Source organism: Myotis myotis, unplaced genomic scaffold (genome assembly GCF_014108235.1).
Source record: "Myotis myotis isolate mMyoMyo1 unplaced genomic scaffold, mMyoMyo1.p scaffold_m19_p_19, whole genome shotgun sequence".
Lineage (NCBI taxonomy): Eukaryota > Metazoa > Chordata > Mammalia > Chiroptera > Vespertilionidae > Myotis > Myotis myotis.
The window spans coordinates 9,173,499-9,245,587 of NW_023416323.1; the positions used below are offsets into that span (position 1 = coordinate 9,173,499).

A 72,089-nucleotide genomic window follows, 5' to 3' on the forward strand; every position below is an offset into this window, starting at 1 on the left:
GGATTAATTTGTCCCAATAAAGGCAATTCAGGCAGCACCAGTGCCACTTGGGCTAAGGAGATTGCCTGCTCAATTCTTTATAACTCCTTTCTAGCTTCATCTGTCAATACTCAGGGTTAGGAAAGATTAGAGTCACCTCTAAGTATATTAAATAAATTTGTCATTTATCCTATAGATATTTTTACATAAGGTCTTAACCAATTAATGTCCCCTAATAATTTTTTGAAAGTCACTTAAGGTTTTAAAGCAGTCTTTTCCTATTTCTACCTTTTGAAGCCTAATATATTGGTTTTCAATTATGGTACCTAGATATTTGAAAGGCATTTCTTTCTGTACTTTCTCTGGAGCAATTTTTAAGCCCCATTTAGAAAGTTCCTTTTCTAATTGAGAAAACATTGCTACAGTCTGTTCTTCCCGTGGACTTGCTAGGAGCAAGTCATCCATGTAATGAACAATATAGCACTGGGAATATTTATCCCTTAAAGGCTGAATAGCTTGAGCTACATATTTTTGACATAAAGTAGGGCTATTGGCTATTCCTTGAGGCAAAACTTTCTATTGACATCTTTTCATGGGCTCTATATTATTAATAGATGGCACTGAAAAAGCAAATCTTTGTTTATCTTGTGGTGCCAAGGGGATGGTGAAGAAACAATCCTTAAGATCTACTACTATTGTAATAGGACGACCCACAGAGACAACCACCAGGGACTCAGATCAAGATTTAGGAGCCTTTATTAAGCTGGCCAGCGACTACAGTTACAGCACCCTGCCGATGCAGAGGCTGAAGTGCAGTGCCGACTACAGGAGTTACAGCGTTTTTATTTGCAAAAACCACAAAGTTAGTTACAAAACCTTGTGTGCACAATTAGTTCCTGACATAGTACATTATCAGTACAGTGACTACCTTCCTATCTATGTGTTCTAGGGACAGAGAGCATGGCATGCCTTGCCTGGCTGAAGCATCAGCACATTCCTATCTATGTGTTCTAGGAACAGAGAGCACGGCGTGCCCCGTCTGGCTGGAGTGCCAGATATGCAGCCCAGCATATTCCCTACTGGTCTTATTGGGAATCAAATCATTGATTCTGCTTCCTGCCAGCCTTCTTTAGGGATTTGTTGGTAGTGGGTGTGGAGGACCATGAGCTTGACAGCTTGGATTCTGCTTTGAATAATATTAAGTAAGCATTTAGCGAGGCATGGACCGAACAGTGAAATTATAAGGAGTAGGACCAGTGGGCCAGCTATGGCTGACAGGAGGGTGGTTAACCAGGGCTACCAAGTAAAGAGGTTTTATACCAATTTCCTTCTACTTTTCTTCTTTCCTCTCTAAGAGGCATTTTCTAAGCTGGCTTAAACTTTCCCGAATAACTCCCGAGTGGTTGGTATAAAAACAACAAGCTTCTCCCAAAGCTAGGCACAATCCACCTTGTTTAAGGAATAGCAAGTCTAGCCCCCTTCGGTTCTGTAAAACTACTTCTGCTAAAAAGCTTAGAGAGTTTTCTAGCTGTCCTACAGATTTTTCAAGAGTTCTGAGGTCCTGGTCAATTTGCTGCCTTAGTTCCTTATAGTTTTGCTGTCCAGTTACCAGAGCAGCTGTCTCAACAGCTGTGGATCCTGCTATGCCTAGTCCAACAAGGAGGGGGACTAAGATGGGTTCTCTTTTGTACAGCCTGGGCTCTAACCATAGATGTTCCCTTCCCCCTTCTCTTGAATAGTAATATACCTGTGGGAGTATGTGGGTTAGGATGCAAATGCCTGGATCTGATTTTGATAGTAATATTGGGGGGAAAGCACAGGGAGTAATTCCATTATTACATGCCCACCAGGTACCCTCTGGTGCAACAAAATATCTATTTAAGGATTCATCATATTCCTTAGGAAGTTCTATTACCTGGGTACAGGAAGAAGAATACGGAGAGGACTTTAGGGGTAATTTACCGGGATTATACAGGTACCAGCTCCCTGTAAGTCCTCTAAGGTAAGACTGGTGGCCCCACATGCAGAGACCATCGGGCAAGCTTTCAACTGAGTAGTTGCGAATTTCAGAAGCATTTGATCCAAAAGAGATATTTGCCCCGATCCCTATATAATAAGGTAGTTCAGGGTTTAGACATAACCAACAGTCCTTAGTCATATTGGGTTAAGTTTTGTTAAGGAAGTGGAACATAGCCTCTAGAGTCCCCACTAAACCCCTGTGAGATGTTTCCGGAGGTGGTTTAAGTTCCCCCAAAGATCCGGTTGGTGTTGGGGCTGGCTCCAGTGTCTCCTTATTGTTCCAGTAAGGAGTTCCTGGAACAGAAGGAGGCAGGGTTGGAGCTTGCATAGGCCTAGGGGGCCATGGGGGCTCAGATTGGAATATTGGGTGCAGGGGGCCCACAGGGTTTTGGACCAGGGGAAGGGTGCGATGTTGAATGGTGAAAAGTTCGCCCAGATCCCGGCCTGACACATATAGTCAAATCCCCCATATTTTTCCCCCTTCCCAATAGTCCACCCTCCAGTCTAAAGATTTTAGCATTACTGGATTGCAGTCCCCAACTGAGCAGTTGGCCGTGGGTGCCCCAGGCCTCACTGTCCTGGTAAACCAGAGTAGTGAGTCAGTGGTCTTCCATGGGGCTAAGGTTTCACAGCCCCAAGAGGCACAGTAAAAGTCATCTTCACCCCTACACCCCGGGGGCCCTTCTCGGGGAAAGACATAGTGCTGGGTTCGCCATAGGTCTTGTTCAAGGTTAAGGCTTCCACACCCATATGTCTGTGTAGATACATACCCAGCATTTCCCCCTAATATCCCAGATCCCCTTATGGTGAGGGGGTGGTTCCATTCTTTCCCAAATATTTTGCAAAGATCAGTATGTAGCTTCGGGGGCCCTGAGGTGGTGGCCTTCCCAATGATTTTACCGTCCAGCGTGCAGGTGACCTCCCAGGAGTAAACTGGGGCTTGTTGGGGATTCCCACTTGCCAAAACCAGGAGGCATAAAAGGAGGATGCCTAGACAGGGTCTCTTTTCAGTCTGACCTTGAGTGGGTCTGCTGTGCGCTCTACAGTCCATTGTCCTGATGCGTCTTCAGCCTTCTTGATTTGTGTGCGATGAATCCAGCACTTCTTTCCCCCAACTTTGACAGCAGTTGGGGTGCTTAGGATGACCTGGAAAGGCCCTTCCCACTGAGGCTCAAGAGTACCTGGATCATGTCACTTCACGCAGACCAAATCACCACGGGCACACACAGGTGGGCTGTTTGGGTTGGGCACATAGGCTTCCTGATGAGCTGCCCGGACGATTTGGTACACAGCTGCTGAGCTGGTCTGGAGTGCCTGTAAGGACTGGGCACAAATTTGGCACCTTCTGGCTATATCCCGGGTTATCCGATGTAGCCTTGGTATGTAGTATTCCCTTCCCAGGAGTTCAGCTAATTTGGTTCCTCCCAGGTGAGAACTTTGTTGTGTCTGGGAGGCGATGATTCAGCGCAAAGCCTCTGGAACAAAAGGCCTTCCATCTGGTAATAGTAGCCATCCCTGGGAAGTCCCTTTTGTGTGTAATTTTGTGGTTGTTTCCTTTTCTTCTGAGGTGTAAACAGGGTTTGGCTGTAGATTCCAGGGTGGTACTCCTACCAGTACTTCAAGTGGCCCTACTGGTCTTTTTGCAGTCTCTTTGGCTGTTTTGTCTGAAAACTGGTTCCCTCTTGCTTCTGGGGAGTCCCCTTGTCTTACATACATAGAGGTGGAAAGACTTAGTTACATCTGGCAGTGCCAATTGGCCCATTGTCCTTGCTCTGCTCATGTCTGTCTAACTGCCTACTATATTACTTCAAGGACCCTGGCTCTGAATTCTTTTAGGGAAAATGGACATTGGATTTCTTCTGTAACTGCTTTGTGCTGAGGTGGGACGGAGTTTTCTCTCAGAGCAAAGAGATCCTTGCTGTCTGTCAGAGGGACTATGAGGCCTGGGCATAGAAGGAGGTGGGCTTGTGACCTGGCAGAGACAAACTGTAACAAATGGTCTGGTGGAAGAGAAAGAAACCATTTCAGTTTTAATAACCTCTATTGAAATAGAGTTTTTCTCCTTAAAATTATCCCTCTGTTTATTAAAATACTAATTTATTTACTGTATTAAATCTAGCCTGATTGTTTGCATAAACACAATAAGAATGGTAACTGACTACCTTTGCTGGAATTTCATGATTGAATCTTAATGTGCCCCATAGGGCCAGGAAGCCAAGCCATCCAGCTGCCATCAGGCCTGCCTGCAGTATTTGCTGAGTTAGGTGAATTCCTCACCTGCAGTGGCTCTGCCTAGTCCCATTGTCCTTGCTTTAAGGCCCTTCTCAGCAGCCCTCCTACTTGTCATGGCCCAGAGTGCGTGGGGGTTCCACAAGGACACAGAGGTGCCCTTATTGCTCCTCTTGTACTCTGACCAACCACCAGTGATGGTAGGGCATGGGCCTGACGCTCCAGCATCAGCTATTTTCAGGGCTACCAAGGAGGATACCAGGCTTTCTCTATGGCACTCTTATTGGCTTTAAGTCTTTATAGCTCAGACAGGGCTCTTTAAAACATGATACTCCAGTTAAAGTTTTCGGTCAATAAAACCACTATTGGAAACTGGTCTTATTGAGTTTATGCAAAGAAATTTATTGCCATGATTTATTTATTAAGTATTACCAAATTTCAAAGGAATTACATAAGGAGAAAAGGCTACTGAGCTGCCTTAAGATCTTCTGATTTTCCTTGTCAGTCCTTTTCATGGCCTCTTCAGAGTAATATAACTGTCTTCAAATGGCAAGAAAAAATTTACAATGTGTCTATATTTAAGTAGATAGTTACAGCTGTCCCTGTAGTAGACTCCCCTTACTTGACTTGTTCTCTCAGAATAGACTAAGGGAGCTTTATTTCTTTACAGGGTCTCACATGTCACAGGACCTCACAGGGTCTGTAATTCCTGTAACAGAGGGCTAGTATTCACCACTTCACTATTTCCCTCTGTTCCAGACAGGCCTTCCCTAGTTTCCTATAGTTGAGGTTTGTGCCACCCCTGACATGGGCATGGCACACAGGCCTGCAAGACAGTATACAGGCTGCCAACTGTCTCTCAATAGAGACCAAAACCTGATGGGTATTCTTTGTCCAGTTGGGCACCTGCCCCTTTGACAACTGCATTCAAATCTGTAAGAGAATTAAGGTTAATCTAACATGTCAACATAATGAGGTACAATATGGGCAATGTGGCTACTTCAGGCAGCCAAATTTTCTGCTATCATACATGACACATGGTAGGGCTATACAAACATCTTAGGGAAATGACCTTCTTATACAATGCTAAGTTGTCCTTGTCTCTCTGGAATCATGTCCATGCAGATGCAGGCATCATCTAAGTCTATTATACAGTTTTCTGCAGGCCACTGTCAGGGCTGTGTGTTGCGGCCAGTTCTTTCTAGCCACAAACACAGTCTGTCCAATTTCCTTAAAATGTATTCTGGCATAGGAGAAAGTTTTTTTACTGTATAAAGTCAGCTTAATCCCTATACAACTGGGCTTGGACCTCTGCCTAACAAACTGCAGTCTATAAGTTCAATATGTAGCTTCCAGTCCACCTAACCCAAGGGGGTCTTGGCCAGTATCTGAGTCAGACTCTCTTCTCTTGGAGAATTTTAAAGTCCTGATGGCTCTAAGGTCCAGGGAGAGTGCCCTTTTCTTTGCCCTTTTGTTAACCCTGTTTATTAGTTACAGGGCCCTGCTATCCTTGTCTTTCCACCAGTACCCTTTGTGGCAGAGCAGTGACTCAGGCCTTTCCCAAAGGAGTGCACTGGAAGGGGATATCAGCCCCTCCTCTTCCAGCAGCAACAGGTACTGAACTCTTTCAGTACATTTGCAAACAGGGAGCTTTCACTAGCTCTATCTGCAATGTTCATAGATCCCGGGCTCTCTGCTCTATTCCTGGGGCTGCAGGAAGGCTAGTAGCAGTCACTGGTTTCTGGCTTAACTGCTGTAGCCAGCAAGCCAAAGGCCTAAGTCTTGTATTGCTTGTTGTAAAACACTCATTACTCACTGGGCAGCAGCATGGAAGCTCTAGTGTCAGATAAATTTCTGCTGCCCCCCACTTTTCTTGCTGCTGCTGCTTTTATTTTAGGGCCACTGCAGGCAGCTCAGGCATCCAGCCCCCCTTCTTTGTCCTGGATCTCGGGGCTGAGTCTGCCTAGCAAACAGTTCTAAATCACCAGGGCAGCTGTGGACTTCAGCTCCGTTTCTCCTCTGCTTGGCCCCTGGGAGTTTAGTTGTTTTTTAATGTATTCGAATTCTTATTCTTAGAAACCTCAATCCTTTAATGACTACCAAAAGTGAACAGTCAGCATTTTTAGATTAATATTTATGAACACATTTTAAATATACTTTTACTTTCAAGAAAATATACCTAGACCTTCTGTGATAAAACTAAGAACAGGTATTGATCTAATTTAGTATTGGAAGGGTTAAAAAGAATAAACCAGGGCAGAGAAAGATTAATTGTGCTCACAGCTTGATAACACACCTGGTGGTAACCCCTATGCCTGCAGCCTGCTTCATAATTAACTGCCGACACCCCCCCCCCCCCCATCTCTCAGCCCAGGGCCTGTTGCTTTCCCTCACAGATTTTTCCTCTTTACTCTTAGAGTATCTTAAATCCTCCTCCTTTACTACTCTTGACCTCTCCAACCAATCCCCCAGTCCAGTTGTTTGTCTCTCTTTAAACAGTGGGAGTTTCAGAGAAAACCACAGACTACTGCTGTATTAGTCCTCCCTCCTGGAGGCTGGGATCCAACCTGTGGAGAAAAATGATGCTTAGTTGGCCTGGAAAGATAGAGGATGAGGATAAGGGAGTATAGGGAGATTTCTTGCAGACGGAAACCCTGGAGGGCCTCCTGAAAGAAAATATCTTTAATCCAGTTACAGATGCTGTCAGAATCAGGATGAGGGAGGAAGGGAAAGACCAGGTTATGTCCTCTATGAGGATCCTAATAAATAACTGAAAGCGGCAAGTCAAACAAAACACACAACCAGGATTAACGGGGTCCATAGACAGTTAATAATAACTTCAGCCTTAGTTCCTCCTCAGGTGGCTAATGTTGGACTATGATGTCACAGGCAGGGTCAGGGCCAGTAAATCTCTCCACCCTTGTGGAGCTGTAAGCCCTGCCCCTGGAAGTCTCCATCCACCAAAAGAGATAAGAAAACCATAAATAGCAAGTTCTTTGTTCTTTGAAATTTACTACTTTGTTAATTTGCTAAGAAAATAGTTAACTTGAAAAGACTTCTCTCTTGCTTTTCTTACAAGCAATCTCAGAACCTAGCCAGCCTTTGTTTTAGCCTTTAAATCTACCCTAGAACTTTAAAATTTCAATTTAATAGAGCGAATTTACAACTCAGATAAGAGCAACTGATAGAAATTTTTATTAGCTAAGTGGGCTGATTCCCTCTGTAATAGAGAGCAAAGGACTCTGAGAAAAATAAATCTCGCAGCTGCTAGAGACTTTTACAGACCATTATGGGCTCAGTCCAAACATTTAGCTAGATGAATCAACAGAAATGCAGAATAAATCAAAGTAGCTTTCATTTCACGCAGACCAGTTAATGAGCAGCCAAGACAGACAAAAACCCGTACTCATACTCTCTCAGTAGACTAGCCCAGACTGGAGTAGCAAATTGGTTAGTCCCACACAAACAAAAAGCTGTTCACTCATAATTCCTCAATCGAATCCAAATCCACTCACCTCCAAAGTCCCACATTTATATACCAGACAGCCCAAGTTTTTACTTCTACCAGATATTTACCCAGAGTTTAAACAATCCAACAATTCCTGACTAATTGCCTAAGGGAGCTCTATGGCTTCCCGGGAGGTGATCAAGCTCCCTTTCCATTTACTTAGAGTGGGCCTGACTGATAGGGGGTCGACGAAGACGACTGACCCTGGCCCATTTTGACAAAGACAACAAAGAACAAAGACAAGACAAACCAGACAAATGCAACCCAAGGTTGCCCAGACCAGGACCCCCAGATGCCGTTGCATCCGGGCAGTCGGACTCCGAGGTTCTGCTGCGTCCAGCCCTTTTTTGAATCCTAAAGGGAATGTTCCACAGATACCAGATTCTTACCTCTCCGCTGAGGTCCAGGTGGCTCATTGTTTTCAGATTGCAGTTTTGGGAGGAAAACACTCCACCTGCCTGGGACCCAGGATGGAGACTGGAGTGTCCTCACCTGGGGCATCCGGGGTGTCCACTGGCAACTTGGCCAGAGTGGATCTCGCTGGGGGCCTCCAAATGTAATGGGGCAACCAGCGGAGACAACCACCAGGGACTCAGATCAAGATTTAGGAGCCTTTATTAAGCTGGCCAGTGACTATAGTTACAGCACCCTGCTGAAGCAGAGGCTGAACTGCGGTGCCGACTACAGGAGTTACAGCATTTTTATTTGCAAAAACCACAAAGTTAGTTACAAAACCTTGTGTACACAATTAGTTCCTGACACAGTACAGTATCAGTACAGTGACTACCTTCTTATCTATGTGTTCTAGGGACAGAGAGCATCAGCACATTCCTATCTATGTGTTCTAGGGACAGAGAGCATGGCGTGCCCCATCTGGCTGGAGCACCAGATATGCAGCCCAGCACATTCCCTACTGGGGCATGTTTTCCTGGCATGATTTGAGCCCTTTAATTCATGTGGAACAAAGTCTGAATAGCACAACATACCTAAGTATCGTTGCTGATCAAGTTCATCCTATCATATTGATGGCGTATCCCAGTGGAGATGGCTTCCTTCATGCCATGGTGCTCGTATTGTGCAGGAGTGGTTTCAAGAACATGACTTTACCTTGCTTAGGTGGCCCCCACAATTACCAGATCTCAATCCAATTGAGCATTTGTGGGATGAAGTTAAAAGAGCCAGCAGGCAGCTGGTTCCACAACCATCAAATCTCACAACTGGACAGTGCTATTCCTCAGGCATGGTGTCAGATTCCTTGCATCACCTTTCAGCATCTTGTGGAGTCAATGCCAAGAAGAATCGCCACAGTATTGAAGGCAAAAGGTGGCCCAACGAAGTACTGATGGGGTGCTCATAATAATCTGGCCACTCAGTGTAGGTCTATCATCTTTTCACTGTATAGGCTCAGCATGGGGGGTGAGGAGATTTAGCAGTGACCACTCCTTGTCAGGGCCAGCCTGACAGTTTGAGCCGGGCTGAGGTAGGGAGGTGGGAATTGAGAAAAGAAAGAAAGACAGGAAAGCGGGATCGTGAGGACTCCAGTTCTCGAGGAACTGAAAGCAACTTTATTAGCCACACAATCCTATTTATACATAACACACTGAATAGGAGGTCTGTCAAGAGGAATGTATTCTTTGTTCCTCTTAATCTCTAAGGGAGAGACACAGCAGAAGGACAAGTTCTCAGTACAGCATATCTCAGTAAATAGTTACAGACTTCTTGGTAAGCTATGAAAGGCTGCTCTCATTCTACAAAGGTTGCTCTCATTCTACTGATAACCGCCATCCAAACAAGTCTGGGAAAACTGTGTGGGTAAGGGTCCCAGCCTTGCTAGCCCCTTCAGGTGCAAGGACCTTGCCAGCTTACATCTGGCCCCCAACAACTCCTAAAAAGGCTGATATTCTAATCCTCGTCTTCCTGTGAACTGTTGTCCCTTGCCGGTAATAATACAAGCTTATAAACCTTCTAAAATATCTCAGCCTCATAAGTTGACTGCAATTCCAGAGACTACATAGGGCTGAAACCATCCTGTTTGTCCTTCCTCATCTTGCCAGTTTAACACTGCAGCACCACGTTGCATGTTATCAGGAATTCCAGCTCCTGTAATAAAGCCCATAGCTTCTACCATAAACCAACTTGGAGGCCAGAATTCTTGACTGATAACACTAACATCTGCTCCAGTGTCTACTAAACCTTTAAACAGTTCCCCTCTATTCTTAGGTTGATCATAGGATGGGTCTTGCTAATTTCCTGTATCCAATATATATTTGAGCTTCCAAATCCTTGTGTCCCTCTCTTCTTATTTATAACTTCACCTTGCTGAATATAAGGTAAAAGCAAGAGCTGAGCAATTCTTTGTCCTGGAGTAATTTGCATAATATGTTTGCATTCTAAAATTACTTTGATTTCTCCCTCATATTCTGAATCTATGACTCCAGGAAAAACAGCATATTTTCACTCTTTCCTAGGACTAAACCTAACATTCCTGGTGGCACAGGTCCCCAGATTCCTGTAGGAACAACTTGTCTAGCCATACCTGCGGTCAGGGTGATTGTTATTGTGCTATTAAGATCAAAGCCAGCATTTCTTTCTGGAGTGACTTGAAGAAGGGAATCTTCTGTGGCCCTGGCAGGGTGGAACTTCCCCTTATTTAATAATGGGGCTGGAGGAGCCCCTCCGGCTGTTTCCCTGGGGCCAGCCATTTCCTATGTCTTGATGTAATGACTGGCCATTTCTATGAAATTTAGATCTACACTGACTGGCCCAATTATTGCCCTTCTGACATCTGGGACATAAACCTGCATTATCTGAGTTGGGAGGCAGAATGCTCATGCCTTCTCCTTGAGCATAACCTTGTGTCCTTTTTGGTTGCACACATTCCTTTTTAAAATGTCCTTGCTGTCCACAGCTGAAACATGATTTGTTTCTTGTTGTAATTGCTGCAGCTAATAAGCTTCCATGAAAAAAGCCTGACCCCACATTCTGACATGCTCGAATAATTTCTGTAATGGTACTATTTTTTCTTAGAGGCGTTAGACATTTCTTATAATCAGCATTGGCATTTTTATAAGCTAATTGCTGAGTCAAAATGTCTCCTGCTGTCTCATGTTGAATCTGCCATCTCACTGCTCGAGGGAGGCAAGCTACAAAATCAGAGAATGATTCAATGGGCACCTGCATGCACTTACTAAAGGCTCCTTCAGGTTCCCCTTTTGCTAGTAAAGTCCACCAGGCTTTTCTTCCACAAAGTCTAATTTGCTCATATGCCTGCTGGATGTAGAGGAGCTGATTTTGGACGTCACTAAATTGCCCCTGTCCTGAAAGCATCTCAAAAGTTATTTGAACATTCTGTCTGAGATTTGAAGAAGGTTCTTCTTGACATTTCTCTAAAATTCTCCCTTCCAAGCAAATAATCTCCTCCATCCAGAGTTGCAAGGGCTAGAGAATACCAATCATAAGAAGCTAGGAATGCTTCAGAAATGTTAGTTACAATTTCTCCAGTGAATGGAGCCGTTGGGCCATTTTGAATCACACTATCATGCAAGGCCTTTATCATTTTAAAGTCAAATCTTTCATGCTGTCTTATTATTTGATTTGGGAATTGTAGGTTAGCCGCCTGTATAATAGGAAAAGCAAGTTTATCCTCCACTTTCATGTCCTGTAACCCTTCTCGGATGGCTCTTTGCATAGGTGATTCTATTACTGGCGACTTAAATGTTTCAGAATCAGGACAAGAATGACACTCCTCCAATCCATCTTTCTGCTTCTCTTTAGGAGCAGAGGGTGCAAAGGGAGGAGGTCTTTCATCTCTGAAAGGCTCTAGTAAACGCAATACCGTTTTCCACAAGGAAAAACAATTTGGAGGCAAACTTTTCCCTTGTTGCTGAGCTTCTTTCAAGTTCTGACCTATTCTTTCCCAACATTCAATATCCAATGTAACTTCATCAGAAAACCATGGATTATATTCTATAATAATCTGTAGAAACTGTAAAAGAAGATCTTCTGACACTGCAACTCCCTTATTCCTTAGCATGCAAGCCAAAAGTCTACAAACAAGTCTCTCCCCTTTCGACGAATTCTGCCCCATTATGAACTGGCTGAAACAAAAGAAATAACTCAAACACTTATGGATCCATGGGCTTCCGAAGCTGACAAGAGTTTTGCACTCAGTTTAATCTTCCACCACCAATCCAGTGATTTTTTTCCACTCAGGCGAATTCTTTTTCTCCAAGTCCCAGTTCAAGGCGCCAATTGTGAAAAGCCACAGCCCATGTGGCTTTCGGGTTCAAAGGCTTGGAGAAAGGGCTGATGTGCAAATTAATACACAAGACAAGAAATATAAATTTGGAAATTATGGGGGAAGCCAGGGAAAGCTTAGCTGTAGTAGCCAAGTTTCACTGAATCTCCATTCCCATGTTTTTATTTACTAGAATAACACAATTGCCTTTTAGGAATGCAAATAGACATATCAAAGGTGATTGTTTAGTAAACAGTAAGATTATCAGGTTGGGGAGTTTGCTTTAGGCAGTAGGTAATAAAATGCAAATATTCACCCTGTGAATATCAAAAAGCCCAATTCAGCCTTCTGACTAGACCTCTCAAATTTATATTAATTACTGTTGATCTTGGTTCTCAGCAAGGTGCTCCTTCCCCATTGACTGCTGTGCCCATTTCCCCTCTCCATTGCCTTCATTGCACTGTGTCCACTTATATGTGCATATAAGTTCTCTGGTTAATCTCACAATATATAAATTTCTAATAAAGTGTAAGATGTTCATTAATAGTTCCAATTATGTTTTCTAGCTCCTCTAATAAAAAGCCAAAGTAGGTCAATTTAAGACTATAGGAATCAATGTTTCAGTATTTCATGTTATTTCAGTTACTTCTATTTATTAGTTCTTAACAACTTTATAAAATTTTGAAGTCTATTACTCAAGATGTTTTCTTGACAAAAATTGTAACAGAAATCACATAAACTTATTTTTGTACCCCCAGGCCAAACAAACATATACTTATGTTAATAACTCTCAAATACATTAACCAAACAAACCAGCTTTAATATCAAATATTTTTGTCCAGACCTTTTGGAATCATTTTTATTTTTTTTTACTATACACCTAAATAGTATTTCTAATAATTATAGAGAACGCAAGATTTTTTATTTGTCCTTGACAACGTTTAAGAAGTCTGGAGAGCCCTGCCAGCATGGCTCAGTGGTTGAGCATCAACCTATGAACCAGAAGGTCACAGTTCAATTCCTGGTCAGGGCATATGCTAGGATTGTGGGCTAGATCCTCAGTTGGGGGCATGCAGGAGGCAGCCAATCAATGATTTTCTCTCATCATTGATGTTTCTATCTCTCTCTCTCTCCCTTCCTCTATGAAATCAATAAAAATATTTTTTTAAAGAAGTCTGGAGTGAGGGAGGGGAGTTATCAGGCATGGGTGACTTCAGCTATTTGAGTTTTTTTAAAATGATACTTTTCCTTCAATTATTATTAGGCAGGAAAACCTGTTGGACTTTCAATGAAAGCTTTAAAGGCTGTGAATGAGCTATGGAAACAAAGAAAGTCTTGGCCCCAATTCAAGAAATTGCATATGTAACACTTCAAAGAGTTGTTTAAACAGAAGAAAGAGAAACCCAGTGACAGAAAATAAGATACATGACAAGAATGAAGTTGTCAAAATCATTGTAAAAAATGCTCCAAACAGATGACCAGGAGATAAAGTGTGAGACACAACAGTAACGTTGTCCAGGAGCCCATTTAATGTGCCTTGAACCAGGTCATGCAAGTCAGATCCCTAGTAGAGAGAAGAATACAAAGTGAAAGTGTGTTTGCCTTGTGGACATGTTTACCCCAAGTCCTGAGAGTAGTAGCCTTACCAACAATATATTGATGGTAGATGCCCTGAGGATTGATTAACTCTGCTCAGACAGGAAACTCAGCTCCACACTGGCAAAATGAGGGGAGGACAGGGTCCTTTCGAACATCAGGGGTGATCAGGTCTTAGACTCACTAGAGGGTTATTCCAGGTTCAAAGGGCAGGCTTATCTTCCATCTCAGCATTGATGAAGCACGTTTTGAGGAAGGACTTACTCTGTTGCTGACATGTAGTTTTCCCCTACATTGGTGATAAGAAGTGACAGAAAGGATGAATTAGAGAGAGAATAAAGAAGAGAAAACAACTCCATGTCCCATCTAAGTCACCAAAAAAGTGTCACTGGACAGGGACCAAGCCAGGAATGGGTCTGCCTTGAGCTGGCCTGTAGTGTGTGGATTCCTTACTTCATTCAGGAAAGATTTGACAATACAAGTCCATGGATTTATGGTGGAAGTAACAGAAGAAAGCCTAAGTGGTGCTCTGCTTTGGGTCCCTGGAAATGTTATAGTAAAGAAATGATCCAAGGCGGTGCTGCTATTAGATCACTGAAAAGTAAAAGTCACAGTGACAAAAGTGAGTCAAGGCAGGGCTACTGTTAACTCACAGGAAAATGAGAGAAGAAGGGGAGCCTTTGAGACAGGTTCAGGAGGTAGGCCCTGGATGGGCTTCCACTGCCTACTGCTCACCTGGTTGCAAGTCTTTTGGGGACCCTTAGCGTTTAGGAGAAAGAAAGTAAAAATTCATGCTCAAGAACAGGCAGGGGCATGTTCCAGAGAGAGCCCACACTGGAATTCTTTGTCTTGATGGTTTTTATCTTTCTTATGTGAGTGTGAATTCTAGGGGAGATGTCAGGAGAGGGTCTTACCAAAATATTCATTAGTTTTTCAGGTGTGTCCTTCAATGTGTTAATTAATAAAAATGAGCATATCAAGAAGTTTGGGGTCATTCTCTGATGATCACTGCTTTACTTTTATCTTGAGTCCATCTGCCTCTAATCAGGTTTTTTTGTTACTTGTTCCCCTGACACACCAATGCATTTGACTGGCACAAATGGCACTAATTGGGTCTCTGCTAACTATCTTCCCAATCAGGGTGATTTAAGCTCTTTATTTTCTGGTTAAGAAGGGAAAGTACAAACTATTTGCTCTAAATTGATTTTGATTAGGAAAAACAAGGTCTTGTGATTTACTTGCTGGCTGTAAATTGATCAAATTGTTTGGCCTTGTTTAATTATCTTGTCTCAGTTTCCCCTTTTTCACTTGCCAAAGAATTTTTCTAGCTTCTTACCATCCTGCCTAAACACCATGGGTGAAGGACCTGTCCTTTCTGCATCTCTGCCCCTCCTACCAGTCTCATCACAGCTTCTTCTTTATGTCTTTAATTATAGGAATTCTGTTCAGCTAGTTTTCAGGTACTTCTCAATTATGACTGTTTTATAATTCAGTTATAGTTTTGATGTGGTTGTGGAGGGAGGCAAGCACAGTTACCTACTTTGCCATCTTGATTGGAAGTCTTTGAAATTTTCATCAAGGATGTAAATGTGATCTTATTTTTGGGGAGTCTTTGTTTATATTATCTAAAATACATAAAACCACTTCCTCAAAGAGGACCAAGTAAAGATCCCATCCCATCATTTATTTTTTAAAGTAGTGCTTCTCAAATTATCTGTGGTGAAAGACAGGATTACTGTTTTTGCGTTTTAAAAATTTCAATGTGTTGTGAACTAATAATTTTGGAAATTATAACAAACAAATTGCTTGAAAAACAAAAGACATACAAAACTTCAGCCCCATTTTTTAAAAAATATATTTTATTGATTTTTTTACAGAGAAGAAGTGAGAGGAATAGAGAGTTAGGAACATCGATGAGTGAGAAACATCAATCAGCTGCCTCCTGCACACCCTTTACAGGGGATGTGCTGGGGTCCAACCCCAGCAGTTCCAGGGGTCCCCAAAGGTGTGGACGGAGTCGGCAAAGAAGGAATGACATGGAAACAGCGTTCAGTTGATCAGCATAGTTGGGTTCTCCAGCCAGGTTCTGTTGATCAGCATAGAGAGGTTCTCCTGCCAGGTTCTATCCAGGATCTCCATCCAAGTTCTGGTCTGGATCTCCAGCCAAGTTCTGTTCAGGATCTCAAGCGAAGTTCTTTTTAGGATCTCCAGCCAGGTTCTGTGTCCATGTTCTCTTGCTAGGTTCTCCAGCCAGGTTCTCCAGGTTCTCCAGCCAGGTTCAGTAGCCATGTTCCCTCGCTAGGTTCTCCAGCCAGGTTCTGTCCAGGTTCTCCAGCCAGGTTCAGTCACCAGGTTCTAGTCAGGTTCTCTTGCCATGTTCTATCCAGGTTCTGTAGCCAGGTTCTCTCGCTAGGTTCTGTCTCTAGGTTCTGTGGCCAGTTTCTGTCCAGGATCTTTTGCCATGTTCTCTTGCTTGGTTCTGTCTCTAGGTTCTGTGGCCAGTTTCTGTCCAGGATCTTTTGCCAGGTTCTCTCGCTAGGTTCTGTCTCTAGGTTCTGTGGCCAGTTTCTGTCCAGGATCTTTTGCCATGTTCTCTTGCTTGGTTCTGTCTTTAGGTTCTGTGGCCAGTTTCTGTCCAGGATCTTTTGCCATGTTCTCTCTAGGTTCTGTCTCTAGGTTCTGTTGCCAGTTTCTGTCCAGGATCTTTTGCCATGTTCTCTCCAGCGAAGTTCTTCTGTCTCTAGGTTCTGTGTAGGTTCTGTGTCTAGGTTCTGTGTCTAGGTTCTGTGTCTTGTTGTCTTGTTACATCTGTATTTATACCAGTTGATTCCAATCCTATCAATCTCTATTCCAAAGGTTAGGGCGTTTCTTATCTCCATTCCAGGGAGTAAAGATTATGTAGCTTAAGCATGATTGTTCATAGTTAAAGTGATTAATTACCTGCCTGGCACTTAGTTAAGGGGTTTTATTCCCTCCTTAACTTCAGGGGGAAATCCCTACCTGGGGAAACAACCTTTCTCAGAGAGGTGACCTTGGTTAAAACACATAGTGCCAAGAAGGTGAGCAAACATATTAAGAACAGTATGCCATATATGCCAGGTCCCTTGAAACAGCAAGGATGGAACCGCTCCCGGCAGGGATGTGCCCGCAACCAAGGTATATGCCCTTGACCAGAATCGAACCTGGAACCCTTCAGTTCGCAGGCCGATGCTCAATCCACTGAGCCAAACCAGTTAGGGCAGCCCCATATTTTTATTTTTAGCTTTAACTAACATAAAACTAGATTTTCATAAATGTAATCTAAACAAACATAAAAGGAAACAACATAAAATCTGTTCACATTTTTCATTAACATGTGCAAAAAGGTGAATGATATGTCAAAATACTCATAACTCTTTGTAGTTCTATTATCATAGACAAACAAAATGTTAAGGAAATAGAAATTCTCCATCCTATTTTAACACTTTGAGTTAACAGCATGTATATCTTTTTTTTCATATTTTTTTTCTGACAAATAAGGTATTCAAGTTATAGAGTAGGAACTTCTCCCTCCTGTGCTACCTAACTCCCACCCACCAGAGTCTACACTCTTTCTTCTACCCTGGTAATAAATGCTCCATTTAAAGCATCACTAGCCTCTGCCACTTCCTGAAGAATGTCACCTTGGCCCTTCCTCAAAGTATTTCCAGTGGTTCCTCCCAAGCGTGATTTCTATTTTTGAGGTCTGGTCCTCTTACTTCCCTCCAAAGAATATGATTTGCAGAAATTTTTAGTTCTAACTGGAATTTTTGCTCAGGTCTTAAGCTCAAAAACATCGTCTCTTTACCTGGAATCTTCACTCTTGGGCCCAAGTTTATATCTTTCCTTCAAGAAACCAATTATTAGTTGGTAGGTGCTTGTGGTAGACACTGATGTTTAACAGCTACAACAGACAGCCTCAGCCCACATTTTCTTAGCTGAATTTCCATTATAGATGCTGGAATAATTCTATATTTTATTTCCCAACCTACCTTGTGCCTAAGGGCAACAATGTATCATGAATCTGGTCATCAGATATATACAGAAATATTTAGGGATGAGAGGTGTTTGAAAGCATTTGCTTTCCTAATAAAAGGGACACAATCAACTAGCACAGTTGTTCCCATTAATTTTTGCCAATAGCAGAGACCAACTCTGAGTCCCTGATATGGAATTATTCCTTGTGAGTACCATTAGCCTCTTGATACAAGGTCAATTACATTGGACCTCTTCCATCATGGTTGGGACATAAATTCATCCTCACAAGCATAGCACACATTATCTGAAGTTATCTTTCCCTGCCTAATCTTTCTGCCAGCATTACCAACAACAGATACTTTATCCACAATCATGGCATCCCACACAGCATTTTGTCTGAACAAGAAACTCATTTTACAGCAAAGGTAGTATGGCAATGCATTCATGCCCATGGAATTAGCTGGTCATATCTGGTATTACCACATCTTCCATCACCTGAAATCAGCTGGCCCAATTGAAAGGTGCAATGGCTTACTGAAGATTCAGTTTCAGTGCCAGTTGGAGACATCACCCTGAAAGGCTGATGTTCTCCTTTACAGGATGCTGAATATTTTTGAAATCAGAGACAATTATGGCCTCCCCCATGCCCAAAAATACATACTCCAGGAATAAAGGAGTAAAGTGGGAGTGGCTTCTTTCACCATAATACCTAATAGCTGCTCACAGAATTTGAGCTTTGCCAAATGCTAGGTGTCTGGTCGTCTGGTCGTCCATTCAACCAATCAAAGTGTAATATGCTAATGACATGCTAAGGCCACTCAACCACTGACCACCAGGGGGCAGACAGTCAATCATTCAACCAGTTGCTATGACATGCACTGACCACCAGGGGGCAGATGCTCTCACCAGTATGTTAGCTTGCTGCTGGGTTCCGGCCTATCGGGATTGAGTGAGATGGGCCAGACATGCCCTGGAGCCCTCCTGCTGCCCCTCCCCCAGTTGGCCAACCTGCATCCCTCCCTGGCCCTGATTGTGCACCAGTAGGGTCCCTTGGCCTGGCCTGTGCCCTCTCACAATCCGGGACCCCTCAGGGGATGTAGAAGAGCCAGTTTCAGCCCGATCCCATAGGCCAGGCCAAGGGACCCCACTGGTGCATGAATTCATGCACCAGGCTTCTAGTGTGGATATATTAGTCCCCAACGAGGCAATGCTTCCATCTAGGAACACACCAATGTCAATGGTTTTATTGAATTGAAAGATGAGGTTTACCTCTTGAACATATTGTGCTCCTTACACCACTGAACCCCAGTGGAAAAATTAATCTACTGGCTGGAATAACTGATCCTAATTACCAAAGAGGAATCAAGTTACTGCTATACATTGGAGGTATGGGGGCTATATCTGAAACCCAGGAAATTCTCTGGCATTCCTTTTACTACTTCTATGTCCAATAGTAAAAGTTAATGGGAAAATGACAGCAAAAAAAGGAAAAAAAGTACAGAATGCTTGAGAACTTAGAATCTTAGGAGGGAGGGTTTAGGCCCTTCTATCAGGTAAAGAACCTAGTATATGAGCCTATCACTGAGGGTGAAATGGAAATAATGGAATGGGTCATTGAAGAAGAAAGCCTTAGATAGCAACTATGATCTCACATCCTATTATAGAGATGAGGCCTCTAATAGCTTTGCAGGTTTTCTCTTTCTCTTGTTATATATGTTTATCTGTATATACTAACCACATTTTTTTTCTTTCTCATCATTTTTACTTCATATGCAAGTTGTTGGAAGTTAACTTAACAATTTATTCTTTAGGCAGCAGAATATTCAGTGGGACTGTATAAGAGTTCTTTGGGGTGAGAGGACAAAATGGAGGCAGAATAGTTGGATGTGTCCTGAGCCGTGTCCCAGAGCAGACAGAACAAGCAACTAAATTGAATAACATCCACCTTGAATTGGAGAAGTAGACACAGCTGGTGAGACAATTCACAGCCAGGACAGGCAGAGGACGCCTGGAGAATGGTAAAATTAGGGATCTGGCTGGAGAGAACTGAGAGACCTCCAAGCCCAGAGGGTCAGAAGGAAGCTGCACGGCACCAAGTCCCTGTCTCTTAGGACAGGTGTAGTGCTTGAATGTGGATAGAAGGTCCACAGGACTGCTGGCAGCAGGGAATTCTAGATCTAAGTCCACAGCCATGAGAGACTGAGCCCAGACAGGGCAGCCTGGATGGCTGCCCCAGCAGTGCCATGCCGAGGGGAGAGGGGCTCACAGTGGCGCAGCTCTTTCCCCTCTTTTTAGTCTTTGCTTTTATTTGCTAAACCTAGTTCATAGGACCTTTCAAATACACTCACTGGTGGCTGAGGTGCAGGTGGAGGTGCGGACTTGTGGAGTCCAGGGAGACGCTGGGGAGAGGAAAAGATCAGGGAGAGGTGGCCATGAGCCTGGCGCTGAGTCATGCCTGATGTGAGGGACCTAGGCAGCCATTTTCTCCTGAAGAGATAGTCCCTTCCTGCAGTCTCCAGGCACCAATACAGCCATACTCAGACTACACCCTAAGTGGTACAAAGGATACAAAAAAATCTGAATAGTCCCTGAGAGACCTCAGGGACCAGCCTAAACAGAGGCTGTTCAGTCCCAGCAATAGGAAACTGAGAAGCAGCAGACAGTACAAAAGAGTGGGATCTTAAACCAGCCCTCATGGAGAATTAAAACTCGGTAGAAAGGAAAGACACTTCACTTTTTCATTTTTATTTTATTTTATTATTATTTTATCTTTATTTTCATTTTTTTCTTTATTTGTTTCTTTATTTTCTATTTCTTTTCACATTATTTTTTCATCATTCTAATTTTTTTATCCTATTTTTAATTAATTTTTTTAATTTTTATTATTTTTTTTCTTCTCTTTCTCTTTCTTCTTATCCACTCATCCTCTTTCTACTTCCTCTATACTGAACTGAGGTCCTCCCATATTCATCCAGTTCCTTAACCTTACTTTCTATATATAAGCTCAGCCTCTAAAGTTTCTGCCTCCACTCTCTTTACTGGGTATTTTGGTGTTTGTATGTTTTGGTTTATATGTTTGTTCTCTGGTATTTTCTCCCCATATATATTTTTTCCCTTTTCTTACTTTTTCTTTTCTCTCATACCATTTTTTCTCTCTTTGATATCATTTGTGCTCTCTTTTCTCTCCCTCAATTCTCTTTTCTCTGCTGGTCACTTATATTGGGGTCATCAATGTCGTGAGTACATTCATGTTTTGTTCCCTTTGTGTCGTGTCTTGTCAAGTTGCATTTTGTCCTGTTTGACCAATGTGGTAGAGAGCAAGCCACATAACCAGACACCCAGAGAGGAGACTCCATCCACAAATGGGTCAATAACACTCCAGACCCAACTACAGAGGCAGTAAGAAGGTGGCAGTGAGGGAGAGAGCAAAAGAGTGCGTGGGCCCTGACCGGTTTGGTTCAGTGGATAGAGCGTCAGCCTGCAGACTCTAGGGTCCCAGGTTCGATTCCAGTCAAGGGCATGTACCTTGGTTGCGGGCACATTCCCAGTAGGGGGTGTGCAGGAGGCAGCTGATTAATGTTTCTCTCTCATCGATGTTTGTAACTCTCTATCCCTCTCCCTTCCTGTCTGTAAAAAATCAATAAAATATATTTAAAAAAAAAAAAGAGGAGTGTGTGGACATGTGGGGTGTGTGCGTGTGAGTGAGGCACAGTTAGATTCTGCAGGACCTTCGGGGGAAAGCTGACAAGGCTCTCCTAACCAGGAAGTCTCTGCTACCATTGCAAACAGTCCTGGAGTGGCTGGCTCTTCCACAGAGGCCACACCTTTTTGAAGGATAGAGCTGCTATAACTGGAAGCCTAGCCTCACCTCCACCCAGAGTGCCCTCAGACTCTACCCCACCCCTGCTAGGGACCTGCTGCCCTGGCTGCTGTTCCATGGTCACTGAGACTCCAGCCATCCCAGGCGCAGTCTCCTATGAGTGCCAAAGCATGCTCCCCTCTGGCCGGCCCAATGCTTTAGCCTAGGGCACTGTGACCACGTGAGCAGCAGCCACATGGCAGTCTGCCCCCGTCCAAGGAGCAGCAGCCACATGAATAGCCCGCCCACATCCAAGGAGTGGCAGCCCCGCATATCCTGCCCCCAACCAAGGAGCAGCAGCTGCACACAGCCCACACCCGTCTGAGGAGCAGCAGCCCCGTGAGCAGCCTGTCCCTGTCTGAGAAACAGCAGCCGCACGAGCATCCCGCTCCCGTTTGAGGAGCAGCAGCTGCACAAGCAGCCCACCCTAGTCCGAGGAGCAGCAGCTGCACAAACTGCCTGTCCCCATCTGAGGAGCAGCAGCTGCATGAGCAGCCCACCTCCATATGAGGAGCAGTAGCCTTGCAAGCAACCTGACCCTGTAAGAGGAGCATCAGCCATGCGAGCAGCCCTCCCCCGTCCAAGAAGCAGCAGCTGCACACAGTCTACACCCATCCAAGGGGCAGCAGCCTCATAAGCAGCCTGCCCCCATCAGAGGAGCAGCAGCTGTGCGAGCAGCCTATCCCAGTCTGAGGAGCAGCAGCCGCGCAAGCAGCCTGTCCCCATCTGAGGAGCAGCAGTCATGTGAGAAGCCCGCCCCCATACAAGGAGCAGCAGCTCTGCGAGCAACCTGACCTTGTCCGAGGAGCAGCAGCCACATGAGCAGCTCAACACCATTTGAGGAGCAGCAGCTGCACAAGAAGCCCACACCTGTATGAGAAGGAGCAGCCATGTAGACCAATGGAATAGAACAGAGAACCCAGAAATCAACCCAAACCACTATGCTCAATTAATATTTGACAAAGGAGGCAAGAAAATACAATGAAGTCAAGATAGTCTCTTCAATAAATGGTGTTGGGAAAATTGGACAGATGCAAACAAAAAAATGAAACCAGACCACCAACTTACACCATACACAAAAATAAACTCAAAATGGTAAAGGACTTAAATGTAAGACGGGATACTATAAAAATATTAGAGGCATTCATAGGCAGCAAAATCTCAGACATATGCTGAAGCAATATCTTCACCGATACAGCTCCTAGGGCAGCGGTTTTCAACCTGTGGGTGTGGGTCGCGACCCCTTTGGGGGGTCGAACGACCCTTTCACAGGGGTCGCCTAAGACCATCGGAACACGAATATATAATTACATATTGTTTTTGTGATTAATCACTATGCTTTAATTATGTTCAATTTGCAACAATGAAAATACATCCTGCATATCAGATATTTACATTATGATTCATAAAAGTAGCAAAATTACAGTTATGAAGTAGCAATGAAAATAATTTTATGGTTGGGGGGCACCACAACATGAGGAACTGTATTAAAGGGTCACGGCATTAGGAAGGTTGAGAACCACTGTCCTAGGGCAATGGAAAATAAAGAGAAAATAAACAAATGGGACTACATCAAAATAAAAAGCTTCTGTACAGCAAAGGAAACCATCAACAAAACAACAAGAAAGCCCTCTGCATGGGAGAACATATTTGCCAATGTTATCTCCAATAAGGGTTTAATCTCCAACATTTACAGGGAACTCTAACAACTTAACAAAAGAAAAATAAACAACCCAATCAAAAAACGGGCAATGAACCTAAATAGGTACTTTTCGAAAGAGGACATAAGGAAGGCCAAGAGACATATGAAAACATGCTCAAAGTCACTAATCATCTGAGAGATGCAAATCAAAACAACAACGAGGTACCATTTCACACCTGTCAGAATGGCTATCATCAACAAATCAACAAAAGACAAGTGCTGGAGAGGATGTGGAGAAAAAGGAACACTCGTGCACTGCTGGTGGGAATGCAGACTGGTGTAGCCACTATGGAGAACAGTATGGAGTTTCCTCAAAAAACTAAAAATGGAACTCCCATTTGATCCAGTGACCCCACACCAATCAGAAAGAATATATGCACCCTTATGCTCATAGAGGCACAATTCACCATAGCTAAGATTTGGAAACAGCCTAAGTGCCCATCAGCAGATGAGTGGTTTAAAAAACTGTGGTACATCTACACAATGGAATACTACGCTGCGGTAAAAAAGAAGGAATCCTGGAGAGCATTATGCTAAGTGAAATAAGCCAGTGAGAGAAAGATAAATACCACATGATCTCACTCATTTCTGGAATATAATGAACAACATAAACTGATGAACAAAAATAGATCCAGAGACAGAGAAGCATCAATCAGACTGTCAAACCTCAAAGGGAAGGTAGGGGAGGATAGGGGTAAGGGAGAGAGCAACCAAAGGACTTGTATGCATGCATATAAGCCTAACCAATGGACACAGACACCAGGGGGGTGAGGGCATGAGTGGGGGAGGGGGGTTGTGGAGGAAATGGGGGGATAAGGACACATATGTGATACCTTAATCAATAAAGCAAAATAAATAAAGACCTTAAAAAGAGTTCTTTGTACTATTCTTTTAATGCCTCTGAAGATTTAAAATTTTTCAAAATAAACAAAGAAAATTTGGCTATTAGGTGACTGTATCATATGGAAGAAATAAATATGGGAAGGCACTGATCTGCTTGAGGATATACCAAAAGATCCCACTGGAACAGAAGAACTAGGGAACTAGAAATAGTTTCTCAATTTGTTTCTATAAGAAAATTTTACAGAGGAAGGAATACAGAATATCTTGGTTGGAGTGGGGGGAACCAGTATTTCAGGAAGTAAGGCAGCAGAACTAACTTATTAAAAACATGACTTTCTGATGAATGACAGGTCATTCCATTCTCTTCCTGCTCTGAGGGAAGATTTCCTCCTCCAGAGATTGGTGTCAGAAGTCTGAAATGCCTCTTATGGGTTAAAATCAAGGCATTGGCAGAAGTGCGTTCCTTCTGGAGGCTCTAGGGTAGAATCTATTTCCTTACTTTTTCCAGCTTCTAGAACAGTGATGGCAAACCTTTTGAGCTCGGCATGTCAAAATTTTGAAAAATCCTAACTTAACTCTGGTGCCGTGTCACATATAGAAACATTCATAATTTTTTTTAATATTTGCAACCATAGTAAAAAAAAAAGATTTATATTTTTGACATTTATTTTATATATTTAAATGCCATTTAACAAAGAAAAATCAACCAAAAATATGTATAAAATGAACAAAAACAGAAAAACAATGTACATTTAGGAAAAATAATAATAAAAACAATGATAATCAAATGGTACAAAAACTAGAAATTAGTGACTTTTTTGGTGCTGAAGTTTGTCTGCTAATTCTTCGATTGCAGGTTCATACTTGGTGCACTTCAAGGCCAAGCAAGCGCCACTAACTTCATCTGTTAGCTGGTTTCTTTTGTTCATTTTAATATTATTTAATGCTGAGAAAAAAGTCTCACAAAAATATGTTGATGAAAAAATTGTTAGCAAAGCCATCGCTAGACTTTTTATGTCGCTAAAAGTGTCAGGTATTCTGTCCAAGCACTCAAAATTTCTTGTTCGTAGTTGCACTCTTCTTCATTATTCAAACGATTTCGTTCCAGATTTTCAAGTTTTGACCTTAAGTCGACAAGCACATGAGTCCAAATGCTACCTTGAAAATCTGCAAGTTGCATCTCTAAATCGTCAATTTGCATCCATTGGAAATCCTTTAATTCCAAAGTACTGTAAACAACTACATCCGGATACTTAATTATTTTAATAGTCTGTTCTAGGCTTCTAAATTGGTTGAATCTTTTGTTGAACTGTTCAAATAACTATCCTAAATTATGCGGGCGAAAAGCTATTCACCAGAGGACAAAAAGTAATTTTAAGAAAATTACTTAAAAGTTTTAGTTTCAAAATCTCGCTTGAAAATTTTAAGTTTACTTTCAAAAGATTTGATGTATCCAAACATAACGTCAATACTTTTGCCAAAACCTTTTAATTTTAAGTTCAGTTCATTCATATGAACAGAGAGATCTATAAAAAAACATCAAATTGCTGACCCACTTATGATCATTGATCTGAGGAAAGTTTGCCAGATCCTTATTCTCAATAAATATTGTAATTTCTTCAAAGCACTCCACAAATCGCTCAAGTACTTTACCCCGACTCAGCCATCTCACATTATTGAACATCAGTAGTCCACTGCAGCTTGAATCAACTTCCTGTAAAAGTGCTGAAAATTCTCGCTTGTGAAGGGGTCGAGAAGCTATAAAATTCACAATTTTTGTTACAACTGACATTAAATCATTCAATTCTGAGAATCCCAATTTGGCACACAACACCTCCTGATGGATAATGCAATGAAAAGGTACAAGTGGATGTCTAACAGCTTCCATAAACAATTTCAGGAATCCCACATTTTTTCCCACCATATTTGGTGCCCCATCTGTCGTGACTGACACAATTTTAGAGATATCAATGTTTAGGTCACTGAATGTTTTTATAACAACCTTACATATTTCATTTCCTGATGTACTTATTGGCACTGATTCTAACTTTATCAACTCTTCTCTCATTGTGAGACCACCAGAGTATCTAGCAATAATGGCCAACCGAGCATTTGATGTGACATCAGTAGTTTCATCAAGAGAAATAAAAAAATATTTACAACTATTTAAGTCTTTTTTAAATTGATGTTGTATGTTTTTGTTAAGATCTATTATTCTGTCTTTGATAGTATTTCTACTGAGTGGTAACTCAGAAATTCTTTAATAATATCATCTTTATTTTTCATATTGTGAAATAGAGCTGGTGCACATCTTAGAATTGTTTCTTTAATAAATTCTCCGTCACTGAGGGCTTTTCCATGCTGAGCTATGGAGTGAGCAATACAGTAACTTGCTGATGTTAAATTTGTAGAGCATCTTACAAATTTAATGATGGAATTTGATTGACTTTTATAGAGGTGTAGCTGCCTAGAAATGTATTCCTTCCTTTCATCGATACTTTTTACAAGAGCTGACAATGATTAGTCTCAAAATGTCTCTTTAATTCCACATTCTGCTTACTACCGTCTCATTACACAGTATGCACAATGACCTGTTGTTTCTGTCGACAATCCCGTACATCTCGGTCCATATGTCTTGAAAGGGTCAGCTTCTGCTACTTCCACTTTCTTTATCATTCAATCTTGCTTTTTTTTTTTTTTTTGATTCTCCATTATGAGGCTGCAAAAATAAATAAATATAAATCACGGCATTTTTTATAAAAGGTTGATAGGTTTCTTACCTATTAACTTTTTTCAGTGTTGATGCACTGACTCCTGGTGCAAAACAATTCAAAGATAGTATGTATAACCAACAAATATATGGTGCTGTAATCAATTATCCGACACACAGAATGTCTCGTTGAACACTGTTGCACTGTATATCTTTTTCTTCTAACCCTCCCACTCCTGTCTCCTAATGAACATGGCAATCAAGTGCGTCCATTTGCCGAATGCATGCGAACGCACGGTAAGCTTACCAGAGGCACATGTTGACAATAACGAGGCCATTTCCAGAAGTGGGCATTTTGATGTCATGAGTAAAGATTAATCTCTTTATAGTGCAATTCTTAACCTTTTTATATTAATGTCAATATTGGAACAATGTATCTTGGATGTTTTCACTATGTATCTTTGCTACGAAACACCGATGTACATGTTTACATCCGGTTTTAGAATTGCATTATTGATCATGAGTAACGTGAGTAATATTATCCTCGAGTGATGCCCAACTCTGGCCGTTGCGAGAGACAAATATTTGAATTATGCAATATTTTGTCTCTGTCGATGAGTTCGCATGTCACCACCTCGCGCTACCCAGACCTGTAGGTTCGCCATCACTGTTCTAGAAGCTACTTGTATTCCTTGGCTCATGGCATCTTATTCCATCTTTAAAGCCCAACCTCTCTGCCTCTGATGCTCCTACCTTTCTCTTATAAGGACCTTTGTGATTACATTAGGCCATTCAGATATTCCAGGATAATCTTCTCATCTCTAATGTGCCTTAATTTAATGCGTGCTTCTGCAAAGTCTCTTTCTGACATGTAAAATGACATAGTCATTTACAGGTTCTTGGGATTAGGACTTGGACATCTTGAAGTGTTCTATTTACCACATTATTATTCTATCTACCACATTATTCTATCTACCACATTATCTTATTGGCATCATTTAATATATATATTTCTTTTTCTCCTTTAATTTGTTCATACAATGCATTTTGTCACTGGATTGCTTACGGTTCTTCCAATTTTATGAAATATTTTGATGAAATTCATTCTACAAATTTTAAACTACATTGTTGAAATCAGCCTCTTATTTGGAATTTTTGCATCAATAACTAATTACAAATGTTAAAGTTATTAAACAAAGACACGATTAGATTTAGGTAGCTATACTGCCTTCAGTCCCTACATAAACAAACAAAAAACTAATCCAGGGTGAATGACTCTATTTGGAGAAAATAAAATTTAAAAACAACCAATCACAAACATCCAATTTAGCTTTCCAAAATAAGGCGAATGCTTAAGCTGTACCAACCAAATAATTTCCTTGTTTTGCTTCTGGGTCTTCTCTATAAAAATCTCTTCACTAGCTCCTGTTGGTGGAGCACTCTATCTGATTCAAATCTATGCTCACATAAACTCTTGAAAATTATAACATGCTTCAGTTTATCTTTTAATACAAGATGGGTAATACTTTTCTTTTAGCCTGTCTTTATCAGATTTTATATTAGTTAGACAAAATTAATTATTAGAGGACATTCCATCATTTTCTAAGATCTGAATAAATTGCATAATCATTATGAGTTCAAAAATTAGCTAAAACTCAGCTATAATCATCTGGATACTTTTCATTAGTACATATTTTAAGACATTTAAGCTGAAACCGGTTTGGCTCAGTGGATAGAGCGTTGGCCTGTGGACTGAAAGGTCCCAGGTTCAATTCCGGTCAAGGGCATGTACCTGGGTTGCGGGCACATCCCCAATAGGAGATGTGCAGGAGGCAGCTGATCGATGTTTCTCTCTCATCGATGTTTCTAACTCTCTATCTCTCTCCCTTCCTCTCTGTAAAAAATCAATAACATATATTTAAAAAAAAGACATTTAAGTTTTATTATGGTTATTGTTTCATTCAGGTTTTCTACTTCTTAGTAAAATTAATAACTTAAATTTTACTAGAAAATCTACAATTACCTCTACTGTGGTTATAGAGTTGCACATAATACCCAACAGCCTCAACTTTCTGTGAAATGCTGTGTGGTTTAACCTTTCTAATGTTTTTGTTTTGATTTAATTTTTTGTTTTGCTATTGTTTATCAATATTTCGTTTAATTGATCTCTTAGAACCAAATTGTGAATTTTAAAAATCTGGTCCACTTTTTTGTTTTCTAGTACATCGGTTTCAGGTATATACTTACTCATTTTATATTTAACTAAATTTAATAAGCAATGTTTCATAAGAAGGACATGATAATGCCCCAAATAGGAGCATACTCTTAAAGTAAAAAGAATAAGTGTCACAATTACACGTCCTAGAAATAAACTGTTAACAAATGTTAGTGTAACTTTCCAGAGAGCTTATTAAGTGCCTTTCTATATGTATTTATGTATTTATAAAACATAAAAATAGTAGTTTTGTATTGGTACTCAGGGTTGTCCTCCCAGTCCCTTCTCAGATTCCTTCACCCAGAGCTCAAGCCTGCCTGCCTTCAGTCTGGGCACATCCCCAAATTCCAAGGCCCGAACTACACTTCGCGGATGCCTCCAGGGTGTACCCAGCCACTATCCAGCCGCTCAAATTGTGCTGAAAAGCCTGGGCTGCAGTGTTATGGCGTTCCGGACTAAGGACTACACTTCCCAGCAGCGCCCAGGTACAGGGAAAAAATTCTCAGCTGAAAATTGAGCACCCAGCGCAACCAGTATTGTGGGTCTCCGAGGGCTGAACCGCCCAGGTCCGGACGACTCCTAGTTTGTGACGTGGTGGAGAGTAGTCCTTTGCTGGCCCTGCTCTCAGAGCCCTGCTCCTTGTGGAGAGAACTCTGGACAGTCGGTTTCCCGGCTTTTAACTACAGTTTTTAGAGATCTCTGGGCATCTCCAAGTTTGGGGCGAAGACTGTTGGAGACGGTTTAACTTCTGGGTCATCCTGGTGGAGGACCGCTCCGCCCTTTCCCAAGCTGTGGGCGACATATCTGAGAAGCCTTGAGGGTCCACCACCTGTTCTTAATCCTCAGCAGCCACCTCGCGCTACCCAGACCTGTCGGGTCGCCCAGATCCTCGGAGGATGCTCAGGTGTACTGGGTGATCAGCACTGAGCTTCACTAAGGCTTGGGCTGCGAGTCGGCGGAGAAGGCTGAGTCGGCGGAGAAGCCTGAGCCGGCCGGACCCTCGCTGGATTTCCCTCTGGTGGACTACATTTCCCTACGGCTCCGCGGCGTATCCATTTACAGCCAGAGTTGGCTGGCCTGTGGTAAGTTTGAGGAAGCGCGTCACAAACTAGTTCACTGGTTAGTGGCGGATTCGCTCAGACCGGAGTACAAGGCACCCGGGTAAGTGGACATGAAGCACCCCCGGGCGGGGCTGGGTGTCTCTGGGGCGTGTCCGGGCTGCATGCCCTCGCTGGTAAAAGAAAGGACGTCCGGGAGACCTGGGGCGCCGTGGCCGCGTGTCCTCCCGCCGGATGGGGAGGTAGCGGTCGCGCGTGCACGGGGTGGACGTGGTTTCAGCTGGAGGTGCCAGGAGGTCGGGTGTTGCCTCGGCGGCAAGGACGTGCGACCCTTTCCCTACCTGTATCGTGAGCCGACTCCCGGCGCAGGGCTAGCAGTGCCTGTGGTAACACGCGGAGTGCACTATCTGAGCGGAGCTCTCTGTGGCCCTGGTGTGAGAATCCCATGTGGCCACGACTCCGTCTCTGCCTTTGGGTCTAGAACTGGGAAAGGCGCCCTCTTTGTCCATTCTTGGTCAACGCTGGGAGTGTCCGGCGGTGGATGGGTTCTGGGCGTCTACCCCAGACCCCGCCTGCATTTCCAGCCTTTGTATCTCCAATTACACTCTCCAGCCCTGCCGCTGCTGACAAACCGCCGCCATTTGCTCTCCAGCCCGGTGAATAGCTTTCGCCCGGAGGTTGTTTCTGCTGTCCAGCCGGTTTGTAGAGCTTGGGCCTGGGAGCTCCTCCTACTTGTACTTTTTGTTCTTTCACCCTGGTCGCCAGGGATCTCGCCACATAGAGGTGCCCCCAGCCTAGAGGTGTGGGTACTCTGGCAGATGGATCCACTTACCCTGTGTCTTGGAGCTACAGATCTGGGCTCAGGATAATCTACGGGGCTTGGAAGAACCCCAAGTCAGGCTTTATGGAGGAAGGCAGCCACAGTCTAGGATTCTCTCCCAGGACTCCCATCTGGACCCCTAAGGCCACTGTGCTTCTGTGATATGATGGAGAGGATGGTGGAAGTTGCAGGCTTCTTTGGCTTTGGACCTCTTAGTGCCTGGGGTGGGGCAGGGATTTGTTTTAACTGGGCCTCCTTCCAGAACCTGGGAGAGCCTGTTGTCTCCTAGTTTTCTAATCTCTTTCCACCTTTTTTCTTCTCTTAGAATCCAGAACAGGAGGAAAGAAGAGCCGCTGTTCATCAAAAGCCATGGCAGAGGCAAGTTGTATGTGGCACTTTCTTCTTGGAAAGGGTTTCTTGGTTTTCAGAACACCATAATATTTCAGGATTCTATCTAAGAGATTTACTCTAGTGATTTAGAGAAAAGGGAAGAGAGAAGGAAACCACATTTATGGAGAATTTTCCTGAACCAGACAGAAGCCTAAACCAGAGCTTTGTTCTAGAATTTTCACTTCCCTGGATTTTGTTCATTCCCATAGTCCAGAGGTGGGGAATCTTGTTTCTGCCAAGGGCCATATGGATATTTATAGCATCTTTTACAGGCCATACAAAATTACCAGTTTAGAAATTAGCCTGCTATATTTGGTCAAACATTTAATTAATTCACCCCTAATGCCTTGGCAGAGCCACACCAAATGATTTCATGGGCCTTATATGGCCAGGGGCCCAACATTCCCCACCCCTGCAACAGTCCAAATGTGCCTCAGTGATTTGGCAGGGAAGTTGACCAACAGAATAAGGTTACTCACTGCCATCTCCCTAATTTCTTTGTTGTCCCTTCCAGTGTCTCATGCACTAGCCTATTTGTTCCCAAAATTTATTTATTTATTTTTAATCCTCACCAAGGATATTTTCTCCATTGATTTTTAGGCAGAGTGAAAGGAAGGGAGGAAGGGGAGATAAAGAGACAGACAGATATCAACCCACTGTCTTGGCTTAAACCCTGACTGGGATGGGGGATCGAACTAGCAACTGAGGTACATGCCCTTGACCAGGAATGGAACTCGCAACACTTTGGTCTGATGCTCTAACCACTGAGAAAAACTGTCCAGGACTGCTTCCAAATTTGTAATAGCCTGGGATGCCTGCCTGCACTTTTCATTCTAGACATTTTTTTCCCAAGATAGAAATAACCTAATTGTTCTCTTTCTAATGACTGAGATAATATAGGATTCTTGCAAATATTTCAAAACTTATTAAGACAAGTTTGTCATCCATGGTCCCACCATTTAGTGATAGTCACTGTTAATATTTTCAAAATATATTTTTATTGATTTCAAAGAGAAAGGGAGAGTGAGAACACCAATGATGAGAGAGAATCATTGATTGGCTGCCTCCTGCGTGCCCCACACTGGAATTGAGCCTGCAACCTAGGCTTGTGCCCTGACTGGGAATTGAACCATGACCTCCTGGTTCATAGGTTGACACTCAACAACTGAGTCACACCAGCTGGGTTCAAATTATCCTTATTATTTTTAGTCCTCACCAGAGAATATTTTTTCCTTTTTTTTTTTTCTTGTGGGTTTTTTGTTTTTTTTAGAGAGAGAGTGGAAAGGAGGCAGGAGGTGGAAAGAAAGAAAGAAACATTGACTGACTACTACCCGCCAGGGCCCTGACCTGGAATGGAACCTGAAACCTTTCGGTGTGCCCACCTATGCTCTAACAACTGAGCCACACTGGCCAGGGCTATTTTCAAATTATTTTGTCTGCACATATGTTTAGGTATGTAAATTTGTTTTCAGAATGGGATCATGTTACTGCTAGAAGCAACTAACTTATTGTGTTTTCTTTAAGCCACTTTTAGTTTGAAATTCTTCACATGTGTTATCTTGTTGAATCCACATAACAACCCATAAGACAGGTCTGACTATATTTCATTAATTCTATGATGCACTTTATTTTCACATTGTGATAGGTTTTACAATTTTTGGCAAGTCATAGTTTCATTGATGGCATTTTTTTTTCCTGATGTATAAATCAATATCATCTCAGAATTGATGAAATATGCTAATATTTTAAGTTGAGAAATGAGGAAATAGATTCTGTTAAGTCACTTGTTCCAAAATTACATATTAAATGATATAACTGGGATTTCTAAATTGTCTACTCATTACCTTTCCCACTTGTTAGAGTATTATCTTTCTTGGTTTATTTTAAATAAGTTTATATGTCAAGCATATTTCACTTTATGACTTATAAGTTGTTTTAGAAATGTTTTTTCATAGTCGATCTATTTTTTGTTTGTGTTTCAAATTCAGAGTTTTTAAAAAATGTTTTCTTCCCTTTATGTTATGCCAAAAGTTCTTCCCTACTATAAAAATAGAAAAGTTATTCTTATTTCCCTAAAGTACATTTTTTTTTTGTTTATACATTTTAATGTTTAAAGTATCTGGTGTGAGATATGATCAAAAAATGTGGGCTGTCACATTCCTAATTTAGGGTGTTTAGGCTTTTTTCTATGATTAAACTATTTTAAAGAATGGCATACTATTTGTAGTATGTTCAGGTGTATTTTTTTTCCCCTAGATGTGTCTGAGTGTGGCTCTTCATTAATGTTGGCCAGTCAGTTCTCAAGAATTCCTTTCTCTCTAAAGACTAAGAAATAATATTTGTTTTCTAGATACATCTGTTTCTTCCTTTCTCTTTGACTTTTCTTCTGTCTTCTGTGAGAACTTGCTGAATTTATCTTCCCATTGCCATCCTGGCTAGAACTTTCCTATGATTCTTAGAAAAGAACTACATCCTCCCCATTCATTCTCAGTACATTTTGGTAAGGAAGGAACTCCAGCTCCCCTTGACCTTCAACCTTTGATTGTCCATTTCTCCCTCTTTCCTTCTTCCCTCAGAGTGGTTATTGTTCTTTTTCTGTATTAATGTGAGGCTATCTACACTAATAAAGAGAAACATGCAAATTGGTGTCACTCTGCTACACCCCAAAGCTACGCCCACCAGCCAATCAGGAGCATGTATGCAAATTAACCCAACCAAGATGGCGGCGGCCATGGAGCTGGAGCGAGCAGGAGGCTTGGGTTGCTTCCAGCGATGGAGGAAGCCAAGCTTCCTGCCCACCCTGGCCAGCCCTGGCCTCTGCTCAAGGCTACAAAGTTTCAATTATAGTGGGTTGCCGGGGGCCGTGGCCAGCCTGCAAACAGCCAGCAGCCCCTCACCCAGGCTGGCCAGGTACCCCAGTGGGGATCCTCACCCTAAAGGGGCTGTGGCCAGCCTGAAAACAGCCCTCAGCCCCTCACCCAGGCTGGCCACACCCTCATGGGGTGAGGGTCCCCACTGGGGGGCTTGGCCAGCCTGCAAACAGCCATCAGCCTCTCACCCAGGCTGGCCAGGCACCCCAGTGGGACCTCCCACCCATCAACCCCTCACCCAGGCTTGCCAGGCACCCCAGTGGGGACCCCCACTCTGAAGGGGGAGTGGCCAGCCTGCAAACAGCCCTCAGCCCCTCACCCAGGCTGACCACACCCTCATGGGGTGAGGGTCCCCGCTGGGGGGCTTAGCCAGCCGCAAACAGCCATCAGCCCCTTACCCAGACTGGCTAGGCACCCCAGTGGGACCCCCCACCCTGAAGGGGGTGTGGCCAGATTGAAAACAGCCCTCAGCCCCTCACACAGGCTGGCCAGACCCCCTAGCGGGGACCCTCACCCCATGGGGGTGTGGCTGGCCTGAAAACCACTACAAGCCCCTTGCCCAGGCCACCCCATGCCCCAAGGAAACCCCCACCCTGATCCGGGACACCCTTCAGGGAAAACCAGCCAGTGCCCACCCATGCACCAGGCCTCTATCTATACTAATAAAAAGGTAATATGCTAATTAGACTGGAAGACCTTCCAGGAGACCTTCCAGATGTTCTGGACAAATCTGTGGTGGTGGGACTGAGGTAGAGGAGGGCAGTTGTGGGTGATCAGGCTGGTGGGGGGCGGGGCTGTTGGGGGTAAGCAGACCACCAGGGGGGCCAGTTGGGGGCAAACAGGCTATCAGTGGGGGTCAGTTGGAGGTGATCAGGACAGCGGGGGGCAGTTTTGAGTGAGCAGGCCAGCAGGGGGCAGTTAGGGGCAAGCAGGCCAGTAGGGAATGAAGGTAGGGGCGAGCATGCCAGCAGGGGGGCAGTTGGGGTGAGCAGGCTGGCAGGGGAGGCAGTTGGGGGTGAGCAGGCTGACAGGAAGAGTGGTTAGGGGCAATCAGGCAGGCAGGAAGGCAGGTGAGTGGTTAGGAGCTAGCAGTCCCGGATTGCAAGAGGGATGTCCCACTGCCGGTTTAGGCCTGATCCCTGTAAACTGGCAGTAGGACATCCTTCGAGGGGTCCCAGATTGGAGAGGGTGCAGGCTGGGCTGAGTAACACCCCCTCCCCCATGCATGAATTTCGTGCACCAGGCCACTAGTCCTATATAACAAAAGCCCAGCAACTGAAACTGCAGAACTACCAGAGACCAGAACAACCACGGCCCCTCGCCCTGGCTGGCCCCGCCCCTCAGCAGGGACCACCCCATCCTGATCGAGGGCGTGGCCGGCCTGCAAACTACCTGCAGTCCCTCGTCCCAGCCAGCCCCGCCCCCAAGTGGGGACCCCACACCCCAATCCGGGACCGCCATCAGGGCAGGCCGGCTGGCCCCCACCCGTGCATTGGGCCTCTATCCTATATAATAAAAGGGTAATAAGCAAATTGACCCTATTGGTGGAACTACCAGAACGACCGCTCAACCAATCACTATGAGGTGCACTGACCACCTCTTGGTCCATCAGGCTCCGATCGCCTGATGGTGAATGGGGAACTGGGGGTGGGTGGCAGGGGATGTGGGTGGTGCCAGGCCAAGGCCCCTGCCCCGCCAGTTGCCCCACACACAGAGGGTGACCCACGGCGGGGGTGGGGCCAGCTAGCAAGCGGGAATGGCCAACCTCTCAGTCCCTTCCCGTAACCAGCAGGCTCTGATCACCCAATGGTGAATGGGAAACCGGGGGTAGGTGGCGGCAGGGGGCGGGGCCGGCTGTGAGCAGCTGGGGAAGATGGCCCTGATCGCAGGCCAGGCCTAGGGACCGTACCTGTGCATGAATTTCTGTTATAAAAACAGCAGGCCTCTAGTACTGTTATAAAAGGGTAGAGTCTTACCCCATTTCTACTACTGATTAGTTATGTGACCATGAGCTTCCCCATAACTTCCTCTGGATAATGGTATGCTACAAGGTTTGGGGAATATGATGGTAATGGACATTCACCTCAATGTGCACTTAAATTGGCAACCTGGAGATTCCCTAACTCCTACCTCCACCTCCAGATCTTCCCAACATTCAATAGGTACCAAATGTCATCACTCTATCTCCTTTGTGCCCTACAACCTCCCTCCATTGTCTGTGTGCCAGATCAGACCTTTGTGGAAGTGGATAGTGCATTGACCTTATATTGGCTTTGCTTTTACTTCTCACCAGTAAAATAGTCTAGTCACATGACTTCTTTTATTCAGTGAATCCCTATAACTTTCAGGATAATGTGCCAACTATTTCACATTCATTGTATACTAGAGGCCCGGTGCACAAAATTTGTGCATGGCAGGGGGAGGTGTCCCTCAACTTGGCCTGCACCCTCTCCAATCTGGGACCCCTCGGGGGATGTCCGACTGCTGGTTTAGGCCCGATCCCTGTGGGATTGAGCCTAAATCAGCAGTCGGACATCCCTCTCACAATCCGGAACTGCTGGCTCCTAACCGCTTGCCTGCCTGATGGCCCCTAACCACTTCTGCCTGCCAGCCTGATCACTCCCTAAGCGCTCCCATGCCCAATTGATGCCTAACTACTCCCCTGCTGGCCTGATCGCCCCCAACTGCTCTCCCTGTTGGCCGGTTTGCCCCCAACTGCCCTCCCCTGCTGGCCTGATCACCCACAACTGCCCTCCCTTGCCAGGGCCTGGTTGCCCCCAACTTCCCTCCCCTGCTAGAGCCTGATGGTCCCTAACTGCCCTCCCCTGCCAGAGCTTGATGGCCCCCAACTGCCCTTCCCTGCTGGCTACATCACCCACAGCTGCCCTTCCCTGCCAGCCTGATTGCCCACAACTGCCCTCCCCTGCCGCAACCCACCTCCTCCACCAGGACCCAGCCTCCTCCAGGCCACACAGATCCAAGGGACCCCCAGGCCTCACTGTGTGGACTGATCACCAGGTCCCACCTCTGCTGTGCATGCAGCCATCTTGTGGCAGCCAACTTGTGACAACATCGTGCAAGAGCATCACGCAAGGATGTCACACAAGGGCGTGATGCCACCTATGTTTTTATTATACAGGATTGCTTTGCATATTTATTTGTATTTATTATATATTAGAGGCCCAGTGCATGAATTTGTGCACAGGTGGAGACCCTCAGCCTGGCTGGTGATTGGGTCTGGCAACTGGGGAAGGGACCACGGGAGATTGGCTTTGGTATTGCACTGACCACCAGGGGGCAGCTCCTTGTTGAGTGCCTTCCCCCTTGTGGTCAGTGCCTGTCAGCGACCAGTCATTCAGTTGCTTAGGTTCTTATATGTATAGACTAGAGGCCCGGTGCACGAATTCGTGCATAGGTGGGGTCCATAGGCCTGACCGGTGATTAGGGCTGATCAGGGCCAGGCCGATTGGGGCCTGCTGGCCAGTGGGGAAGGACAGGGAGCAGGAGGTTGGCCGCCAGCTCTAAAGAGGGAGCCGGCCCTTGGCCCCCCTGGGAAAGGGGCTGCGTCTGCCATCACCCATTCCCGGTTACCTGTCCCAGCCCGGGCCCTGAAGGCAGAAGAGGCCCGGGGCAGAAGAGGAAATGACGGTCACCAGGCACAGAAGGAACAGACGCTGGAAACCGAAGCTGACACCAGCACCCCACCACTGCGCAGTTCCCCACCTAGCCCCCCTCTCCTTCCCTTGCCGCAGCACCGCCACTGCAGCAGGCGGCCGGCTGGGGTGAGGGATGGGGCACAGGAGGTTGGCTGTTGGCCCTGAGGAGGGAGCTAGCCCTTGCCCCCCCCCCCCCGGGAAAGAGGCCACGTCCACTGCCACGCACCCCTGGCTCCCCATCCCAGCCCAGGGCCAAAGGCCCCAGCGGGGTTGGGAGAGGAGGCTACAGTCACTGGGCCAGGCGCAGAAGGAATGGACGCTGGACGCCAACCCTACCGGCTGGCCACGGGAGGTTGGCTGTGGAAGTGCACTAACTACCAGGGGGCAGCTCCTGCATTAAGCGTCTGCCCCCTGGTTGTCAGTGCGCATCATAGTGACTGGTTGACTGGTTGTTCTGTTCATTTGATTGTAATGGTTGCTTAGGCTTTTATATATATAGATGTACACTAAAAAGCACAGTCAATGTTTACTAGAGCACCAATCCTAGTATTGGAATAAAGTGGTGAATGAGAGTATTTTTATTCCTGCCAGGGATGACCTGTCATCTAAGACCTATCTATCCTGGCCCCTTTAGATTTCTCCAGCATCACTTCTAGACAGATTCCTTTCCCAGAATCTCTCACCAGTTACCCCAGTTAATTTCCTGCTTCTCAGACACACAGGATGCAATTAGTCTGCCTCTCTACCTTCAGCTTACTCTGTTTACTGTACTTTGGAATGCTGTTGAAAGTGTTTTTGTTTATTGGGATCCTATTCCTTTTCTGGACCCCAATTAATCATCTGCATGCTACATGAAACTTTTACATACCCTTAACCTAATTAAGTCACTCATTTCCCATAGCAAGATTCTTCTCTTTGTAATAGGAGCTAATTTAACCTGCTTAAAAACCCTTCACCTGTGAAAGTAAATCTAACCATCTAAGGCTGTGATCCTTCTTTTCAGCCTCATCTCTCTCTGCTCCCTCTCTCACTTGCCTCTAGTAGTTTCCAGAATACACAGTGCTATCTCTTGTCTTTGTTGCACAAGAAATACAAGAGAGGTGCTTATACCATACCACCATTATCTCTGGGTTCTATGAAACCTGCTTGAGTTTCCTAATTATCCTCAGTGACTCTGATCACATTCCCTTATTCTGCATCTGTCGTAGTTCTTATCACACTGTATTGTAACTGTTTTTTAAAACTGCTTTTATTTAATACTAGAGTCCCAGTGCACAAAATTCATGCACTTGGGGGGTCCCTCAGCCCAGCCTGTGCCCTCTCGCAGTCCAGGAGCCCTCGGGAGATGTCTAACTGATAGCAGTTTCCGTGGAGGTGGGAGAGGCTCGCCAGCCATCAGTCTGGCTTCTGGCTGAACGGTGCTCCCCCTGTGGGAGCGCACTGACCACCAGTGGGCAGCTCCTGCATCGAGCATCTGCCCCCTGGTGGTCAGTGCGCATCATAGCAATTGGTTGTTCCATCATCTGGCCAAAACCATCTCTTTGACATCCCCTGAGGGGTCTGGGATTGTGAGAGGGCACAGGCCAGGCCGAGGGACCCCACCGGTGCACGATCCAGGCCGAGGAGGGACACAGGAGGTTGGCCAGCTGGGGAGGGACCACAGGAGGGCTCCAGTGTGTGTCTGGCCCATATCTCTGAGTCCTGATCGGCTGGACCCCAGCAGCAAGCTAACCTACTGGTCGGAATGTCTGCCCCGTGGTGGTCAGTGCACGTCATAGCGACTGGTCAGCCAATCAACTGTCTGCTCCCTGGTGGTCAGTGCACACCATAGCAAGCAGTTGAGAGGCCTTAGCATATCATTAGCATATTATGCTTTGATTGGTTGAACAGCTGACTGGACTGGACACTTAGCATATTGGGTTTTTATTATATAGGACTAGAGATCTGGTGCACAAAATTCACGCATGGGGCGGGGGGTGCTGTCCCTCAGCCTAGCCTACACCCTCTCCAATCCGGGACATCCCTCTCGCAATCCAGGACTGCTGGCTCCTAACTGCTCACCTGCCTGCTGATCACCCCTAACCGCTTCTGCCTGCTGGCCAGATGCCCCTAACTGCTCCCCTGCCAACCTGATTGCCCCCAAACTGTTCCCCTGCTGGCCTTATTGCCTCTGAACTGCTCCCCTGCCGGCCTGATTGCCCCCTAACTGCTCTCCCCTTCCAGCCTAATTGCCCCCTAACTGCCCTCCCCTGCCGGCCTGATCGCCACTAACTGCCTCTGCCTTGGTCCCTGCCACTGTGGCTGGTTGGAAGGACGTCTGGAAGATATCTGTTCTAATTAGTATGTTACCCTTTTATTAGTATAGATTGAATGGTAGAAAATGTATAAGGTATGATGAATGACTGAGCACCCATTTTAAGAAGTAGAATGTTAATTATTGTTCAAAACAAAAATAAAACAAAATCCAGTGCCTTTCTCCACCCCTCAGAGGTAACTTCTGAGTTTCATTTTTTCATTCCCTTGATTTTGTTTATAGTCTTAACTATATGTGTTTATTTCATTTAAAATTTGATGTAAATAAAATCATACTGTTTGAAATCTTCTGCAACTTTATTACTTGTCTCTCAGTATACATTGAGGAAATGCATTCACATTGTGAATTTATTCTACTATATAGCCATTTATTGTATAAATATACTTTTTTTCTTTTATATTCATGTGGACATTCTTGGACTTGTTTCTTGGTATCATATGTAAGGATTTTCTCTAGGTATATTACTAGAAATAGAGTTATTGGGTCATAGGGTATATGCATTTTCAACCTTCCTGACACTGCCCAGTTGCTTTCCAATGTTTATACCCATTTACAAATCCTGTTACTTCATATCCTTATTAACACTTAGTATTGTCAGACTTTTACATTTTCAGCTAGTTGGTGGGTATGAATTGATATATTATTCTGATTTTAAATTTGCATATTTTTGGTACTAAATGAGGTTGAGCCCTGTTTCATGCTTTTGTCACGATTGAAGGGGTTCTTGCCTCTATTCAATAGAAGTCAAGAGAGGAGGCGAAACAGGTTCAGAAGAAGTGGTTTACTGAAAACAAGATGGAGGGAAAAGAGCCAGGGAGGATGCTTGATGCATCAAGAGGAAGCACACTAATGAAGAATATGGCTCCACAAACTGCACCTGCATGAAGAATCCAGCCTTATATAAGCCAGACCCTGCAAAATGAGTACCTAAGCATTTGTTGGAGAACGGAGGGATGCAGGACAGCAGCCTTTGGAAAAGTGATTAGGATTTAATTTTCTGGCATATTAATGAGCTTGAGTTTTGAAGATATGATTAAGTCACTAAGTTATATTTAAATTCAATTTCAGAAATAGAAGTTTTATAAGACATTTTTTAATGATTCCAACTTTTAAAAAATTTATTGGGAGAATGGGAAGGATATGATCACAAGTCTTATGTGCTGAAGATAGATTGTGCTGTGTACTTCAGTGTACGGTTTTACTTAGTTGGGAAACACCAATTATCTGGCCTTTGTTTATTCCCAGACCTGAGTGGCTAATGGAAGAGGTAATGCCAAGAGGTAACATTTATAGTTGCAGGCATGTTTAATAATGATATATGCACCAAGAATAATGTGTGCTCTGATCACTCTTGTTCCCACACTGACCCATCCATACTGAAGGGTCAAGCATAGCGTATTTTCCCAAGCAATTTCCTTACTGAATTGCTTTCTCCATTTTCTTTTATTCTATTATAAATATTTTGACCATTAATTTCCCAAATAGTATATTTATCTCTGGTTTCAGGGCTTGAAGTTCGAAGATGTGGCCATTTTCTTCTCTCAAAAGGAGTGGGAATGCTTGCACTCTACCCAAAAGGATTTGTACCGAGATATAATGTTGGAAAATTATAACAACCTGATCTCACTGGGTAAGTTTATCTGCCTCTCAAAATTCAGAATTGGCCTTCTGGAATTTTTATGTTCTTCGTTATCAATTTCTTGTGAGTACTTTTTCAAGTGCCTGGCTGAATTAATGATTCTTGCTTACCGAAGAATAGTTGTTTCTTGTGAAGTTAAAACTTGGCTGCTCCATTTTACAACTTTATCTTTTTAATTTCTCTGACCTTCACCCTTAAACTACTTACTCTTCTTTCTTGATAATCATGGATTGATTTTAATTCTGGAACACTCACAACAACCTTTTTTGTTTAACTTGAGCAGGACTTTGTGATTCTAAGCCAGATGTGATCTCCTCATTGGAACAGGGGAAAGAGCCCTGGATTGTTAAAAGGAAGGATGCAAAAGAATGGTGCCCAGGTGAGTGATGGTGACTCGTATGGAGAAGGCCATGGCAGGTGGGACTGTGAGAAGGCAGCACTTCTGTGATGTTGGGAGGAAAGCTCCCTGAAAAGGCTTGAGATCTGGAACACAAAGTAAGGATGTATCAAGATCAGGCCTCTAATTTTTACTTCACTTAATACTCCCTTGCTATCCTTTCTTATATTTCCCTCTGATTTCATGAAGGAAGTGCCTTCCTCCTTCCCAGGAGACAATCATTTTCCCTATACTTTGGGTCCAGTTTTATCCTGACTTATTTTATTTTATCATGTTTTTTAATCATCACCTGAGGATTTTTTTAAAAATTAATTTTAGAGAGAGAGGAAGGGAGAGGGAGAGAGACAGAAACATCAATGTGAGAGAGAAACTTTGCCTCCCCTACACACCCAGACCAGAAATCGAACCTGCAACCTGGGTAATGGCCCTGACCAGGAATTGAACCTGCAACCTTTCCGTGTCCGGGATGATACTCGAACCAACTGAGCCACATCAGCCAGGACTAGCCTTACTTTTTAAAATTTTATTTATGTTTTTATTGATATTAGACAGAGAAGGGGAGAGGGGAGATAGAGAGAATCATTAATCAGCTGCCTCCTGCTCACCCTCCACTGGGGATTGAGCCTGCAAGCCAGTCATGTGCCCTGACTGGGAATTGAACTGTGACCTCCTGGTTCATGGGTTCATGTTCAACCACTGAGCCACAGCAGGTGGGCCATCCTGGCTTTTTAAAATAGCTCTATTGGGATATAATGCTATTGGGATACTGTAAAATTCACTTGTTTAAAGTACATTCATCGATTTTCAGTATATTCACAGAGTTTTGCAATTGGCACAACAAGCTAACTGTAGAACATTTTCATCACCCCAAATTAAACCCTATACCTGTTAGTAGTCACTGTCCACACACAGACCTATGCAACCACTAATCAACTTATAATCCTTTTTATTTCTGTAAGGTTGGTAGTGATATCTCCTCTTCTATTCCTGATATTAATATGAGTCTTCTCTCTTTTTTTCTTGGTCAAGCTAGCTAAAGGTTTGTCAGTTTTGATGATCTATTCAAAGAATCAACTTACAAATACATTGATTTTTCTCTATTTTTCTTTATTTTGTTCATCTTCCCTCTAATCTTTATTATTTCCTTTCTTCTAGTATCTGGATTTAGTTTGCTCTCATTTATCTAGTTCCTTAAGGTGTATAATTAGTTTATTGATTTGAGATCTTGTGTGTGTGTGTGTGTGTTTTAATATAGAAATTTTAAGCTGTTAATTTCCCTTTAAGATCTGTTTTAATTGTATTCCATATGTTTTGGTATGTTCAGTTTTCCTTTCATCCAACTCAAAAGTATTTTCCAAATTCTCTTGCAATTTCTTCTTAGACCCATTAGTTATTTCTTTTCCATCTCTTTGTTGATCTTCTGACTAGTTGATCTATACATTATTGAAAGTAGATCATTGAATTGTTGAATTGTCTGTTTTTCTCTTCATTTCTGTTAGTGTTTGCTTCATCTATTTTGGGGCTCTGGAATTAGGTTCTTATATACTTAGGACTTATAGTTTCCTGAAATTGACCCTCCTTATTAAAAACTAGAGGCCCGGTGCACAAAATTCATGCGGGGGGGGGGGGGGTGGGTGGTGGTTCCCCTCAGCCCAGCCTTTACCCTCTCCAATCTGGGACCCCTCGGGGGATGTCTGACTGCCGGTTTAGGCCTGATCCCGGGGATTGGGCCTAAACCGGCAGCCAGACATCCCTCTTACAATCCTGGACCACTGGCTCCTAATTACTCATCTGCCTGCCTGCCTGCCTGGTCGCCCCTAACTGCCCCCTCCTCCCTACTGACCTGATCGCCCCTTACTTCCTCTGTGTGCCAGCCTGATTGTCCCTAACTGTCCCCCCTGCTGGCCTGGTTGCCCCTAACAGCCCCCCACTGCTGGCCAGGTCACCCCCAACTGCCCCCTCCCTGCTGGCCTGGTCGATCCTAAGTGACCCCCCCCCCAGCCCCCCGCCAGCCTGATCACCTCTTACTGCCCCCTCTGCCAGTCTGGTCACCCCCAACTGCCCTCCCCCCCACCGGCCTAGTCGCTCCTCACTGCCCCCCCTTGCCAGCCTAATTACCCCCAACTGCCCCCCCCCCCGCCAGCCTGGTTGCCCCTAACTGCACCTCTTGCCAGACTAATCGCCCCCAACTGCCCCCCCTGCCAGCCTGGTTGCCCCCAACTGCACTCCGCCCCCACCAGCCTGGTCACCTCTAACTGCCCCCCACCCTCCGCCGGCCTAGTTGCCCCATGCAGCCTGCTTGTTCAATCATTTGGTCATCCCTCAGTAACCCCTCTGCCAGCCTGGTCACAGGCAGCCATCTTGTGAGGTCAGTTTGCATGTTACCTCTATTATATAGGATAGGATAGGAGGTCCTTCTTTGTCTCTATTACAATTTTGTCTTAGTTTATTTTGTCTGATAAAAGTATAACTATTGAAACTCACTTTTGCTTAATCTTTTTCCATTCTTTTAATCTTTTTGTGTTCTTGAATTTAGTGTGTCTATTGTAGACAGCATATATTCAAATCATGTTTTCTAATACATCCTGTCTGTATTTGCTATTTGTTTGACTATTTAATATGTTTATACTTAATGTAATTATCAATAAAGTAGGATTTATGTCTGACATTATGGTATTTGTTTTCTACATTTGTTTTTTTGTTTTATACTTCATTCTTATATTACTATAATTTATGTTAAATAGCCATATTCTAGAGTCCCATTTAGTTTTATGATTGTTTCTTTACTACAGTTTTTAGTTCTTTTTCCAGTGGTTGCTCTGAGAATTTGTTATAGTTTAGCTTAAAATAATTTAGTTTGGATTAACACTAATTTAACTTTAATCTCATTAAAGTTTAATCTCACTATGCCCTAATATAGCCTGGTCCCTCATTTTCTTCTTTGTACTATTATCATCATACAAATTATATCTTAATACATTATAAGTAGATATTGGTAAGCAGAATAATGACTCTCCCAAAGATGTCCACATCCTAATCCCTGGAACCTATGAATAAGGAATTAAGGTTGTGAGTCAGCTGGCCTTAAATTAGGGAGATTATCCTAGGTTATTCACATGGGCTCAATGCAATCACAAGAGTCTGAAAGAATCAGAGATGTGACAGCATAAGAAATGTACAGAGAGGCTGAAACCAGTTTGGCTCAGTGGATAGAGCGTCGGCCTGCGGACTGAAGGGTCCCAGGTTCGATTCTGGTCAAGGGCATGTACCTGGGTTACGGGCACATCCCCAGTAGGAGATGTGCAGGAGGCAGCTGATCGATGTTTCTCGCTCATCGATGTTTCTAACTCTCTATCTCTCTCCCTTCCTCTCTGTAATAAATCAATAAAATATATATTAAAAAAAAAAAAAGAAATGTACAGAGAGGAAGGGGGCCATGCTACTCTAAGGAATGAGCAGTCTTTAGGAGTTAGAAAAGATAAGAAAATAGATTCTTCCTTAGAGCCTCCAGAAAGGAACACAGTCCTGGTGTATACACATTTATTTTGACCTATTAAAACCTCTTTCTGACTTCTGACCTTTAGAACTGTAAGATAATAAATTGGTTTGTTTTACTAGTAAGGCACTATGCTTATGTTAACATGTTATATCAGAAATAGAAAAATAATATACCATCAACATGTTTTTATAATTATTGTTTTAGGTAGTTATCTTTTAAATCAAATAGAAGAAGCAAAGAGTTACAAACAAAAATACTTTTATATAGTCTTATATTTACCTACATAGTTACCTTTACTGGTGCTTTTTATTTTTTTGCAGATTCATGTTATCTTTTGTCCTTTTATTTCAGTCTAAACAACCCCCTTTAGTATTTCTTATAGGGCAAATCTGCTAGTGATAAAATATTTTGTTTTAAAAATATTCTGAGAATATCTTAATTTCCCTTTTATTTATAAAGAATGGTTTTGCTGGATAGAACAGTCTTGACTGACAACCCTTTGTTCTAACACCAAATCAAATATGTCAATTGTTTTCTGTTCTCATGGTTTCTGATGAAAAATATGTGGGATTAGTTACTTCTCTCTTGAGGTTTTTCATCAATTGACTCTGATGTGTCTAGGTTTTGATCAGGCTTATTCCAACTTTACAGCAAGTTTTTCAACTTGGAGTTTGTTGAACCTCTTAGATGTGTATATTAATCTTTTTAATCAAATTTGGGAAATCGCCCTGACCGGTTTTGCTCAGCGGATAGAGCGTCGGCCTGCGGACTCAAGGGTCCCGGGTTCGATTCCGGTCAAGGGCATGTACCTTGGTTGCGGGCACATCCCCAGTGGGGAGTGTGCAGGAGGAAGCTGATTGATGTTCCTCTCTCATCGATGTTTCTAACTCTCGATCCCTCTCCCTTCCTCTCTGTAAAAAATCAATAAAATATATTAAAAAAAAATTTGGGAAATCGTTGGAAATTATTTCTTCAAATGTATTTTTACGCCTTTCTTGTTCTCATTCACGTACTCTCTTTGTGCATATATTTCAACACTTGGGATATTCCTCAGGTCTCTGAGGCTCTGTTTTTGTTTTGTTTTTCATTTTTTGTCCCTTTCTGTACCATAGACTAGATATTCTCTCTATTTACCAATCTTCATTTTCACAGATCCTCTCTTTTGTCAGTTCAAATCTGTTACTGGGCTCTACTGATGAAGTTGTTATTTCAGTTATTATACTTTTCAACTCAGATTTCTATTTGGTTGTTTTTTTTATAATTTCTACTGATATCTTTTATTTAATGAGATATTCTTATACTTCCTTCATTTTTAAATCTTCATTGTTGCGAGTATTACATATGCCCACTTTTTTATTCCCATAGACCCCCACCAGCCCACTGCCCACACCCTGTTGTCTGTGTCCATGGGTTATGCATATCTGCATACAAGGTCTTTGGTTGAATACCTCCCAATGACCAACCTTCCCCCACCACCCTTCCGAAATTCCACACTCTGTTCCATGCTTCCATGTCTCTGGATTCACTCCCTTCATCATAGATTCCACATGTGAGTGAGATCATGTGATACACGTCTATCTCTAACTGACTTATTTCACTTAGCATGATACCCTCCAGGTCCCTCCATTGCTGTCTCAAAGGGTAAAAGATTCTTCTTTTTTACTGCTGCATACTATTCCAGGGTATAAATGTAACACAGCTTTTTGTATCCACTCATCTACTGATGGTCACTTGGGCTGTTTCCAGATTTTAGCTATTGTAAGTTGTTCTGCTACGAACATAGGGATGCAATCTTTCTGAATGGTGTTTTGGGATTCTTAGGGATATATTCCTAGAAGTGGAATTACTGGGTTAAATGGCAGTTCCATATTTAATTTTTTAAAGAAACTCCATATTGTTTTTCATAATGGCTGTACCAGTCTGCATTCCCACCAGCAGTGTACTAGGGGTCCTTTTTCTCCACATCCTCACCAGCACTTGACATTTGTTGATTTGTTGATGGTAGCCATTCTGACCAGCATGAGGTGATACCTCATTGTCCTTTTAATTTGCATCTCTCTGATGATCAGTGACTTGAGCATTTTTTCATATGTCTCTTAGCCATCTATATGTCCACTTTGGAGATGTGTCTATTTAGGTCCTTCACCCATTTTTTAATTGGTTTGTTTGTCTTCCTTCTATTAAGTTGTATGAGTTCCTTATATATTTTGGATTAACCCTTCATCAGATGTATCATTGCCAAATAAATTCTCCCATACAGTGGGCTCCCTTTTTGTTTTGGTGATGTTTTTTTTTTTTTTTGCAGTGCAGACGCCTTTTATTTTGATGTAGTCCCATTTGTTTATTTTCTCCTTAGTTTCCTTTGCCCTAGGACAGGGATGGGCAACCTTTTTGTGAGTGAGTGCCAAAACCAGCAAAATCTCTGACTCAAAATTCTCCTGTGTGCCTACCCTAATTTTTTGAGAACATGTTACGCCTACTTGATATCTCTTAAGGTGTACGTATGTGAAGAACCTTGAAGAAATAATAAAATTCATTCGAGCGACAAAAACACAGTATATGATGATGAAAAATATATTTATTTTTTAATGTATACATGTACACTGATAGTCTGACAGAAAACTTTATGACTCCGTTTAATATTATCAGTTGGACTTTTGCTGCTGCATCACTGATGACAGAGATTTTACATCAGGTTTATATTTTGTGACCTTCAGAGATATGCACGAGCTACTACTTTCATCCGTCAGGCTACTCCTATTACGAGACTTAACAAAATTCATCACTGAGAACAAAGATTCACAAGCGTATATGGATGAAACCAAAACACGAGTCGGATCTAGGAAGGCAGGGAGAGTTAAGGCAGAGGCATAGAAATTGCTCTTCCCCTCTCTCGTCAATCCATGTCTATGGTCTTTAAGATAACTTGTTATGTAAAATTATTTATTTATCTAAGATGCACCTACACTGAATTTATCTGAAAAATAAAAAAGTCGATATTAAGAAAAAAAATTGTAAATGGAAGATTATAAGAGAGGGTTTTGCGTGCCAGCAAAACTTACTGGCATGCCATATTTGGCACGCATGCCAGGGGTTTCCCACCCCTGCCCTAGGAGATATATCTGTAAACATATTGGTATGAAATATGTCTGAGATTTTGCTGCCTATGGTTTCTTCTAAGATTTTTATGGTTTCCCGATTTACATGTAGGTCTTTTATCCATTTCGAGTTTATTCTCATGTATAGTATAAGTTGGTAGTCTTATTTCATTTTTTTGCATGTATCTGCCCAATTTCCCCAACACCATTTATTGAAGAGACTCCCTTGACTCCATTGTTTTGGTCTTGTCTCCTTTGTCAAATATTAATAGAGCACAATGACTTGGGTTGATTTCTGGGGTCTCTGTCCTGTTCCATTGATCTATATGCCTGTTCTTGTACCAGTACCAGGCTGTTTTGATCACAGTGGCTTTGTAATATAACTTGATATCTGGTATGTGATCCTTCCAACTTTATTCTTCTTTCTCAAGATTGCTGCAGCTATTCGGGGTCCTTTTTCATTCCATATAAATTTTTGTACTAGAACTGTGTAATAGGGATTACGTTGAATCAATAGATTGCCTTGGGTAATATGGACATTTTAATGATGTTGATTCTACCAATCCATAAACACAGTATATTCTTCCACTTGTTTATACCTTCTATCTCTTTTTACAACCTCCTGAGTTTTCCAAGTATAAGTCTTTTACCTGCTTGGTTAAGTTTATTCCTAAGTATCTTAATTTTTTTGTTGTTGCAATGGTAAAAGGGATTGTTTGTTTAGTTTCTCTTTCTGAAAATTCATTACTGATGTATAAAAAAAAAGCCATCTATTTTTGGGTGTTGATTTTGATCCTGCTACATTGCCAAATTCATTTATTAAATCTAGTAGTTTTTTGGTGGAATCTTTAGGGTTTTCTATGTACAATATCATGTCATCTGCAAATAATGAGAGTTTTACTTCCTCCTTTCCAATTTGAATGCCTTTTATTTCTTGTCTAATCCCTGTGGCTAGGACTTCCAATACTATGTTGAATGAGGATGGTGAGAATGGACATCCCTGTCTTGTTTCTGTTCTTAGAGGAAATGATTTTAGTTTTTGCCCATTGAGTATGATACTCTCCGAAGGTTTGTCATATACAGCTTTTATTATGTTGAGATATGCTTCTTCTATTCCCACTTTGCTGAGAGTTTTTACCAAAAGAGGGTGTTGGATTTTGTCGAATGCTTTTTCTGCACCTATTGATATGATCATATAATTTTTATCTTTCAGTTTGTTTATGTGATATATCACATTTATTGATTTGCGAATATTGTACCAGTCTTGCATCCCTGGAATAAATCCCATTTGGTCATGGTGTATAATCTTTTTAATATATTGCTGGATCCAACTTTCTAATATTTTCTTGAGAATTTTAGCATCTATGTTCATCAGGGATATTGGCCTGTAATTCTCTTTATTTGTAGTGTCTTTATCTGGGTTTGGAATTAGGATCATGCTGGCCTCATAAAAAGAGCTTGGATGTGTTTCTTCCTCTTGGATTTCTTGGAATAGTTTGAGGAGTATAGGTGTTAGTTCTTCTTTGAATGCTTAATAAAACTCCCCTGTGAAGTCATCTAGACCTGGGATTTTGTTGGATGGGAGTTTTTTAATTACTACTTTTATTTGATCAGTTGTTATTGGCCTACTCAGGTTTTCTGATTCTTTGTGATTCAGTTTTGGAAGGTTGTATTTTTCTAGGAATTTGTTCATTTCATCCACATTATCCAGCCTTTTGCCATATAGTTGTTCATAGTATTTTTTACAATCCTTTGTATTTCTGTGGTGTCAGTGGTTACTTCTCCACTTTCTTTTCTAATTTTATTTATTTGGATGTTCTCTGTCTTTTGATGAGTCTGACTAGTGGTTCATCAATTTTGTTTATTCTTTCATAGAACCAGCTCTTGGTTTCCTTGACTTTTGTATTAATTTTTTAGTCCATATCGTTTATTTCTGCTCTAATCTTTATTATTTCCTTCTACTTTCTCTGGGCTTTTGTTATTCTCTTTCTAATTCTTTTAGTTGTAGAGTTAGTTTATTATTGGTTTTTTTTGTTCCCTCTTTGTGTTGTTTTAGTTTTTTGAAGTATTCCTGTAGTGCTATGAACTTCCCTTTCAGGACTGCTTTTGCTGTGTCTCAGAGATTTTAAGTTGTGTGTTCATTTTCATTTGTTTCCAGGAAGTTTTTTATTTCTTTCTTGATCTCTTTGGTAACCCATTTATTGTTTTATAACATGCTACTTAGCCTCCATGTGTTTGAATGTTTTGGGGTACTTTTAATATAATTGATTTCTAATTTTATTCCACTGTGATCTGAGAAGATGTTTGATATTATTTCAATCTTCTTGAATTTGAAGAGACTTGTTTTGTGTCTTGACATGTGGTCTATCTTTGTGAATGATCTACTTGAGGAGAATGTATATTCTGGAGCTTTGGGGTGAAATATTCACCCCAAATAAATTGAAATAAATGTCAATTAAGCCATCTGCTCAGTGTATCTTTTAGAATCACTATTTGCTTGTTAATTTTTTGTCTGGAAGATCTATCCAGTGAAGTCAGCAGGGTGTTAAAATCTCCTACTATGACTGTATTGTTGTTGATCACAACCTTCAAGTCCTTTAGAATTTTTTCATATATTTAGGAGCTCCTATATTGGGTGCATATATGTTTAGCACGGTTATATCCTCTTTTTAGGTCAATCCCCTTAATATTATGTAGTGACCTTTGTTATCTCATGATGACCTTCATTTTGAAGGTTATTTTGTCTTATATGAGTATTCCTACACCAGGTTTTTTTGTTGCCATTTGCATGAAAAAAAATTTTCCATACCTTCACTCTTATCCTGTGTGAATCTTCTGTTCTGAGGTGGGTCCCTTGTAGACAGCTTATACTTGGGTCATGTTTTTGTATTCATTTAGCTACCCTGTGTCTTTTGATTAGAGCATTTAATCCATTTACATTTAAGGTTATTGACTAGAGGCCCAGTGCACAAATTCGTGCACCAGTGGGGTCCCTTGGCCTGGCCTGTGGGATCAGGCCGAAACCGGCTCTCTGACATCCCCCAAGGGGTCCCAGATTACGAGAGGGCGCAGGCCAGGCTGAGGGTCCCCACCAGTGCACGATCGGGGCTGAGGAGGGATACAGGAGATTGGCCAGCCTGGGAGAGGCCATGGGAGGGCTCCAGGGCATGTCCGGCCCATCTTGCCCAGTCCCGATTGGCCTGACCCCAGCAGCAAGCTAACCTACCAATCGGAGCATCTGCCCCCTGGTGGTCAGTGCATGTCATAGCGATTGGCCAACTGTCTGCCCCCTGTTGGTCAGTGCATTTCATAGCAAGCAATTGAGCGACCTTAGCATATCATTAACATATTATGCTTTGATTGGTTGAACAGATGACCAGATACTTAGTATATTAGGCTTTTATTATATAAGATAGGTACTTATTTATTACCATTTTAATTCTGTATGCCTAGATTTCTCTATTTCTTCTTTTTTTATGTATATATTTTATTGATTTTTTACAGAGAGGAAGGGAGAGGGATAGTTAGAAACATCGATGAGAGAGAAACATCGATCAGCTGCCTCCTGCACACCTCCTACTGGGGGTGTGCCTGCAACCAAGGTACATGCCCTTGACCGAAATCGAACCTGGGACCTTTCAGTCCACAGGCCAATGCTCTATCCACTGAGCTAAATCAGTTAGGACTCTATTTCTTCTTGTTATTAAGCAGACCCTTTAGCATTTCTTGTAATGCTGGCTTGGTGGTAATGAACTCCTTTAGCCTTTTATTGTGTGAGAAGCTCTTTATTTCATCATCGATTTTGAATGATACCCTTGTTGGATATAGTAATATTGGTTTCAGATCTTTGCTTTCCATTACCTTAAGTATTTCATACCATTCCCTTCTGGCCTGTAGAGTTTCTGATGAGAAACCAGCTGTAAGCCTATGGAAGTTCTGTTGTACGTAATAAATTGCTTTTCTCTTGCTGCCTTTAATATTCTCTCTTTTTCTTTAATTTTTGGCATTTTAATTATGATGTTTCTAGATGTGGGTTTGTGTTCTTCTTGTTTGGGACTCTGAGCCTCCTTAACTTGTGTGACTTTTTTCTTCACCAGGTTAGGGAAGTTTTCTGCCATTATTTCTTTATACATGCTCTTTATCTCTTTATCCCTTTCTTCCCCTTCTGGGACACTGAAAATGTGAATATTGTTATGTTTCATATTGTTCCATAGCTCCTTTACTCTGTCCTGTTTTAATTGTGTTTTCTCTTTGGTTCTGTGATTGAGTGATTTTTTTTAATCCTGTCTTCTAATTCACTGATCCAATCCTCAGCTTCCCCTAATCTGCTGTGAATTCCTTCCAATGTGTTCTTTATTAGTGCTATGTCATTTTTTATTTCCAACTGTTCTTTTTTTATAGTTCCTATATCTTTTCTAATACTGTTGGGCATCTTCACCATCATTATTCTGAACCCTAAACCAGATAAATTTATTATCTCCATTTCATTTATCTCTTCTTCTGGAGGAATCTCTTGCTCTTTCCTTTGGAGGTATTTTCACTCTTCCTGAGAAAGAAATTCAGTGGAGGTTTTTGAGCCAAAGAATGACATGATCTGATTTATTTTAATAAGGATACGCTAGTTATTATATTGGGTATGGAATATTAGGAAGGCAACAGTGGAAGTAGGGAGACCCATTATGATAGCATGTTAATCTTAGTATGGTTGGATAGGTGGTAAAGATACTGGTAGAAGTAGACATAATCTGGATATATTTTGAGGCTAGAAATGGGAGGACTTGCTGTTAGTTGTAATGTCCTACTCCTTTAGATTCTTGTTTAGTTGATCTTAGATGGTTCCTTGACATTGTATTTTACAAGTTCCTCAGCTGATTCAGCTTCTCACCAGAGGTGAAGAACCACTTTTTTAAATAATAAAAAAAATTATTGTTGAAAGTATTACAGATGTCCCCTTTTTACTCCCATTGACACCCTCCACCCTGTCCCCACTCTACCCCCAGGTCTTCCACACTCTATGTCCATGGGTTATGCATATAATTTCTTTGGTTAATCTGTATGTCATCTTTGGAGAATATTTGACAAAGAAGGCAAGAACATACAGTGGAGTAAAGACAATCTCTTCAATAAATGTGTTGGGAGAAATGGAAAGGTACATGCAAAAAAAAAAATGAAACTAGACCACCAACTTACACCATACACAAGAATAAACTAAAAATGGATAAAAGATTTAAATGTAAGTCTGAAACCATAAAAATCCTAGAGAAAACCATAGGTAGCAAAATTTCAGACATCTCTTATAGCAACATGTTTGCTGATAAATCTCCTAGGGCAATGGTCGGCAAACAGCGGTCCCTTTAGTGTGGCTCTTCCACAAAATACCACGTACTGGTGCACACATACAGTGCAATTGAAACTTCGTGGCCACACTCAAGGGGCCAAAGAGCCGCATGTGGCTTGCAAGCCGCAGTTTGCCGACCACTGTCCTAGGGCAAGGGAAACAAAGGAAAATTTAAACAAATGGGACTACATCAAAATAAAAAGCTTCTGCACAGTAAAAGAAACCAATAAGAAAATGAAAAGGGATCCCACTGTATGAGAGAACATATATATCAATGATACATCTGACAAAAGGTTAATTTCCAAGATATATAAAGAACTCATACAACTTAACAAAAGGAAGACAGGCAATTCAATTTAAAAATGGGTGAAGGACCTAAATAGACATTTCTCCAAAGAACTACTTCTATAAGTTCACCTTATTTTCTCTATTCTCATTTTCCTCTGCCCCCTGTTTGGTTTGTTTTTTTTTTGCAAAGCAATCTTAAGAGCTATTTATTTGCTATTTTTAGTTTGTAATTTCTACCTTAGAAAAACTTTCCTTTTTCCTGCAATAAAAAATACCTCCTATTTTCTTGTTATCTTACAGATTGGGAGTCGAGAAGAGAAACCAAGAATTTATCTCCAAAGGAGGGTAGTTATGAAATTAAATCATTTCAACCAAAGATAACAAAAAGACCTATAAGTTCTAACCTTGTGTGCACTAGGGTCAAAGATAATAGTGAAATCAAATGCTACTTGGAGAAACAACAGGATGGACATTTCAAACCAGTGGTAATGACCTCTGAAGAAAGGTCTGCTTCTATTCAGTGTACAGTCAATAGACTACCTCAGATAATTCATACTGGAGTGAAATGTGAATGCAAGGAATGTAAGGAAGCTTTCAGTTACCAGGCATACCACCTCCAACATGAATGCAGTCATAATAAGGAAAAGAGCTCTAAATATGAAGACTATGAGAAAGCCTTTAATAGTAGATCAGACTTGATTAAGCATCAGAGAATTCATGAAAGAAAAAAAAGTAATGAACCTGAGAAATGTGCCTTTATTCAGGACTCTGAAATTACTAAACCTCAGAGCATTAATACTGGTGAGAAAGCTCATAAATGTAAGGAATGTGGTAAAGCCTTTCATTCTAGCTCACAACTTACAAAACATCAAAGGATTCATATTGGTGAGAAACCCTATAAATGTAAGGAGTGTGAGAAGGCATTTCCATCTACCTCACAACTTAATTTACATCAGAGAATTCATACAGATGAGAAATACTATGAATGTAAGGAATGTGGAAAAGCCTTCACCCGCCCCTCACACCTTTTTCGACATCAGAGAATCCATACAGGTGAGAAACCACATAAATGTAAGGAATGTGGTAAAGCTTTTCGTTATGATACACAACTTAGTCTTCATCAAATAAGTCATACTGGTGAAAGACACTATGAATGTAAGGAATGTGGAAAGGCATATAGTTGTGCCTCACAGCTGAATCTGCATCAAAGAATTCATACTGGTGAGAAACCTCATAAATGTAAGGAGTGTGGGAAAGCTTTTATCTCTGATTCACATCTTATTCGACATCAGAGTGTTCATACTGGTGAGAAACCATATAAATGTAAGGAATGTGGGAAGTCCTTTCGCCGTGGCTCAGAACTTATTCGACATCAGAGAGCTCACAGTGGTGAGAAACCCTATAAATGTAAGGAATGTGGAATGGCCTTTACTTGTAGCACAGAACTTATTCGACATAGAAAAATTCACACTGGTGAGAGACCCCATAAATGTAAGGAATGTGAGAAGGCTTTTATACGAAGGTCAGAACTTACTCATCACCAGAGAAGTCATACTGGTGAAAAACCATATGAGTGTAAGGAATGTGGGAAGGCCTTTGGTCGTGGCTCAGAACTTTATCGACACCAGAAAATTCACACTGGTGAGAAACCTTATGAATGTAAGCAATGTGGAAAAGCCTTTATTCGTGGATCACACCTTAGTCAACATCAAAAAATTCATGCAGCATAGAGGAATGAATGAAGACATGAGGGACAGTTCAGAATTTAATTGTAATCTGAAGTTCATAGTAGTAAAATAGAAACAAACAAAACCCCCTGTGATTATAAGGAATGTGGGAAAGCATTTGAGGATAACAATTTAATATCAGAGTTCGTACTGTATATATAAAGTCTTTATTTAAGGGCCAGAATTTATTGAGCATTTGTTACTGATGAGAAACCTTATAAATGTTAGGAATTGGAAGCATTTATTTGTGTTTTAAAATTTATTTGATATCAGTTCAATTGGTGCAAAAGCAAAAACCTTCATGAATGTAAGGAAAGTGTGAAGGCAGCAAATGTGTTAGAGACATTAATCATTTAAACCTTTCTCAACATCAAGGTCATTAACCTTTAAGGGAAATAAAAGGATTTATAATATAATTGGCATATATGTGGGACACCAATTTGCTTTAACTAACAAGTTATTTATCTGATAGCCATACTTGATGAAGGCTATATTAATATTAAAATTGTAGAAAATTAGTTTACCCTGCCCAAATCTTGTTCAGATTTGCAAACTTATTTTCTAAAATTAACTTGAACTAAATCAGAGTGGGAAAAGATTTAACCAATATTTAGTCTTTATTTGCCTTCACCACTATAACTCATTTTTTATAGGGCAAATTACTTAACTATGTCTAAATTTTCTCATTTACAAATTGGTAATATTAGCACCATATTTTTAGTAGCATTGTGAAAATTAAGTAATTACATTATATCCTGTAGAACAGTGTCTGTATTGTATTGAAAGTCTGCTAGATAAGAGCTGCCTTTATTATTAATAAGCGTTTTTATTTTCATAAGTGTGTATTATTAGAGATTATACAAGAGGAAAGCCTTTGGGGTTCATTGACTCTAGGAACATCTTAATTCATGTCTTTCTTTATTGAATGGTAAGTAATTCCTTCTGGAGAAAAATTAAAAACAAACTTTTATCATAGCTTATATTTTTGTCCCATCAGAAGATTCATAATATAAAGAACCCCAGTAGAATAAAAGTGGGTAGCTATGAGGTCAGGGTGAAGACCTGGATGATATATTAAGAACTTAAAAAAATGACATAGGGCACACTCTATGGCTTCTGTTCTGGATAATTAGAAAATAACAAAGCCTTAGTCTAAATCCATTTTTTTCTATGTGGAAATTTAAAAGATAACTGTATAAATATTTTTATATTAAAAGGCAAATTATCATTAGTAATGAATGACAAAGAGAAGACTACATGTTGAAATTTGCAGGACATAGCAATGCAATACTTGAGGAAAATTTACTTCTTTCAATAAGTGTAGGAAACAGAAAAAATTAAGGCCAGGATACTTTCCCACTTAACTATACTTGGTACACTGCCTATTCTCTGTTCCTGGTAGGTTCCCAGTAAACATTGATGATTGAAGGAATAAGATAATGAATGAATAAGCATTTGACCATCATATCTTGAAAAGTTCTAACAAAATAATTGTAGGGCCAAAAATGAAAGAAAACTTGAAAACATTTTTTGAAATGAAAAACACTGTATCCTATAAAGAAAAAATCTCATGAATAAGAGAGGATATATAACTACAAAAGTGGAGGATATTTAAAGGAATAAGACAATATTATTGTGGCTGATACTGTTGCTTGCCTATTCATTGGTATTAACTATTCTCCCTTTGCCAGGGTTACCTGCCATCCACTTAAGTCTAAATGCGAGATGCTTGCTCACCTAGTTTGCTTTGCATCTTGGCATATGTATACCAGTCCTGGCCATAAGAGAATTGAGCAAAAGTCTGCAGGTGAGCTTCAGTTAAGTTTTCTTTCCTAACAAAATAGGAGGAAATAGTCCTCTTTTGTACAGAATGCATGTCTATATGTCTGTGATACCTGGAATTATGGCCATTTTGCAACCAGAGGGGTAAGAGACAGATTGGCATGGGATAGGCTGGAATTACCTTTGTCCTTAACATTGTTGAGCTGATGAAACAATTCAGAACTGCCCTGTTCTTGGACTTGTGTGAAATAAGAAACTCCATCATATCTGTTATAAGTTTATACTCAACTTTTCATAATATATTTGAGTCTCAGGAAAAAATATTTTTATAAATATACACATTTATTCAACTTTATTTAGTAAGATGGGACATTGTTTATATTCATATTTTTACAGTATAACAAATTGTGGAAAAGCATTACTTTCTTCAACATATATTAATACCTTGGACATATTTCAGGTATGGTATAAGAGCACTACAGTATATTGAGTATGGCATTAAAGTGAGTCATGATACTTTTGCTTTTGGAGAGTCTTGCCTTCAATTTGTAAAAACAAAAAAAAAAAGTAACATCTGTGACATGCAATAAAGCAAACTACAATATGCATATATGTGTATATGCACATTCAACTGTGATTTGGTAATTCATAGGAAACATGTGTTTAGAGTATTTTGCAGTGTGCCTGTTTATATTCAGCTTTTTACAGTTGTCTGAAATCCTAGAAAAGTATTATTTTCCTGAATCAAGTAAGAATCAAGAAAAAACTAATTAAAGAACTACACCATGTTATTCCTCCATTACCAGAGTATCTCACAGATAAAATCTTCTAAGTGTTCAATATACAAAGAATCATAACCCGTTGACCAAATTTGGGTAAGGAAAGTATCCAAATCAGCTATAAAAAATAGTACATTGTATTCATCGTATATGAATATTCAAATTAAAATGCCAAGTCAAGCCAAACCAGTTTGGCTCAGTGGATAGAGCATCAGCCTGCGGACTGAGGGGTCCCAGGTTCAATTCCGGTCAAGGGCATGTACCTTGGTTGCGGGCACATCCCCAGTGGGAGGTGTGCAGGAGGCAGCTGGTCGATGTTTCTAACTCTCTATCCCTCTCTCTTCCTCTCTGTAAAAAATCAATAAAATGTATTAAAAAAAATAAAATAAAATGCCAAGTCAAATCTAGTAGTCTAATAGAAAAGTAATTTTTTATCCTGAATAAAGTGACCTGACCTGTCCAATTGTTTGAAAATGTAAGGTGTAAAGAGACCCAAGATGGCGAGTAGGTGTCAGTACACACTGCTCCTATAACCACATCAAAATTCCAACTAAAATATAGAACAGCCATTACTCAGGACCACCTGAAAGCTAGCTGAATGGAAGTCCTACAACTAGAGAAGTAAAGAAGTAAGCACATTGAGACTGGTAGGAGGGGCACAGGCATGGAATGGGCTAGTCCAATACCCATGTGTGCCCTTTTTTTTTAGCTGGAAGGGGGATCGTTGCTGAGGAGGCTGCCCGTCAGGAGCAAGGGGTCCTAGCCCAGGGTTCCAGAGTTGGTAACTACAGGCTGTAAAGACCAGTTGGGATTGGAGATGCATGATACAGAGGTTGCTAGAGACCCAAGTCTTCCTTTTAAAGGGCCAGTGCACAAACTTACTTAGACTTAATCCTTCTAAGCTCCAGTACTGGGCAGCTTTTGGGGACCCAGAAACATATTGGACTGAATTGTCTGGCATCAGGGCAGGTACTTGGGAGTAGCTTAATCCCAGATGGGGGTACTTGCAGCGGTCATTGCCCCTGTTGCAGAGCTGGCTGGTAAGATCTATGTGTCTCCATCAGCCTGGCTTAACCCTTTGAGTGCCAACCAATATCCTAGGAACTATGCTAAAATTGCCAAGGCATTTTTGCTGATTTTACAGCAGTTTAGGAAAAAAAATTATGAATTGCAAGTAAATGAAGTTACATATCCAAAAACTTAAGGAAACCTTTACTAAATAGACATATTTAGCAATATCGTCATCACTAATCAAAGCAGACTTAGAACTGGACGCCATTTCGAAGCTTTGATAGCGCTCCCGGCACTTTTGGTGAAAGACAGGAGGAGCACAATCACTCTCCCTGGCACTCTAGGGGTTAAACTGTTTGCCCTGGTGATTCCCTGAGATCCCATCCAAATTGCAGCCCCACCCAAGCTGTTTGCAGCAGTTTTTCAATATGAATGTCCTGTCCTAGTTCAGGCTTCAGACTGCTAAAATCTCTCAAAAAGCTGCAGATGGTATCAGCATGCCCCAAACCTATTAATGAAAGCCAAGACCTGGCACTAGCATCAGCCTGCCTTGCTTCACAGCTGGGCCTCACCTGGGCACTTCTAAGCCCAATACAAATAGCATCCATTTGCAGATTTCATCCTGCTAAGTGGCCCAAGGCAGTGGCTGACTTTGCACCTCCCTGAAGGCCTTAGAGCCAGTACACCCGGTGGACAGCTTCAGACCACACCAGAATACAACTCTACATATCCATAAGTGACACACTCAAGGAGCAGATACAGTGAGCACCAAAGCCCCACTGAAGCAAGTCCTATGTTAGTGATGGCGAACCTATGACACGCGTGTCAGAGGTGACATGCAAACTCATTTTTTTGGTTGATTTTTCTTTGTTAAATGGCATTTAAGTATATAAAATAAATATCAAAAATATAAGTCTTTGTTTTACTATGGTTGCAAATATCAAAAAAATTTCTATATGTGACATGGCACCAGAGTTAAGTTAGGGTTTTTCAAAATGCTGACACGCCGAGCTCAAAAGGTTTGCCATCACTGTCTTATGTCATAGAGGTGTTTTCTGCACAGCAGCTTTTTCATTGTAGTCACAACTGGTCCTCACAGCCAATTGGCCTGGAGATCAAATCCTCCCAGTGATGCCAATAGCAGTCAAGGCTTATCTACAAGATTGTGCACACAGTCCACTCATGGGTGTACCTAGAGTTCCAAGCTCAGGTGACTGGGGAGGCTGAGCCACTGGACACCTAATACACAAGGCCACTCTACCAATTCCAGGAGACATAGCAGCTCTACTTAATAAATAGAAACAAACACAGGGAAGCTGCCAAAATGTGGAGACATCACAAATGAAAGAAATGGAATCAAGCAGTTTACTGGATACAGAGTTCAAAACCATGATTATAAGGTTACTCAAGGATCTTCATGAGAGCTTCCAGGATCTTAGTGAGACTTTTACAGATCTTAGTAAGAACATCAAAGACATGAAAAAGGACCAGAAAGAAATTAAGCGTTCACTAACTGAAATAATGGACAGAGATTCAGCAATAGAGTAGAGGACTCCGAGAATCAAATCAACTATTTGGAATACGAGGAAGCAAAAAACACCCAATTAGAAGAGCAAAAAGAAAAAAAATTCCAAAAATATGAAGACAGTGTAAGAAGCCTCTGGGACAACTTCAAGTGTACCAACATTCAAATCATGAGGGTGCCAGAAGGAGATGAGGGAGAACAAGATATTGAAAACATATTTGAAGAAATAATGACAGAAAACTCCCCCTACCTGGTAAAAGAAATAGACTTACAAATCCAGGAAGTGCAGAGGAACCCAAAGAGGCCCATACCAAGACACATCATAATTAAAATGCCAAAGGTTAAAGACAAAGAGAGAATCTTAAAAGCATCAAGAGAAAAGCAGTTAGGGAGCGCCATATAACTGTCAGCTGATTTCTTAACAGAAATTTTGCAGGCCAGAAGAGAGTGTCAAGAAATATTCAAAGAGATGAATTACAAGGACCTACAACAAAGATTACTCGACCCAAAAAAGCTATCATTTAACATTGAAGGTCAGATAAAGAACTTCCCAGACAAGAAAAAGCTAAAGTAGTTCCTCAACACAAAATCAGTATTACACAAAATGTTGAAGGGTATTCTTTAAAAAAGAAGAAAAGATTTTTTAAAAAATGAATAAAATGGCAATAAATACATATCTATCAACAATTGAATCTAAAAATCAAAATAAGCGAACAAGAAATCTAATGAACAAAATAAACTAGTGGCCCAGCCAGCATGGCTCGGTGGTTGAACATTGACCTATGAACCAGGATGTCACAGTTCAATTCCTGGTCAGGGCACATGCCCAGGTTTTGGGCTTCATCTCCAGTAAGGGGCATGCAGAAGGCAGCCAATCAATGATTTTCCCTCATCATTGATGTTTCTATTTCTCCCTCTCTGAAAATTTTTTTAAAAATGTAGTGTGTAAATATAGTGTTTAGACATTGAAAACTAAAATAACTTGCCACTGAAAGTAATAAACAAGAAACTATTGCAGCATATGCATATATGACTACTGTGAAGTCACTCCAGTTGTCCACTTAAACATACCTCATAATCATTAGACATTTCAACGTTTGGAATATTCATACCGTGGATTACACTTTGGCACCACACCTTAGAACATAATACATATTTTGAGTAAACTTAATGCAAACATGCATTATGTGGTAAATTAAATGAGTCATAGCTAAATGTCAAGCTTATTAGTGAACAATTTAACAAAATTTCAATATTTTTTAAAGGGGAGAAATGATTACTAAATTATATCTCCACTGGTATAGTTACTTCATAAGGCTGTTCTTAAAAGTTGTACATATCATCTTAAGACGTGTGACCTGTGGAAGAATTGAAGTATTACTAGGCATGACCACATAGTAGTCAAAGAGCATGGTACTGGCATAGAAACAGATATATAGATCAATGGGACAAAATAAATAGCCCAGAAATAAATGCACGCCTATATGGTCAATTAAAATTAAATAAAGGAGCCAAGAGAATAAAATGGGGTAAAGACAGTCTATTCAATAAATATTGTTGGAAAAATGGGCAGATACATGCAAAAAATATATATGAAACTAGACCACCTTCTTACATAATATACAAGAATAAGCTCAAAGTGTATAAAAGACAAAAGTAAGACTCAAAACTAAAATTCCTAGAAGAAAACATAGGTAGGAAACTCTCTGACATTTCTTTTAGCAGAATTTTTGTGATCTATCTCCTCGGGCAAGGGAAACAAAGGGAAAAAAAACACAAATTGGACTGCATCAAACTAAAAACCTTCTGCACAGCAAAAGAAACCATCAAAATGTAAAGAAAACCTACTGAATGGAAGAATATATTTTCCAATGATATGTCTGATAAGGAGTTGATATCCAAAATTTATGAAGAACTCAACACCAAAAAGCACCTCCAAACAATTCAATTAAGAAATGGGCAGAGGATCTGAATAGATACTTCAACAAAGAAAACATACAAATGGCCAACAGACATGAAAAATGTCAACATCACTAATCAAAGAAATGCAAATTAAAGCCACAATGAGATACCACCTCACATCTATCAGAGTGGCTATCATGAATAAACAACTAGTGCTAGCAAGAATGTGAAGGAAAGGAAAATCTCATGCACTGTTGGCGGGAATGCGGATTGGTGCAGCCACTATGAAAAACAGTGTGGAGGTTCCCTCAAATATTTTAAAAGGACTGGTTTATGACCCAGCAATTACACTTCTGGGTATATATTCAAAGAAATACAAAATATAAACTTGAAAGAATATATGCACCCCTATGTTTATTGCAGCAATATTTATAATAGCCAAGATATGGAAGCAACCCAAGTGCCATCAATAAATGAGTGGATAAAAAAGCTGTGATACATATATACAATGGAATATTACTAGGCCATAAATAATCTTGCCATTTGTGACAGCATGGATGGTCCTAGTGGGTATTATGCTAAGTGAAGTAAGTCAGTCAGGGAAAGACAACTACAATATGATTTCACTTATGTGTGGAATCTAAAGAACAAAAAATATGGAAAAACAAAATTGAAACAAACTCACAGACACAGAGAACAGATTGATGATCACCAGAGAGGAGGATTTTTGGGGAATGGCTGAAAAAGGTGAAGGGATTAAGAACAACAATTGGGCCCTAGCCAGTTTGGTTCAGTGACTGGAGCTTTGGCCCTCAGACTGAAGGATTCCAGGTTTCATTATGGTCAACGGCATCTCCCTCGGTTGCAGGTTTGATCCCGGCAAGAAGAGGACATTTCAACCCCTTTTCAGGAACTTTGTAGCAGAGAAAAAGAGTCATTTGGAGATGCTGTGAGTCCGGAACAGAAAAAAAGCCTCAGCTGGATGTGACAAGGGCACCAATAAGCAGATGAGGGAGGAAGACCAGGAGGAAGCGGCCAAGAGGAGAAAAATGAGCCAAAAGGGCAAAAGAAAGGGAGGCCGGCAGGGTCTTGGGGGGCAAGAGGAAAGGAGGGCCGCTCAGCCAGGGGGATAAGAGGAAAGGAGGCTTGGGAGGCAAGATGAATTCTGGGCCACCTGACTTGGGTGGCAAGAGGAAAGGAGGGCAACACCAAGGATTATAGAAGAGGAAGTGGAGTTCACACTCCCACCTGTGTACCTGTAAACCAATAACTATTCTAAATGTTAAGGTCTAAGTCCTTTAGGGGGATGCAGAAGAAGGTGGCCACTGCCTTCATTGAGCTTGAGATTGAAGGAATAGGATTGCCCTCTCTTCAAGATACTATGTAAATGTTGGACTTGACAAATTAATGTTTTTCCAACAACCATGTCTTTGGCTGGAGACTTAAAGGTATTTTTTTTTTAACTTTGGGTGTGGTATGAGGGACAGTTGTTCATATTTTAGAGACTTAAAATAGGTTGATTTCAGCATTATTTTAATAACAAGTTTGTGTATTTATCAAAGCTGGTGGAGGCACACAGAAAGATTACATTTTCAGAACTGGCCTTAAAAGTAATTGTTGTGAAGTTATTTAATAGAAGTGTATCTTTATCTAATGTTGTTTTTAACTGTTTAGCTATCTATAACAATAAAAGCATAATATACTAATTAGACCAGACAATCTTCTGGATGAAGCTGGGGCTGCGAGGGAAGCCAGTGCTGGCAGGCAGGGGAAGGAAGGCCTACTTTTGCATGAATTTTGTGCATCGGGCTCCTAGTTGTTAAGTAAAGCCAGTGACCTGGATATTTGGTACATATTTATTTTCCTTTACTTTCTAAAAAAGGAAGCAGCTAAATTGTGATAATTTCAGCAACACCACTGTAAAAAAATACTTTTTTAAATATCAGATATAATATTGAAGGTTTAGTATAATTGGTGTTTCTGAAAAAACGTTTCCTGCTTTGCAACATTGAAAATACTGATTTGCTTGCTGTAAATGATAAATGTTGATATAACTGAATGATGGTAATAATTGTCATTAATCCAGAAAATATTTAAATCTCTCTCAACATTTATGTCCCAAAATTTTTTAAAGCTTCAAGTAGGATCTGGTTTCGGAAGACAGAAAGCCTACAAAATTCTTAATTGGAACATTATCTTTAGATTCATTTGTCAAATTGACCTGGAGCTGGTTTGTTTAGGTGATAGAATTTTTATTGCCATTCTGGTCCTCTCTCCCTAAAAAATATCTCCTGAAAAGTTAAAATACAATAAATATAGTAGTTGATGCCTTATTATTTTCTGAAACTCACCATTAATCTTTACAGAAATGTATTCTATTCCCAACAGTTTTAACTAGGATGAACCTTTTTTTTAAAAGGATGAAGAAAAAAGGTGTGCCTTTGATTTGCATTTTTTAACTGCCAGTGTCATTTGGATTTTGTTTCTGTGAATTGCTTCTTTTTACCTATTTCCTTTTTAAAACTTGGAGTTGTTTTTAAGCAATCTGTAGAAACTTTATAGAGATTGTTTTGTCATATACTTTGCAGTTTGTTTTCTGGCCTTGGTATGTATCTTGTGCCTTTCTTGTGGCAAAAGGGGTCAACAAACTTTTTCTGTGAAGGGCCAGATGGTAAACATTTTAGGCTTTGTGGTCATACAGTCTCTATTCCACCTTTGTAGTATGAATACCCATAATACATAAACCAGTGGTTCTCAACCAGTGGTAATTTTGCTTTCTCTTCCCTCAACCACAAGAGACATTCGTCAATGTCCCAAGACATATTTGGTTATCACTGTGAAGGGAGATCCTGCTGGCATCTCAGTAAAGGCCAGGGATGCTGCTAAACATCTTAGGATGCATAGTGTACCCCTCCCCCTCATAAAATTATCTGGTTCTGAATGTCAGTAATACTGAATTTGAGAAATCCTGACCTGTAAATAAATGAACATGGCTATGTTCTAATAAAACTATAAAAACAAGCAAGAGGCCACATTTGACCAAGAGGCTGTAAGTTTGCTGACCCGTTTGCAGCATTTTTTTTGCTATATGATATCTATTTTCTGGTTTTGTTCCTGAATTATCTATTTCAACTCATTTTTTCAAATTTTATTTTATTTTAAATTTCTTTGACTAAAAATGCAGAAAAATAGCACCTTAGTAATTAGGTATTTTATTGTTTTTAATTAAAATTTTAAAAAGAAGTAAATCATTTCAAAAGTAGGTGAAGTTTCTTTTCTCTTCTTCAGTCTACTTTTCTTCCTGTATCTGCTGAAGAAATAAATTGATGCACTTCATATCTATAAAATAATATTTATAAATGTTGACTTTATTGTACAACTCAAACATGATATTGTATGTCAACTATGATTCAAAATAAATTTTAAAAAACACTTAGATGTACATGAAAGGGTTAAAGAGAATAAAATGGGGCAGAGAAAAACTTATTGTGCTTAGCAGATATCTTGCAGAAAGCTTGCAGCCTTGAGCACAGCATAGCTCAGATAACCAGCAGACACCTGCCATGGAAGGAACCAAGAACAGACCAGATCCTTACGTCAGCAGAGTGGCTTGCAGCCAGCAAAAATTAATAAAAACCTATTTCTCCCTGCTCTCTTCGCTGATGCCTTTCTCGGTCTCAGCCCACCTGCACTCAGGTGCCTGGAATAAAATCTCTTTTGATACATTATGGCCTCATGTCATAGGTGTGCAACCCTGGCCCGCTTCAAACCTTTCATTTGGTGCCAAACACCGGGGAAGGTCTAGTGAGGGATCCGGTAAGAGCCATCGCAGGATTCCAGCAACCAGGCACTTGGCACCCAGAGAGACCTTGATCATCTGGCTCCTGAGCTCTCCTTGTGTCCGGGGAAGCCCCCCCACCCCCCCCCGCTCCTCGTTCCCCCCCAGCCACGCTCCTACACAGCTGAACTTCTGCTGAACTCGTGACACTTACTTGGGCTCCCCTCGCCTTCCTCCGCATTGGTCTGGGTTGTACCCATTACTGGATAGTGGACCTCTCCTTGCCTTGCCTCCTCCTGCATCAACACCAGACATACATTCATAGATAAGTGGCTTTAGTCTGTTTTTCTCCGTCTGGACTGTCCTATCATTTTGGGTTTGGAGCCAGGCTCTGGGTTGATACTGTTCAGCCAGCCCCACGGAAATCCAGCGCTGGTCAGGACAAGTCCCCGGGGGAATCAGGTTCCCTCGCCCACTCTCCTGACCGGGACGCCTGTCACGGAGGGAGGGCTGCTTCCGTTTCTGGTGAACATTAGGGGGAGACAAGGACGCCTTTCTCAGCCTTAACTTCACGGAAAGCAGACCTTAAGCCAGTCGCCATGGGGAATTCTCAGTCGAGCATTCCCCACACCACACCCCTGGGCTGTCTACTTAAAAGCCTTCAGACCCTAGAATTCACGCAGGACTTCTGGCCTCAGTAAAACAGCACTTTCAATTTCCAAATCCTAACTGACCTTGACAATTCTGCCGCAGGCAGGGCAACTGGTCTGAGGTCCCATATATCCAGGCTTTTTTACACTCAAGGACACATCCTTCTCTCTGTAACAGCTGCTCTCCCTCACAGATTTTTCATTCTTTACTCTAAGCCCCCAAAGAATATCAAATCCTCCTCTTCCTTCACTACTTTTGATCTCACCAACCATTCCCCCATCTCCCAGCCTATGGCTCCTCAATCTCAGCAGCCTGAAAGTCCACCACCCTACCCAGCGGATCCCACCACCACCATTCCATCTCACACCTGCTCTGGAGCAGTCTTCGGCTCTCTTCCTCCCCCCACTCCAGCACTAGCCTTAAAGTGCCCCCTTTGAGAGATTGCTGGCGCCAAATATGGCTCATGCCCAGGGCCACGCAGATACCCTCTGCCAGCAGGCCCTTGCCCTCCCAGTCGGAGCAGATGCTGTCCGACAGAGACCCACTGTAAATCTATCAGGAAGGACAGGCAGGTCACAGGTCTCAAGACCACACAGTTCTCTGCCTAGGAGGACTGAAAAACGCAGACCACAAAGCAGGTAATTATAAAAAATTAGCAAAGGTCACCCAGGAAAGACATGAAAATCTGGCAGTATTCCTCTCGTCTTACACAGGCCATGAGAAAATACACCAATCTTGACCCTATAAGCTGAGAAGGAAAAACCCCTCAATGAGACCTTTTAAACATGACCTTTAAGGTCTCTAATAGTAGAGACAAGGAGACCCAAATTCAAAAACAAAAGACGAGATCAGGTCAAGGCAAAGGCCTTTCATCTCCTAGCCACCACACTCACGAACCCCAAATGAATTGCAGGTTCCAAGCAAGAGTAAGCCAGGGGCTAAGTCTCCTCCAGGCCCATGTTTCAAATGCAACAAGAGAGGACACTGGGCCAAGTCCTGCCAAAACCTGAGACCCCTGCCTGGGCCCTGCCCACGGTGAGGAAAGGAAGGCCACTGGAAATCAGACTGCAGTCTGGCCCCTCCAGGTCTGACCTCAACAAGGCTGCCCTCTGGATCTGCTTTGAAGCACCCAGACCTCCTGGGACTGGCCACTGAAGAAGCTGTCCAGGCCTTGAAAAGGCCCCACAGAATTACATCACCAGGACAGAGCCTCTGGTAAGATTGTGGTGGCAGGTAAGCATATATCCTTTTTAATTGACACTGGGGCCACTTATTCTGCCCTCTCCGAATTCACTGGGACCCTTGTCCCCTCCTTAGTCTCTATTATAGGGGTTGATAGATTAGTCTCACAGTCTTTAGCCACCTCACCTCTACACTGCATCTTACTAAATACCCACTTATCTACTCTTCTTGCCTGACCAAAACAGTACAGACAGTCCCTCAGAAAGCCCAGCTGTCCCAAACAACAGTCACCTACTTCAGTTTCACTCACCCCCACAAAGCCATGCCATTCCTTAGACTGTACACTCCTTATCTTCTTCATCACTGTCCCCTCCTCTAAACAAGAAATACTTTTCTTTCTCGGGCTCACTAGGTACTTTCGCCTCTGAGTTCCCAACTTCAATTTTCTTACAAAGCTCCTCTATAACGTAACATGGCAAAGGGACTCCTCACTGAGCCTTTAGATCCCAAGGCCAGCATTCTCACCCCTTTAATGCTCTGAAAACTTCTCTGACCTCAGTGCCTTCTCACACACACACCCCTTCCCAAAGAACAACTTTCTTTACTGCAAAACTACAAACTTCCCAAAGAACAACTTTCTTTGCTGCAAAACTACAAACACTTAACGCTTCTGGCTATTAGCAGAAGTTGAACTCATTATCACTCAAACCTTAGCATATTATCTCTAAGGAAAAATATGGTAGTTTTAAATCCAAGCGGCTAGATGCCTGGGAACAAACTACTAGGCCTGCTCTCTCCTCCCCCACCTTTTCTGCAGTCTCATATGCCTATACATAATTTTTCAAAGTCTTTGGCAAATTAAAACTTTAAAACATTACTATATTAAATGATAAACATCTAAATATTTCAATGAGTTTTAAGTTCACCTAATTTTAGCTTTTATTACAAAAAACCTATAAAGTAAATTTAAAACTGTTAATATAATGTCATGCTTTGTTAAAAATATATTTCTTAAAAGTGAGAATGTTCATCAATGTCAATCTAAGAAATGCTGGATGTTTACTTTTTAATCATCATTTGAAAATTAAGGCTTAAATATTGTAAATGGCACAGGCCAGTAAGCCAGAACAAGCATAATAGAAAAACTGAAATAATAAAACAGCAGTCTGCAGCCATCTAGTAAATCCTACCTTCCCTAAACCAGGGACACTTAAAAATAAATAATTTAAGAATAAACCTCATTTTAATATATTAGACTACAGCCCTCCAAACTTGCAGGTGTTCTGCAGGTGAACGGTGACACAGAGATGAGCTCGGCAAGCAGGATTGAGTTTAGAGAAGCAGAGGGCGACTGCTCACTCAGGCAAGTAGAAAAAAGCTCCAAAGTTCTCATGGCTTTTATTGGGGAGTACAGCAAGTAACAATGACAAACAGGCATGCCTATGAGATCATATGAGCTAAGTTATACATTAACTATTAATTTCCTATATTGTTCAAAGACCTTCTCAACCTGCAGCTGTGTACCCTTCCTTGTACTTTCCATGCCCTCATGGACTATTTATAACCCAAGGAAATTCTGCCTCTGAACAATAAATCTTGTGTGCAAGACTTTGTTCTGATGTGGCCCACTTGCAGGCCCCCGTCTGTTCTTGGCAGAACGTCCTCTTTTAGTTAACTTCTCTTTTCACTTAACAGGCTACAAAACTAATGTCTCTTTCCTTCCACCAGACCATTTGTCATAACTCTTATTATTCTAACTTTTACCCCAATAATACTAAAATGTATAAAACAGTTTGTCTTTACCAGGTTACAAACCCCACTTGTACTCAGAAAATACCACCCCTAGATACCATCACAACCTCCTTTTGTGCCCAGGCCTCATCATCCCTGACCCCCAGAGCAAGGACAATAGGCCAAGTACAAATGTAAAAACTCACCAGGGAAAAAGCTCCAAATGCCTAGCAAGGGGCAAAACTAAACACACACACACACACACACACACACACACACACACAAAAAAAAAAAAAAAAAAAAAAAAACAAAAACTCGTTTCCAGAATAACTACCCTCCCACTAGCCTTCCTGGAAAATAGCCCCTCTTGGATATCAGCCAAATAACTAATAAATTATATACCTAGACTTCCACATTCCTGCAGATTATTAGTAACAACATTCCCCCACCAGGCACAGACTATCCCATCCAACAGTGCAAGATATTTTTTAACTCATTACAGACCTCTGGATCCAGGGCTATTTACAGGATTTCTCTTCAAATCACATCTATTTGTTTACCATCATAGTGCTTCTAAATCTCACAGATCTCTTATATCCCTAAAATGGTCTCCCTACTCACCCTAGACCAGTGGTCGGCAAACTCATTAGTCGACAGAACCAAGTATCAACAGTACAACGATTGAAATTTCTTTTGAGAGTCAAATTTTTTAAACTTAAAGTATATAGGTAGGTACATTATTAACTTAATTAGGGTACTCCTAAGCTGGCCTTTGCTAAAAACATCCTCAATCTGATTGAGGTACGTTCGTTGAGGTAGACCCCATCCAACTCTCTCACCCACACTCGTCTTGTATACTTGTTTTGTCTATCTCCTTTTGTTCATCCTCTCTATATGTCCAAACCATCTCAACATACCTTTCTCAATCCTCGACACTACATCTTTTTTCACTCCACAACGTTCCCTAAAATTAACTTAATAAACTTTACTTTTGTCATCCGCGGGCAATTTGCGGACGCGACTAGCACTAACCGCTGCACAATGAGACTGCTGACTGACTGGCTCACTCAACTTGTGCATGAATCGCGTGAGCCTCCCCTGTGCCACGTCTTCCATCGCCTGACCGACAGACCAACACTCCCCACTTCTTCTAACACCACTTCTTCAAAATAGACTCGCCCAGGCCGAAAACCGACTTCTGCACATGGGCCACAAAGTTTCAATCGCACTGTACGTGCGTGCCCACATGTGGTATTTTGTGGAAGAGCCACCCTCAAGGGGCCAAAGAGCCGCATGTGGCTCACGAGCTGCGGTTGGCCGACCATTGCCTTAGACCAGCCGTGGGCAAACTATAGCCCGCGGGCCGGATCCCGCCCGTTTGAAATGAATAAAACTAAAAAAAAAAAAAGACCGTACCCTTTTATGTAATGATGTTTACTTTGAATTTATATTAGTTCACACAAACACTCCATCCATGCTTTTGTTCCAGCCCTCCGGTCAGTTTAAGAACCCATTGTGGCCCTCGAGTCAAAAAATTTGCCCACCCCTGCCTTAGACTATCTTTTAGCCAAAGAGGGAAGGTTTTGTTTAATTCCTAACACCTCCTGTTGTTTTTATCTAAACTCTACAGGTCAAATAGAGGAAAGAACACAACACATTCTACAGAATACTCAATGGCTCAAGGAAATCAGTTAGGACAGCATAGAGAAGTCCATATGGTCCAGCCTACATGCAGCTCTGCCCAAATTAACGGGCTTTTAC

General features: G+C 41.8%; 1 protein-coding gene across 1 annotated transcript; it reads left to right on the top strand.

Annotated features, from left to right (window-relative positions):
• The first annotated feature begins 30,065 nt into the window (after window positions 1–30,065).
• Window positions 30,066–58,290, top strand: LOC118674049 (zinc finger protein 568-like). The gene is made up of 5 exons (XM_036345229.1): window positions 30,066–30,193; window positions 31,097–31,149; window positions 41,508–41,631; window positions 41,924–42,019; window positions 54,561–58,290. The coding sequence occupies exons 2-5, from the start codon at window positions 31,141–31,143 to the stop codon at window positions 55,988–55,990; spliced, it is 1,659 nt and encodes a 552-aa protein (XP_036201122.1). The 5' UTR covers window positions 30,066–30,193; window positions 31,097–31,140; the 3' UTR covers window positions 55,991–58,290.
• The last annotated feature ends 13,799 nt before the right edge of the window (window positions 58,291–72,089 follow it).

What these genes read in the sequence shown, in the direction of transcription:
- LOC118674049 (XM_036345229.1), top strand. An exon ending in TAACAACCTGATCTCACTGG is followed by an intron (nt 41,632 to 41,923) that starts GTAAGTTTATCT and finishes TAACTTGAGCAG; the next exon opens with GACTTTGTGATTCTAAGCCA. An exon ending in TGCAAAAGAATGGTGCCCAG is followed by an intron (nt 42,020 to 54,560) that starts GTGAGTGATGGT and finishes GTTATCTTACAG; the next exon opens with ATTGGGAGTCGAGAAGAGAA.